This window comes from Rhipicephalus sanguineus, chromosome 11, assembly GCF_013339695.2.
Source record: "Rhipicephalus sanguineus isolate Rsan-2018 chromosome 11, BIME_Rsan_1.4, whole genome shotgun sequence".
Classification (NCBI taxonomy): Eukaryota; Metazoa; Arthropoda; class Arachnida; order Ixodida; family Ixodidae; genus Rhipicephalus; species Rhipicephalus sanguineus.
Genome location: NC_051186.1, coordinates 129,769,038 through 129,841,126, shown reverse-complemented (window position 1 = coordinate 129,841,126; position 72,089 = coordinate 129,769,038). Strand labels below are relative to the sequence as shown.

The 72,089-nt window shown below is 47.8% G+C and overlaps 2 protein-coding genes across 3 annotated transcripts; one reads left to right on the top strand and one right to left on the bottom strand.

The window, feature by feature from the left end:
• The first annotated feature begins 11,790 nt into the window (after nucleotides 1-11,790).
• Nucleotides 11,791-14,142, top strand: LOC119375406 (membrane metallo-endopeptidase-like 1). Its single transcript, XM_037645587.1, has one exon. It carries the CDS (start codon nucleotides 11,791-11,793, stop codon nucleotides 14,140-14,142), a length of 2,352 nt encoding a protein of 783 aa, XP_037501515.1.
• Nucleotides 14,143-28,826: 14,684 nt separating this feature from the next.
• On the bottom strand, nucleotides 28,827-65,142 carry LOC119374385 (uncharacterized). 2 transcript variants are annotated; one of them, XM_037644476.2, is made up of 5 exons: nucleotides 64,937-65,142; nucleotides 35,776-35,973; nucleotides 34,516-34,647; nucleotides 31,432-31,684; nucleotides 28,827-31,014 (listed from the first exon to the last, which is right to left on the bottom strand). In XM_037644476.2, exons 1-5 carry the CDS (start codon nucleotides 64,955-64,957, stop codon nucleotides 30,266-30,268), a joined length of 1,353 nt encoding a protein of 450 aa, XP_037500404.1. In that variant the 5' UTR covers nucleotides 64,958-65,142; the 3' UTR covers nucleotides 28,827-30,265. The 2 variants fall into 2 exon arrangements, with proteins under 2 accessions (XP_037500404.1, XP_049276312.1); XM_049420355.1 differs by lacking the exon at nucleotides 64,937-65,142 and adding an exon at nucleotides 42,925-43,104.
• Nucleotides 65,143-72,089: the final 6,947 nt, after the last annotated feature.

Below are 72,089 nucleotides of genomic sequence, written 5' to 3'. Positions count from 1 at the left end.
CGTAAATGGACGATACTATTAGACGCAAAATCAGCATTACAAGCTATTGACTCTCGCTCAAGAAGGGGACAATATTATGCACTAGCTTTAGAAATCATTGACGCATTCGACCGTGCGCAGAAGATCGGTCACTCAGTTACATTGCAATGGATTCCTGGACACTGTGGATTGGCAGGCAACGAGCTTGCTGATGCTGAAGCAAGAGCTGCTGTCTCTAACACCCCCACCGACGTGAAAGTACCGTATACGCGAGGTGACGTGAACTCTTTATTGAGATTGCTCATGCGAGAGTGCATAACCACTTATTGGTCTCAGCCAGACCATCGATACAGGCGTCTGCGGGAAATAGATCCGGCAATGACTTTTCGCCTCCCGGCTAGAATGAACCGAGGCAACGCCAGTTTGCTGCACCGGATTCGTCTGGGAGTTGCATTCACTCGCCGCTATGCATACCTCATCCGCCGTGCGGCCAGCCCGAACTGTGAACGATGCCACGTACATGAAACAACAGCACATATATTTTGTGACTGCCCACTTTACGTGTCGCAACGTAATACACTTGCTTCAACTTTGGCAGGAATAGGTGTGGCAACACTAAGCGAGACGGGTATTTTGTCAGCTATGTGCGACCATACAAAGTCACCAACTGCTATCAAGGCTGTGATAGATTTTCTCAAGAGCACAGAACTGGACACAAGACTATAGCGAAACCACTAAGTCACGTGGTTATTGTAATATTGTATATACGCATAACTCTTTCCTCTCCCCATCATCACCCCTCATCACTCCTTTTTTCCCCTTTCCCTTTTCCCCTGTGCAGAGTAGCAGGCTAGAGCGCACTAGCTCAGGCCGACCTCTCTGCCCTTCAAATAAATTCTCTCTCTCTCTCTTGTGCAGTGTATCACCCATAAAGGTTTAATTACGAGAAGTATTTCCGAATGGGAAAACTGATTTCATCAACTGAGTGTTAACCAAAATTAACACTATTTATATCATGGTAGAACTTTAATAACACTAACACCTTAAAAGAAAAACAAAGAGGTCGCCGTTTCCTATCTATCTATCTATCTATCTATCTATCTATCTATCTATCTATCTATCTATCTATCTATCTATCTATCTATCTATCTATCTATCTATCTATCTATCTATCTATCTATCTATCTATCTATCTATCTATCTATCTCCACATATGATATATGGAGAAAATGTTGCATGCGATAGCCACCCACTCATTCCTATCATTCGTTCAATCCGCATCAGAATAGTCGTTTCGGTCGCGGTGTCTTGATAAAGAGAACACTACTTAATGTTGAACTATTTCCTATCATTTAAGAGATTTTAGAATTTCGAAGGTGTGTCGAGTGTAAGCGTAAACATCTGCTGACGAAAAACAGTAGAGACACATTAGTACAGATAACATAATTCCGTGCAAAAATATTTTTGAGAGGCACACAATCAGGCTTGATGAGAAGTTCGGCATAGGTTGTAGTGCATCAGTACTGTTCAGGCGTGTTCTTTCTATCATCAGAAAGCCTCCAACGCAATAATAACGAGCGCATCAACGCATCAAAGCATGTAACGAACATTACAGTTCGTTTACTTCAAAAAATGTGTACAAGGTTAATACCATCAATCCATTTTTTTTTTATTTCCGTCGACAGTAACCTGATGTGGCTCGAATATTGATGCCATGGGTTATTTTTCTTCTCTGTTCATTTTAGATGTTTTAAAGGACGCTTTAAGGAAAATGTAGTCAAAAATTTGACTGAAAGGGATAGCCTTGCTCCGTCGTGCCCCCAACCCCATATACCATCCATCAGTAGCGTAGCCAGAAATGTTTTTCGGTGGGGGAGGGGGGTTGTTCAGACATACTGTATGTGTGTTGTTCGTGCGTGCGTTTGTGTGTGAGTGTGTGTGTGTGTGTGTGTGTGTGTGTGTGTGTGTGTGTGTGTGTGTGTGTGTGTGTGTGTGTGTGTGTGTGTGTGTGTGTGTGTGTGTGTGTGTGTGTGTGTGTGTGTGTGTGTGTGTGTGTGCGCGTATACATATGCAAAATTGAAAAATCAACACCCCTCCCCTTTCCACGCTCCTGGCTACGCCAGTGCCATCCTATATCAACGCTCTTAGATCCCCCTTTTTTTAAATGTAAGAGCGTTGATCCATATGGCATCAGTATGCCGGCAGTGGGGTAAGCTTCGAGAGGAGCATCTGAATGCATCGCGTCAGCGTTGCGCTCAATATTAAAAGCGGTGAAATTAGGCATAAGTACTGCGGGAAAAGGCAAAAACGATTACAAACGCGTCGCCTACGCGCCGGTTCACAATTGCTCACGCGAAGGATAACTCCAGATGTGCAACGAGAGATGGCAGCACACGCGAGAGCTCTAGCGCCGCCTCTTGTTGTGCTCGGAGTGTTGATTGCTTCGGGTGGAACTGGCGACTGGTAGATGGCAGCGCTGACGCCGACCGGCGCGCCGTGTCGTGAGTCCCACGATACCTGCTTGTGCTTCGGGTTGCTCGCGTCTGTATTAGGTGGCAGCACCTTATAATGACATCGCCTCGCGCGCCAATGGGATCCCGGACTAAGGATCCCACTCACTGATCTTCTCAAGAACATCAAATAAACGTTTTATTCTCTCTCTCCTCCCCGATCTACTTATTTAAAAGACAAATAGATGTTTATTCTCTCTCTCTGCGGGCTTTTGATGCGTACTGACTGGCTTAATCCGTCCAAATCATTGCTAACGTCAACGTGCGTGTGGCCAGTGTGGCTTTTTTGGTGCGATCTCTCGAATTTGTGAAGTTGTATTGTTACTGCGAAGCTGTATGTATGGCTAGGCGAAACCAAAATGCGCCCGTCCTGTGTACGCAAAAATTCCTAGCGCGTATGTGCCACATAAATCTGGTAAGCCCCACTACTCACCCCTGGTCCACCGAAATTGAAGAAGGGATCACACGGGCGGCAAACACCACTTAAGCTTTCTAGTGGACAGACGTACCAATAATTGAGAAAGACTTTAATGAGCTGTTCGGATTCACCCAGTGAAAACAACGGAGCCACCCGTTTCACCTTCGCTGGTTGACCATCTGTTCCAAGTCGTTTGGCGGTGATTTTTGTCGTTCTGTTGTTCTTGTTGTTGTTGTTGTTGTTGAAGTGCCACCGCGTCACTGACGGCTCCTGGACTAGTACATCTCTTAGCAGCGAAGCTGTCTAGGCTGCCGTAATATGTATGCCTTATCACGAATCATATATAAACGAGTATGTGCCACAGAAATTGGGTCTACACTCAAAGTTAGCCCAACACTATGGAGCCGAAAGGTAGGTAGGGAACGGGTTGTGTGAGTGCATGATCAGTCAGTTCAAGACGATGTACTTTTAATTCACGAGGAAAATATCTACCGACGACTAACGAGGCACTTCCACAGGTTTTATCTATGCGAATTTTTACTTGGTTTGCATAACCGAGCTATGCATGCAAGCCTCTCGCCGTATATCACACTCATCACAACGCAATAATGATCAAGATGCCTGTGAAACCGACGTAGAACGCTCCTCCCTCTCCTAGTTACGACAACAGGGACTTATACTCTGTGATGAGTAACTGTGATCTTGGCTATGAAGCTGCCGAGCCAATTATTGATTGGCCAAAGCTACAGTCGCTTGGTAATGCAACACAAGCCGAGGCATCGAAAGAGGACCAACGACAAGAAATGCTAGTGACGGAAGATGAAACCATGGTCGAAGTCTTTCATGGCAGGGACGAGCTCGAAGAGTTCCCAAGAGCGGAGATTGGAGAACATTTCTTTAATGATGAGTACGATGAGTGTGATGAGTACGATGACTAAGCTTGCTCAATAAAGATGACTTCTCGTTAACAATTACTGTCTCTCTCATTCATACTTAGGATCACGCTCGGTCAAACCATTCAGCCGGCTACTGCTCCTAAATATAACGTCGTAGTAATTGGATATAACCTCGTAGTACTTAGCTAACATCGTAGTACCTGGCTAACGTCGTAGTACTTGGCTAACGTCGTAGTACTTGGCTGTAACGTCGTGGTACTTGGCTACAATGTCGTAGCATTTGGTTGAACTTGGCTATAACGTCGTAGCACATAGCTAAGGCCTAGCAACGGCCTAGAAGCAACCCAGAAACGACCCTCATCACCTAGCTAAGGTCTAGAAACAACCTAGAGGCAACCAGATTAGTCTTTCAGAATCGTCCAGTTTCGCTGTTTCAAGGCTTGCGTGGCCTAGTGCTTAGTACAAGCTTCGCCTATGTTTATTGGAAAAAAAACTTTTATATGGCCCAGCATATATGCCTCCACACATTGCAACCAACGTCCCTACTCTGGCGTTAATTATTATTATTATTATTACTTTATTTAGGCAACGTGAAAAATGCAATTCGTGCAGTTACAAGACTTTCCAAATTCGAAAGAATATCAAAAAATAATTTTTCTACGCTTTCCTAATTTTTGTACTTACGTTAAAGAACTTTATAATGAAAATACTTAAGTTCAATCGCCTTTGTAAGATCATGCCAGGGAAAAGAAATGAGAAACTTGGGTTTTGCAGTTTTGGCGGCAAGCTTTGAAAAATGTCACAACGTCGAAAATTTCACTTTATGAATCAGTCATCTCCGATCTCAATAAAATTTTTGCGCGACCTTCGACTGTTCAGTCATCTGTTATGTGAAAAAAAAAGACAGCTTGCCTCCGGTAGGAAACGCACCTACAACCTTTAGATAACTGTCGTAGGCTCGGTCCCTACCGGCGGCAATTCGGTTGTCTTTTCGTGCACTTTAATTTGTTCAGTTATACCATAATTACTACAATACAGTTGAAAGACTGCAAATAACGTCTCATCTGCCTTCCTTGGCTTCATTGTCTTTTGATTTTCATCAAGGTTGTGTTTAACAAAAAAAAGAAAACGAGCCTTTGATAAATTCCCCTTCCTTCGTTGATACACATGTGGCTGCATTCATTAGGAAGTAGCCTGCAGCAGTGTAGAATGGAAGAAAATATATTAGATGTGAAGCATCTTATAGCGGAGTTCAATCCGGTGGTGGTGGTGGTGTGCGGCGTGACCACCCTTACTGCGCATGCGCAAACCTTCTCCACTTCGCCTCTCCACTCCCTCTCTCCACTCCCCCTCTCCCCTTTCCCTCTCCACATCACCTCTCCCCTTCCCCTTTCCCCTTACCCTTTCCCTTCTCATTTCCCTTTCCCACCCCTCTCCACTCCTCCTCTCATCTCCCATCTCTCCTCCCATTTCCCCTCTCCCCTTCCCTCTCTCTCCGCCCCCTTTCCCCTCTCCCCTTCCCCTCTCCCCTTTCCACCTCACCACTCCACCTCTGAAACGCGGGCTCTACATGCCGAAACACTGCTTCGCATCGCCTCATGGTCCCCTTTAGCGGGAGATGGTGTGATTTTTTTATTTATTAATCCTTAATGGCAAAAATGGGCCGAATCCTCCGCAAACCTAATGTCAAACGTATAGCAACGCCGGCATACTTGAGAGGCACGTAAATTCGCGCGGTTCTAAACGCGGCCCTATCACACTATATAATGAATGAACGAAAGAAGGGGTAATCAAAGGTAGCGCTTTTCTTTGTTAAACACAGCATTAATGACAACTAACAGATAATGAAGCCAAGGAAAGCATAGGGCACGTTGTTTGTCCCCTATACTTTTCATGGCTCCATTGTCTGTTGGTTGTCGTTAATGTTGTGTTTAACTAGGTAATGAAGTAAATCGCGGCCAAGAAATGTTCGCTCATCCTTGAACAATGTACGGACTTCCCCAACTAGCACGAATTTTATTCGGCTGGTTTGTGAGCTATAGCATTGTGCTCATTGCCCGAAGTGGGTCATTGCCTAGGAATGATTGGAAGTTTCCACCATTGGAGTAGAAGAAACAGTGGGCTTGAGGTACAAAACGCTTTTGTTTCCGTTTACGACCGTCTCTCTGCAGCACCGAACAATTTCCATGCCGAGTGCTTCAGGCTCTCCGTTATCTACACCGTATTTACTCGAATCTAGGCCGGCCCCGATTCTAAGCCGACCGCCGAAATTCGCAAGGCCAGAAAACAAAAAAGAACTTAATCATTGTACTCGAACCTAAGCCGACCCCACCACTTTCGCACATGTTTTTTCGAAAAACATCAGCTTAGATTCGAATAAACACGTAAGTATTACTCAGGATTATCTTCTATTGTACTTAACTCATGCTTGACTTGAAGGTAAAAAAAAAGAAGACTGAAACACAAGGAGGCAAATGACACAGGACCATCCTTCGTCCTGTGTAGTTTTCCGTTTTTTTTTTATTTGATCTTCAAGTAAAGTATGACTTACAACCGTTTCGCCCAAATTTTAGTTCCTGTTTCAATATCTCTGGCACTGCTTTTTGTTTTCTCCCTCTGTATTTAACTCTCATTATGTATATCCCAATCCTAAACGATGAACGCAAAATACGTCGCATACTTTTTCATAATATCGCTCAATATTCCTTTATAAATCGTGCTTACTTAGTGGATTTCTTTCCTTTATTTTCGTGCCCTTCGGCTTGACCAATGCCACGTTGTGGGTACGCGTCACTATTGAAAAACAAGAAACAGAAATCGCAGTGCGCGGACAGGCTTTCGGGAGCAGGCGTCATTTACGTTTGCCGATGTAATCGCCTAAGGAAAACACGCAAATTGGGCGAGTTGGTGAGGTTCCATGCCTTGTTAACAACGAGAGTATCCCAACCGAGTCTGTCATCGCGACATTTCTGGGAACAACATGCTCGTCAGAAATAAAGTTATGGCCGCTGATCTTTCGCGTGGAGCCTCTCGCTTTTCGTCCAATTCAGTGTAGAAACTGCTGGAGGTTCGGCCACAGTGCTGCAGGATGCAAATCAAACCTTCGTTGCCGTGCCTGCGGAGAGAGCCATTCCTCAAGCGAATGCTCTGCAGCATCAGAAAAGTGTTGTTTCTGTGGAGGGAGTCACTCCGCAGACTGCTCTGACTTCTCTGCTCGTGCTCAGTAAGTTCAAATACTAGAAATTGCTGACCGCCGCCGCTGTTCGCGAAGGGAAGCTATTGATATGGTTAAAGACAGGGCTTTCGGATGTTCTGGCATTGCAGCACGTCACACTTCCAGTATAGATTCAAATCTATCGCAGGCAATTGAATCTGCTGTGGAAAGGGCGATGGCTGAGGCTATGGATAAACTAGTATCCAACCTGTCTGAATGTTTGGTGCAAATTATTTCAAATCAGATGGCGCAAAGACTGCAAGCTACTAGAGGCTAATACAGCACCTCTACAATCAGCCATTACCAGTGACACCACTCAGCTACATAGCGTATAGTGTTGGACGAACTTTCTACATCTGTAGAAAAGGCTAAGATGTCTGTATCACAGGCGCAATTGAACCGTTATACGCTTCAGCCAAACACAGGTGACGCCACTGATATGTAAATTGATTTTCGAGCTCATAAACGCACAAAATCCCCTTTTTCCGCTGATCTCAAGTCTAGAACTAAGAAGAATGAATCGTCGCTTATGCGTAAAGATTCCAAGAAGGAAGCGGCCGGCGCCTCGGCGGAACACTCATCACCATTGGGCAGTTGAAGGTACTTCACTGGAACTGAAGATCTATATTCTCAGCCTCAACCGACTTATATTACCTCTGTAATCAACTTAACCCCAATATTATAATTCTCCAAGAAACTTGGCTCACACAGGATAAAAATTTTTACATTACAAGTTTTCGTTCTTTTCGATTAGATCGCCAAACCCGTGGCGGTGGTTTAGTGATCCTTGTCTCAAGTAAAGTATGTCATAGGGCAAACATTTTTTTCAAAATTCTGGGCTCAGATTGCGAAATTATCGCATTAAATTTGTGTCTCCCCGGTTACCACCCTTTTTCAATCATAAATTGTTATTTCCCCACCGGTGTGCAAAGTACGAGCCATCTTGACAGCGTGTTGGCAGCCTGTAGAGAGGAAATTGTACTCACATGAGACTTTATTTCACATCACTTGTCTTGAGGGCTAAGGACAGATTTGAGTGGTCGGCGGCTGTGGGAGTGGACCATTGACCACGACATCTCGTTTATGAAGGCTATGAATAAACTGGTATCCAACCTGTCTAAATGTTTGGTGCAAATTATTACAAATCAGATGACGCAAGGACTGCAGGCTACTACAGGCTACTACAGCACTTAACATTTAACATTTGTTCGAGGTCAGACTTGATCAGGGTTAGGTTTAACGTTCTGCACCAATGCGATCAATGCTTTGTCATGGGCCGTGGTTGACTCGCAACTAACAGCGATCACCTTCCTGTAGTTTTTGATATTACTTAATTTTTTAATATTACTTTAGATCATCCAACACGCATACATGTCAACCATAGTAAATTTCAAGCCTGTCTGCGTTCTGCCATTTCAAAACTTCAGAATGCCAGTGGTAAGGAAATTGCGTCTACCATTGGCTCAATACTACAGAGGGATCTCGGAAGAATGCCGTGTTCGCTATTTCATCGAGTAACCGATCCTCCTCTCGTTGGTAGAATGATGAGTGGACGCGCGATTACAGCAGACGAAGAGCCGCTTGGAAAAAACTTCCCCATAATCAATGCCCAACTAATTGGACAGACTGTCACTTTCTTGCTGACACATTTAAGCGCACTTTTAACCACGCGAAAGAAGAATACGACAGCAGACATTACGATTATCTTTCCAAATAAAAGAAATTAGCGTGCCTTGTTGGCATATCTCCGGACAAGAAAAGTGCCGCCAGCGCCTTCAAATTTAAAATGCCTTGACGCCGCAAGAAATGAACGCCTCACTGAAAGAGATAGACAAAGGTTTAGAACCTCGCTTTACTACTAATCTTTCAGCTATTCGCAGCATGTTGGTGCTTTCGCATGAATTTCCAGAAATTTCTTTATCAGAATTGAGTCAGACGGTGCTGTATTTACCGAAGACAGCTCCTGCACCAGATGGAATTACGAACTCAATGTTAAAAACTTTATTATTCGGTAAAGAACGCACGGATACCGCCAGAATGGAAACTTGCTAAAATTATACTGTTGCTTAAGAAACAAGATGGAGGGTACACGTTTTGAACAACATAAGACCAATCGCCTTGACGTCAAACCTAGTAAAATTGATTGAACGAAATATTCATACTCGAATCAATGGGTTTATTGACGAGAGATCAATTCTAAGCCCCTGTAAAATTGAGTTTAGGGCTGGTTGTTCAATTTGGAATGCTCACGTTGATTTAGAAAGTCGTATGCAATCAGCACGACTACATAACAAATGTGCGGCTTTAGTTACTTTCCATATCGCTAAAGCATATGATACCGTAGAATACGGTATTTTGATAGATCGATTGGAATACCTCGATTTTCTGTCCTACATAGTAGCGTAGGTTCGCAATTTTCTCGTGGACAGAAAGTTTTATTGTTTTAACAGCGGCTTTTCATCATCTGCTCACACGAAACGAGGGGAGTACCGTTAAGGCTCAGTGCTTTTCCCGGTGCTATTTAATGTACTAATGAGCACCCTTCCACGTGACCAGGAAATAACAACTTATGTGTATGCTGACGATATCGCGTTCTTTGCCACGGCAGATAATATTCAGAGCTTATACGATTGGCTTAAGACTTACCTTAATACCCTGTTGAACTGGCTCGATAACAATAATTTTTTACCTTATCCGAGTAAATGTGCCCTTCTTGTTTTCCCACTGCAATACCCCGTGCATATCTCATTGTGCAATCATTATGAGGATATACCACAGGTAGAGTCTATTAATACCTTGGAGTAATGTATGATACATTTCTTAACTGGCGACCAAATATCGAATATGCAGCTGGAAAAGGTGCGCGGGCCGTGTGCATGTTGCGTAGGCTAAGCAACTAGTATGAGAAGAGACACTATTAATGATATATCGCATGTACGTTCCTCCTATTTTGGAATTAGGTTGCGTACTTTTCTCAGGTGCTTCAGCCTACAAGATCCGGCCTCTAATTCTTTTAGAAAGAGAAGCACTGCGCTTATGCCTTGGCCTTCCAAAAACGGTCGCTAACAATGTTCTGTATCTATAGAATCGAGGGTTCCTTCTCTTTTGTGCAGGTTTCGACTTTTGACTGTTCAGACATTCTTAAGAATTTATGAGTCACCCCTATGACAACCAGAAAGAGCCTTTATTTCCACTCCGGAATCATTTTTTGGTTTCAGATGGCAACAAACTCACACCTCACAAATTTTATTTGTACAACATTCACTGGACCCTCTGAACGTACGTACCTGCGATGTAATCCCGACTAGTGATAATTCATACCCTATGGATATTCAATATGACGATATTTTTCCTAAGAATGCAAAATTACTTCCCCATCATAGGTTAGATGGTTTATTACAAGAGCACCTGCAGAGCATTAGAACACATGTCATTATTGCTACAGATGCTACCCGATTTCATACCCGTTTTTGTGGCTGAATTTCTGGCAGTGGTGCTCGCCTTACGCAAGTTGAACACGTCAATTACATCTGCGGTTATAATCACGGATTCTCTATCTCTCTGTGCTGCACTTGCTGCTGGTACTGACTCCCACGTAATAAAGGCGTTCCGTGCACTAGTACCCGCGCACTTGAGAAAAGTTGATTAGTTTGGGTGCCTCGACATAAAGGGTTGTTCCTCAACGAAACTGCCGATTCTTCAGCGAAGTCGTCGATCAGTGTACCAATTTTACCATACTTTCCATCATCCGCTTATGTGACGGCTGCTCGATTTCGCAGGCGTGCCATTATGGAAGTCTTTGCAGACACAGTACTGACAAACTCCACCGAATATCGGCATTTGTTATATCCCTGGCGGAGGTCATTTTATTAAACCCGTTAATTGGAAGAGTCCGTCACAAGGCTGCGCTGCCGAAACTTAATTTCTACGAACACAGGTCTGCTCGGGCACCGTCCCCACTGTGCGCATTCTGTGATGAGCTAGAAACGATAGATCATTTTTTTTATTTCGAGGCGTTTTACTGCAGCGCGAAAGAGACACATTTACGTGCTGTTGGAATGGATTTATCTGTGACTGTCATTTTGTCTTTAGGAGTCTCTGTTTTTGGGTTCTCCAGTGCGAAGGTATCACTGGCTGTGAGGAATTACCTTAATGAAACCAATTGGTTAACCAGCTAATCAGTATTATTATCATTGTGCCTACACACACACACACACACACACACACATATATATATATATATATATATATATATATATATATATATATATATATATATATATATATATGTTGAAATAAAGCGGTTAAGCCGACGCTTTATTACGCCAAAGGCAAGATGGCGCGACCAAGAAGACGCCGTGCCAATCACTGATGATGGTTATTTCCAGATGAGGAAGATGAAGTCCACTTAATGCCTACAATATACATATACATATATATGTATATATAAAAGTACGGTATTGATTTTTTCTATTATCTATTACTAATATATAAAAAAGGGAGCTTTTTCCTTCCATTTCATCGAGGAGCAAAATTTCCTATATCATTTGTAATATTTCTATTCTATTAAATCCTTATTTTAAAGTTCCATAACATTTCATAAAACCACTCAATTCTTGGCCAATCCCCCACAGTGGGTGTGAGCCACAGATATAGGTGAACAAGAACAAGAGCGGGTGCGGGCGCACGCTCCAGAAGAAGAAGCCCCGCCCCAAAGCCCAGGGTCGGCATCCAGCGCTCCGCTTCCTTGACCTCCGCGGCAACCCCGGCGTTATGTCGTCCGAGTCCTCGGAGGAGCTGGCCGTCATCCGGGCGGCGCGCATGGGCAGCGCAGCCGCACCACGCCGTTATCACCCCGCGCCGCCAGCCGTCGTCGACGACCCCATGATCGGCGGGCCGGTGATCGTCGGGCGCGAGAGGGGAGGCAGCTCGGGAGGCCACGCCACCACGGTGCTTTACTTTCTGACAGCGAGCGCCATCTTCGTGTCCGTCGTCTCGCTCCTGGTCGGCCTGATGCCGTGGCGCCTGTTCGGCCTGGGAGGTTCGAGGGACCTGTACGGAGGCCAGTCGCTGGCCGCTGACGACAGGGACGCCGACGGGAAGGCCCCCGCCGTCATCAGGCCCTACCGACACCCTGGACACGACGGCGACGGCGAGACGCGCGTGTGCGCCACGGTGGCCTGCGAGAAAGAAGGCAGCGCGCTGTTCCGCCAGCTCGAGTTTCACCAGGAGCCCTGCGACGACTTCTACGCGTACGTCTGCAAGCGCTGGGAGACGGCGCACAAGCTGCCCTACGGCGCGGCTCGTCTCTCCATCGACGACACGTTGCTGGACGAGTACGAGCTCATGCTGGCCGACATAATCCAGCGGGGCCGGCCGGGCTACGAGGCCGTCAAAGACATCTTCCTGCGCTGCGAGTACCCGCGCAAGGGCGACACTCACTGGCTTGACGTGCTGGCCAAGATGGGCCTTCGGCCGTTCCCGGTGGTGCTGAAGCCCGGCACCACGCTCGACCAGGTCGTCAAGGACCTGATGACTATCGGAATCCAGCCGCTGTTCAGCCTCTCGGTGGAGCGCAGCGTTGAGAACCCGGAGCAATCTTACCTTCTCATTGGACAACCGGCGCTTCTCATGGGGCCACTGCGACTCGGTCTGGACATTGAGTACTCCTACCTCGACGATGCCCTGTCTGGCTTCATCAGTGAGATATCAGAGCTGAACCACACTGCCCGCAGCAACGTGCTCAAGGTGGAGCGCTTTCTATCGGCGTCAATGGATCGGCACCAGATCGAAGGATCTGGTCTCAACGACGAGCTTGTCGACGTGACCGAACAGTTTCCGAAGCTCGCTAAACGAATCCGAACTATAGTCGCCGATGCCTTTGGCACAGACTTGTCGAAGAGGCCACTCAAGACCTACTCGCTGAAGTACCTGCACGCCTTGGAGTCCGGCGACTTGACCGCCAACATCGGAGAGTACTTAAACTACCTCGCCTTCCGCACGGCTGTCGAGATTGCCGCCGACAATGAGATCGACCTCGGCGACCTTATGGCCGTCTCCTACTCCCGGTACGCTGGCTACCCCGCTCCGAGACCCATCACGCGTCGCAGACTGTGCATCCGGATGATGAACCGATTCGAACCGACTCTCATTATGCACATGAGCATGGACACGACCGCTACGAGACTGGGAGGAAAGGCTTCTTTCAACTCGCTCCTCGATCTCCTGGAGACCGTACTCAACGAAACGCTGTACGCTCAGACGGAGTTCGATAAGGATTTCCGGGACAGCCTAGTCGAGTCCGTGGCAGCGATTAACTGGGAGCCGATCGTTCCGGATGCGGTAACATCGCACAACGAACTGTTCCGGCGCCTGGTGTCAATTTACGAGACCGCTTCCGGTAGCAAGAGGGTCATCGAGAGCTACATGGCACTGTCTACCATGTTCCGGTACCGAGACTTCGCCCAAAAGGATTTGGACAAGTGGGTAGGCTGGCGCGGTGGCATGCTGAGCACGTACGCCCACCTCGACGCCCCGTTCCTCAAGCTGGAAGTTCCTTTTCCGGTCTTCGACTTCCTTCGTGACCCGGACGCGTCGATGGAACGCTTCCAGATTCCGCGGGTCGGCGTCCGAGTCTTCTACGCACTCTACCACGGCATCTACCACCTGGCCTACAACTACGGTGCCGGAAAGAAGCCGACCCACTTCGTGGCAAAGTTGCACGCGCTCATGGACTGTCTGGGCAGGCAGTACGGCAAGCTGCGCTGGACCGAGTCCCGTCGACGCATCGGTCGCAACTCTTACTACTCCAACCTCCTGGACTTCTTGGCGTTGGAGCCGACGTACCAGGCCTTCTTGCGCTACGCCGACCGAGCCAGCCGGGATGAACGGCTGCCCAAGCTCGAGAATCTGACTCCCCGGCAGCTGTTCTTCGTCGAGTACGCGCGCAACTTCTGCGAGGTGAACAACGCCACTTTTCTTGACCGAGTGCTGGACGAGGGCGCGAAGGCTCCGGGCTGGTACAGGGTGAACGGGCCCCTGCGCAACTTCAGGCCGTTCGCCGATGCGTTCATGTGCAAGCCCAACTCGTTCATGAATCCGTTGCACCGGTGCGCTCTCAAGTAGAACTTTTCAAAACGGCTTTCTTCGTCTCCTGATTGAAAACGCGGTCGTTGGGCGGCAGTCGTCACTTGGCTCTTGGTTTCGATGCTGGAACTGCAGCGTTTTTGCTCTTGCTGGGTAAAATAAAGCAGAGACCTTGCCGGGCCGCCAGGGCAGTGATTAGCATGTTCTGTTTTCTTACTCTGCTGCCATACTTGAACGAGCTTTATTGAACACCCAGGGTAAATGCAAAACTGGTGACCTGCGCTTGTGATAACATAACCTGTACGCAAACTAAGATGTTCTGTTGCAGCTGTGTCCTTGTCGAATTTAAACAATGGATTAGTAACAAATGATTTGCGTAGTTCTACGGTATAGTGTTGCAATTCTTTGTAAGGCGATAAGAGCATTCATCGTAAAATACCTCACGACCAGATAATTTCGAAGCCTAGGCGAAGGCGTTTTACTTTCGTGACTGCGTGGTATGTATTTATCACTGGCCACCGAAGTGTCACCCTGATCTTTGTAACAAAAATACTTCCAGATTCCGTGGCATTACTGTCGAAATTAAAATGCGCAGTTTATAAGCAGGAGTATATAACGATATATTGTTATTTAGGCGTTAACTGTTTGCTGCTAAGTGCGACCGACCTTGAACTTGCTGGCCTTCGTGAGCGTTCTGCCCAAGAACGTTTACAGCCAAGCTGTTATAACTAGGCCAGTCGTAACTCCGCGTGCAGCAACCCTGCGAACGAAAAACCACTAGCGCTGGTGTGTGCTCAAGAAATTGGGCAAACTACACCGTACTCAGCACTCGTCCTCCAAACATGAAGGGAAGACACGAGCGCCAACCTCTAACGTACGTGTCACACAAATCGTGAAAACCCTTCTACTCACCACTGATCCACAGAAGTGTCGTGAAACCGAGGATGCGGCAAAAATACGTATATACAGCTCAAGTAGCTCCTCAAGATCGCGTGCACCAAACGCGAAATGCATGCGACAAGCCAGGCAAGACGACTCATGTCGCGGCGAAAATACGCGTGCTGGTCAAATGAAAAACTAGGGGAGCATACAATCAATTTAAAAAAAACTTGGAGGACGCTTGAGCTGCGCCGTCAAGAGTAGAGCGCGATAGCGAAATCGAACCCCATGCGCATCGCCTTCTCAACCAGTGTTGCGGAGTTGCCACTCCGGAATTAGAATGAGTCCGGAATCATTCCACATTTTCACGATCCCGGAATGGAATGGGGACAACGCTTGGATGAATGGAATGGGAATGGAATTAAGCGCCTTTTGCGCGGAATGGAATAGGAATGGAATTACGCCTTTTTCCTAAAATTGAGCACAGCTTGATCTTTATCTCACGAGCAGTTTAGTGCCTGACACACGTAAATAACCTTTGCGACAAGGAAGCCATTGCATATCTGCGCACAGGCGAATACAGAAAGTTATCCTCACCCCATCCGGGCTTGCGAGGCACGCTTGACAAGCGGGAGGGCTGACGAGCAGTGCGTGGCAAAACTGCTCAGTCTTCTTGAACACTACCTTTGTGAGCATAAAAATACGCTATGTCGTCATTTTAGCATTAACACATTTAGGCTTAAACAATATTAAAACATGAACATTCGTTCAAACATGCTGACCGTGCAAACACTATAGGTAGCGGGAGAACTGCCCCTATGGGAATTAGTAGGGTGGTTCTACAGCACGAGATATGTCACCAAGCTACTATCCCTCGACCTTGCTAACGGGTTTCGCGTACTTTTGCAGCTCTTAATGCATCTGATGACATCAGCTTTATGGGGCGTTCATGCTTAACTCGATAAAACTATCAAGACGCCTTTCCTACGTTGAGGAATTACAGGAATGGAATTGAACCGCCCGGCCATTCTCGGAGTGGGAATGGGCTAAGTTTTTTCATACCGAGGAATTGAAAGGAATGGAAGTGCGGCAAGTTTTAATTTCTCGGTATGGAATCGGAATGGAATAGAGGCGCCCATTCCTCAACACTGTTCTCAACTGCCAGCCTTGCTTCATTTCTGGGTGCATGCCTCAACCGTGCCGCAAGGCCGGTTGAGGCATGCACCCATGCCTCAACGGTTGAGGCATGCACCCATGCCTCACCCATGCCTCAACGGCTAATGCTACGCGCACGTCTGTGCGCGTAGCATTAGCCGTTTCAAAGTATCCTATAGAATGACTACTGTTCTTGCTCTTCTTCACCTTCAACTGTGGCTCACAACCACTGTCGGGGCAAGAACAGTTGTGCCCACTACGCCACAATTCTTTTGCGAATCAGTGAAGGGTCCACTATACGCCTCCGTACGGCAACACGCGAACCTACGCAGCTGCTCACTTTCTTGATGCTTTTTTCGGATGATGTTGATTGAATATGTCCGCGCGCTTTGTAATGGGTGGGCCGTTAAAACACCCACTCGTTGCGCAATTCACATGTTTTGACGCCTACCGCGATTCTGCGCTTCTGCCGCGCAATACGACATGCGTTAAGGAGACTCCTCCCACTAGAGAGACATTCATATAGGGTTTTTTTCGAAGCTGTTTCAAGCAGTGGCGTGGCTCTGTGGTAGAACACCTGTTCGCCACGCAGAAGGCCTAAGTTCGATCATCACAGGAACCAAAGATTTGAATTATTTATTTTATTTGCATCTTTCTCGATTTTTCGGTCACGGACAACGCTGATTTTTCGCTCACAGCCAACGACGCCGACACCGGAATTTCTGCGAAACGAGATCTTTAACGCTGGCGCGTTGAAAGATCAGGTTTCCATATCAGAAAAGACTGATCGCCGACAAGCTCACGATCGAAAAAGCATCAGTTGTTAGAAAACGGCGCCCACAATGCTCATGTGACCAGCGCGACTCATGTGCAAGAACTATCTCGCGCAGCCTGTGGCGAGGCAGCTACTTTGTCTCACAGGCTCTGGGAGTGCGGGTCGTTGTGCCCGAAGTTCACCAAGGAAGAGTGGGACGCGCTCCTACGAAGTCAAGTCCCCTCTATGAAGACCAAGTCCATGCCGTCCAGCGCGCCCGTGATCGGGCCGGCAGTCTAGACCTGTCGGTCCCATCGTGGGATTGGCCGGGTGCGCGAATAATCGCGTTTTGTTGGACCCAATAAACGTTCACTCACTCACTCACTCACTCACTCACTCACTCACTCACTCACTCACTCACTCACTCACTCACTCACTCACTCACTCACCCACTCACTCACTCAACTCTCACTCACTCACTCACTCACTCACTCAACTCTCACTCACTCACTCAACTCACTCACTCACTCAACTCTCACTCACTCACTCACTCAACTCTCACTCACCCACTCAACTCTCTCTCACTCACTCACTCACTCACTCACTCACTCACTCACTCACTCACTCACTCACTCACTCAACTCTCACTCACTCACTCACTCAACTCTCACTCACTCACTCAACTCTCACTCACTCACTCGCTCACTCACTCACTCACTCAACTCTCACTCACTCACTCATGTGACCAGCGATCGTCGTTTCAGAAGTGTTCGTGTTTGCTTGTGAAACCAGACACCATGGTATATATTGCCACGTGCGTGCTATGAGAAAGACGAAGACGACAGCGAAAAGGCTCATACGCGTTTTACAGGAGCCAGAATAAAGAAAGAAGAGGAACTCGCTTGCGCGCGGTATTAAAAAGACCGACCTGCTGTTCTCTCGATCTTGGCGTTACGACCTCTCTCTTGACGTCGCGACACTGGTGGAGGTGCTGTAGCCTGCAACCTGATGCAGGAAAGCCTTATTCGGACACGTACCCCCAGTCCGGAGACTCAGCCTCTCGTCACGACTCCAGTCCACCGATTCAGCCGGCGTCTCCTAGGCCTAAGTCCGGAGTTCTCGACTGTTCCTCCTCTTCCCAGCATGGCCGCTCCTACAACATCACCGGATCTCCTTCCTTCCCAGGTGACTCTTGAGCATCCTCACGTGCCTGAAATCTTCCGTGGGGAAGCGTATGAGGATGTCGAGGACTGGCTCGAACAGTTCGAACGGGTCGCTGTGGTGAATCGCTGGAACGAACAACAGAAGCTTGGCCGTGCCTATTTCGCGATGGAAAATAGCGCTCGCACATGGTACGAGAACCGGGAGCCCACTTTCCAAACTTGGGCCAATTTTCGCCACAAGCTCCTCGAAACATTCCAGAGCTCGGATCGGCGGGATCACGCACAGCAACTCATTGAAGCCCGCGTGCAAAAGCCCAACGAAACCGTTGCCATGTTCGCAGAGGACATGACTCGTCTGTTTCGACGAGCTGACCCTGACATGCCGTGTCACCCTCTGATAGGCAGCGCCTACTGGAACTGATACACCAGTTCGAAGATTGTTTTTCGTGTACATCAAAGGTCAGGCAAACACCATTGACCAAGCGCCGAATCATTGTTGAAGATAACACGAGACCGATCCGACAAAATCCCTACCGTGTGGCTCCGAAAGAACGCGAGGAGATTCAAAAGCAAGTGCAGAAGATGCTCCAGGATGACGTCATACAGCCTTCAAAAAGTCCTTGGGCATCTCCCGTGGTATTGGTTAAAAAGAAAGACGGCAGCTTGCGCTTCTGTATAGGCTTCCCAAGCAACGCTTAGCGGCGCTGCTGCTCTTGACAGGCAGCGCCATCTCTGGCAGAAAAAGAGAAACTGGGGCGTGATCAGCGAGCGCTTTCCCTTCTCGCCACCGCGTTGCCGCTCGCTTCCGTGCACGTGCAGAGCTCTCGCGGTGCACTTGCGGCGTCTCACAATGTACCGCGTGCAGTGCGGCTTCAAAAGGATCTTCAAGCTTGACTGGTACTTCCGCAAAGCGAACTTGATAAAATGAGGAAAGCTCGTCAATCACGTTAACGGTGAAGAGCAGACGATCGACGACAACCACGCCCGACTCAAAGCGAAATGCATTTCCCAAGTCGCGATTACACCGTGTAGGACGTATACCTCGAGGTAAGTCTCATTCTGTCACGTTAAAGATGAATAATGGTTCACATGCACTCCGAAATGAAGCCGTACACGCTATCGATGTTCTGCGGCGTGGACTACGAATCATATGATTGTTGTTTTGATATGGCATGCTTACAGTAGCAGCCGTGTACTTTCGTGAACAAACGTTTGCGGCGTGCGAAAAAAAGATTATACGGCCATGGCACTGCTTCCTGAGAAGGTTAGAGTCAAGTCCTCTGTGCCGCTGGAGAATCACCCGCCGATTAAGACGCGAGGCAGCTAGCTGAGCTTCAACCACTGTAAAGCAAGATGAACTGCTCGCCTCGTTTTTACGGCTCTCGCGTCATGCTTGCAGTCTCTTTTTATGATACCGACTTGACAGGCGTATAAAACCTGTTGCGTGAACGCGGCTAGAAAATCGCACAAAGTCAGAAGGTGGTTAATTCAAGGTTGCAATTGCAAAGCATGTATGAAGTGCCAGTTATATTTAGCGGCTTAAATATATATCACCCCAATAAAGTGACAAAAACAAAGCAAACCTGCAGAACGATGTCAAAGTTGCTGAAAATGCACAGACGTCGGTTCCGGCGTGATAAAGCAGCCTTCCCGACGCGTGAAATGCAGGCGCCGCACTTCTGACAATGTGCGGAGTTCAGTTGAATTCAACCAACCGCGCAACGCTAACGGTATTGGCCTGGTGTGCGACCGATGGCGGCGCTGCGAACGGCGCCTGTATGACGTCAGACCGGGGATTCACGCGCTTTCGTCTGCTACGTAGGCCCAGCGCTGTGTTGAAACCACCGTTGTGGTAAATCTCAACAAAAACGCAGTTCAATTGGTTATCTTGCGTATGGTGGCTACTGACGCTGTTCGAGCAGCTGTGTTACTGATTTTAACATTCATTTAGAACTACAGCTGTTTGTTTCTTAGAACTGTGGCCGCTTGTCTCAGCGGCGAGTGCTGCGCAATGGTGAAGTAGTGCTCTGTGCCTCAGTGTACTTCGTCCGCTCGTGAAAAAGGCGTTAGCTTTCACAACTACCCTAAAGACCCGAAGCTGAAGATGGAGTGGATCGTCAAGCTCAGAATGGCCGGGAATGCGCCCCACGCCTTCATCGACCGTGTGCAGCAAGCACTTCGCGGACAGTGGCTTCTGCTACCCACCGTGCGCGCCACTCTTAGATAAGCTTGTGACCGTGTTTAAGTGCCTCGCCAATACGTAAGCCGTTTATTGCACGCAGGCTATAAGCATAGGCGACTTACACCAGGTGCGGTGCCGTCCCACAACCTGCTGCGAAGGCCCCTAGACAAGGAGCCGACGACGCGGCCTCCGAATCGCCTCGCACGTAAGCGCACCTCGTGAGCTCAGCTACAGTGTACTAGAAGGGGGCAGTGGAACGAACGAAGCGGCCGCGCCGCATCTCGGGTGATGCTCCGACGGGCGATCGTAGCGGCGGCGCTGTAGTCACTTTGTACTGAAGCTGTGGAGAGCGTCTGCATTTGGCGCGCGCGCGTCGCAGCCTACGAAAGCGTGTATTTGCGCGTTTTGAGCGCGTTTAATACATTACTGAGCTTTAATCGGTGTCAACGCCTGCACGCGCCATGGTGCACGAGCGAATATGCAGGCGTGCCGAAATTGCGCCGAGATATTCCCTGTTTTTGGAGCCTGCCGCCCCCCAAAGAAGGCGACAATCGGATTTTGCACCTAGCTGCTCACTGATTGCTGTGCGGTTTGCAAGCAACACTTCGAGCCGCGCTACACTATAAGTGACTACGAAGAAATAAAAAACCAGCGACGAAAGCCTACCATTCTTCTGCCGGCAGTCTCTACGATATCCAGAGCCAGAGACGTAGCCAGAAATTTTTTTCGGGGGGGGGGGGGGGGTTCAAACATGCTTTATGTATGTTCGTGTGTGCGTTTGTATGTGTGAGTGTATATATACGCAAGCAAAATTGAAAAATTTCGGGGGGGGGGGGGTGGACCCCCCCAACACCTCCCTGGCTACGCCCCTGTCCAGAGCATTGATCCTTATATGAGCTCCAATGCGCTCGACTGTTTCACGAGTAACCTGAGTACAAATAACTCTATCACAATATTTATATTAGTGACGGCTGAGTTCTGCCAGTTTTGCTCTGTTTCTTTAATGCCGAAAGGCTATCTTGTTTTAACAGCGTGCTTCCGCGAATAGGCGTGCGCAGGGTCCGCCTTCAGGGGAAGGGGTCGAAGTCGGGCGAATGTTCGTCGCAGCGCCCCCCCCCCCCCATCCCTACTAAGTCAATGTATGGAGCAGACGTTGCGCCCCCCCTCTTAGGTGAATAGGGGGGGGGGCGCCCCCCCCCCCTTCCTTGCGCGCGCCTACGCTTCCGCGGTTACTACGCATCGGTTAGGAAGCCGAGCCAGCTGCAGGAGCCGAGCCGAAGGCGCGCTCCGAGGCGCAAACTTCATGCATCAGGGCCTATCTCAAGCATCTTAAAATGCGCAGATGTAAATATAGCCCGTCGGTTATGCTGCCTAAATTCACTACAACCAGTTCTCCTTTTCAATGGACAGCTTATATTGCACTTTTCCTGACCTATCGATGCCATTGCAAAAACTTGTTTTTCACAATGAATGTTTTGTATTATATTATAATTTCGTTGCTTTATCTGTAAAGTGTCAAAAGTCAAGCCAGGAGGGGCGGTGGTGCTCTACCCTTTGCGATATTATGTTTTATATATATATGTGCATATATATATTTACACGCACAAATACGGGCAGTAAAGTCTCACCTCCCCACCCGGCGCCAATAACAACATCCATGCAACGCCCCTGAGGACGACCGTTATTTCTACCGGTCGAGTTACCATTGACTTCCCATAACTTTGCGCCCTCGTAATGTCGAAAAAGTCACATTTACACAGGGCATTTGTAAAGATACGCACCGTACACACAGCTCCGCCAACGCGCGGTAAATGTTCGGCGTGCTTTCGGCAGAATATCAGCACAGACCTTTCTGAGCACAGTTAAATTCCAATAGAGCAGCTCAGTTACTCTGAATAAACTAGACGCCGAATCACCACCAGAAGAAAGCATTAAAACAAAGAAATCGGAATAAGGCACGCCCTTTCTGTTTCCTCTGTCTCTTTCTTCTGGCGGTCGTTCGGCATCTAGTTAATTGACAGTAACGTAACTAGCCCAGCAATGAGTTCGGCTCTATTACACCGAGATCGTAAATCTTCACAGTCGGTATCAGCCCATTTTCATTTTTATATTTTTCGTACCTTCCAGCAGTCACTTCGGCTACAAGAACTGATTTGCAGTATCTCTCAAAGGCATTTATGAAGCAAGCATTCATTAAAACCTTTGAAGTTTCGTCCATAATGGCTTACGACGACAAGTCCTACACTTAATAATGATAGACACGCAACGAAAGCCGCATCAGTAATAGTGCCGATTAGCCGGGTGCCGCCGACGCGCCCAGCAGTTCTTGCGCGCGGCGCCGCGCGCCTTCAGTACCGAGCGACTGCAGCGCCGCCGCTACGGTCGACGCGGAAGGCATCAGGCGGCGAGGCGCGTTCGCGCCACTCGACAGTTCTAGTACACTCTAGCTCAGCTGAGCGGCGCAGCATATCTGAGACTACGGCTGCATTTGGATGGTGTACATACGTATTTTACTTATAAAGGCAAGCGCGCGCCTAGCGCACTGCTTATCATAAAGTCATAAGCGAAACCTGTTGCCGCTGTGTAGTGCATTCTTTAAAGGTTTTCACCTGAGGCAGTGCACACACTTTTTTAAAAGCGGAGCTCTTTAAGCTTTTCGTTAGGCTGCGTGGCGTGAAACTGGACCCAGCTTGCCTTTGCCACGTTAAAGGGACACTAAAGAGAAACAATGAATTGGTTTAGATTGATAAAGTGTGCTCGGAGAACTCTTGTGTAGTTTATTTCACCACCATAGGTTTATTATTAGAGGAGAAAACCAAGTTCAAAGTTTCATTTTTTAAATTTCGCGCCGAACTTTGTAATTCGTGACGTAAAAGGTTTCAAAGAGCATTTAACGTATTTTGGCGCCACTGGCTCGACGAAATTTCCACAAACTCGTTATGTCAAGTCTCTGGCCCCCTCAGAGGACAATGTGCTTCGATTTAACCGATTAGGAACTACGTAGGCCCAAGCAGGCGCCGTCAAAAATATGTGACGTCACGGCAAATGGTGCGGGAATTCCAAGGTGGCATCGCCACCTGTATTTTCTTTTTGCGCGTTTTCTCGCTTATTAAGCGTCTTCTCGCAGCAAGCGTGTTTTTGGTATCGTGGAAGACTACTTTACTAATGCGAGAAAAATCGTTTTGCTCTTTAGTGTCCCTTTAATCTCTGTGGCCCTGTGCGTGGTATAATCAGCGATTAACTATTTGGTATATTCTAATACCCATGCGCTGTATTAATATGAACTACGACGTAATATCGTTCTCACTGAACCAACATTACGGGACAAACTGCGATCATGGTCATCGGCAGGGGGGTGTGCAACAAGGCGGCACTTGCGCACTTGTTTGCAGGACGAGAGCTGCGACGGTGATGCGATCTCCGTTGACGGCCTCGACCGCGCATTCAACAACGTGGCCTGCGTCGTACACCGCCTCGCCCTCGATGAGGCACCGCGACCTTTCACAAGCTTTATCCACGTACTTGTAGATGCTGGAGAACGGCACGCTTACTGAAATATCGAAAGAAACACCCAAACTAATTAGTATCGTACGGCGGAAACACGATAACGAGCGAGAACACTCACACATGTTTTCACTTTCTTACCAGCAATGCGGTCGGTGGCATCGGCGCACTCGTCGGCAATCCGGGGGATTTCTCGGCCCTGTCGATTGGGCCGCAACTAAAACAAGTTCAAGATTTCACTCGAAAATATTCGTAGTAGGTGTTAGTTGACCGTCGCGAGGCTGTTCGTTCGACAAAGTTCCCGCCTGAAGCAGACGATCCGCATACAGGAGCAGCGGCTGCTGCAGCGCGGTTGAGAGCGGAGACCCCGCTCTGACGTCACACGCGAGAGGGCGCCACTCCAAGATCTCGAGGCCAATAACGCGAATGTGAACGTTCAACAACGACGGGTAGGTCTCACGAGCACGGGGAATCAAAACACAAAGTTGCTTCACCTACAACCGTAACTGGACTTTAACAATGCGAAAAGACAGCGAGTAATCATTACTGTAGTCGCTGCGTGCATGCGCCCCGTTACTTACCGATTCAGGTAGTCGGAACGAACGAAAGCGATGAACTCAGACAGCCAAAATAGAAGGCGAGACAGCGCTGTCAGCTATCCACGCTTGCCGCCTTTATTTCTCGTGCGACACGCCCGGGAACCGATACAGTTTAACACGTGAATCGTGTGCCTTGTCTGCACTGTTGTGGCTGGCCACTAAACCGCAATACTTCGGACCACGCTTGCGCTTCCGCGGGGTCGCTTCTGCTATCGTGGAAATGCGCAGCTTCGCACAGCAAGCCTCTCGGTTCAACGTGCCGAGCTGACGGCCCCACAGTTACCCGCACCGAGAGAAGAACGCGAGCGCACGTGCGCTACCGCTACCGTGAAAGGGGCTGAGTCGGCCGCGCGACGGTTCAGTGTTTTCCGACAGAGCCGCAGCGCGGCTGGCGCGGCGCTGTCGTCGCGCCGCAAACTTGAGCTTGGGTTCCCTATAGATTACCGCAAGTTAAACCAAGTGACGAAGAAAGACGTCTACCCACTGCCACGCATAGACGATTCTCTGGATAGACTGCGGCATGCACGCTATTTCTCATCAATGGACCTACGAAGCGGCTATTGGCAGATAGAGGTCGATGAGCGCGATCGTGAGAAAACTGCTTTCGTGACGCCCGACGGTCTTTATGAATGTAAAGTCCTTCCATTCGGGTTATGTTCAGCGCCAGCCACTTTTCAGCGTTTGATGGACACCGTGCTATCAGGCCTGAAATAGCAAACATGCTTGGTATATCTAGACGACGTTATTGTCTTCTCAGCTACATTTGAAGAACATCTAAACCGGTTATTCACAGTTCTCCAAGCTATACGTTCGGCTGGCCTGACGTTAAAACCAGAAAAATGTCATTTTGGCTTCAGTGAGCTTTCCTTCCTCGGCCACGTCGTAAGTCACGAGGGTGTTCGACCTGACCCAGCCAAAACAGACGCTGTTGCAAACTTTCCTGCACCACACAACAAAAAAGCAGTCAGGCGCTTCTTAGGACTATGTGCCTATTACCGACGATTCACCGCGGACTTTTCGTCTATTGCGGCACCTTTGACCCGACTCACACGAGAGGATGTTCCCTTTCTTTGGGGCGAAAAGGAACAAATGGCATTTACCGACTTACGTCAACGCCTCCAAACACCTCCAGTTCTTGCGCACTTTGACCAGGATGCGCCAACAGCACTTCATACCGACGCCAGCAATGTAGGCCTGGGCGCCGTACTGGTACAGTGGCAAGACGGCACTGAAAAAGTGATAGCCTATGCCAGCCGAGCTCTCTCTCGCACCGAGGAGAACTACTCGACTACCGAGAAGGAATGTCTCGCTGTGGTGTGGGCAGTAATCAAGTTTCGTCCATATTTGTACGGGCGCTCATTCAAGGTCGTCAGCGATCACCATTCGCTCTGCTGGCTCACTAACCTGAAAGACCCATCTGGCCGTTTGGCACGCTGGAGCCTTCGGCTTCAAGAATTTGATATGAGCATAACTTATAAATCCGGAAAGAGGCATACTGACGCTGACTGCCTCTCGCGGTCGCCCGTCGAGCCTGCCGCCATTGATGACGAATCCGTGGACGCCGCATTCTTGGGAGTCGTCAACACGGCCACTATGTCACAAGAGCAGCGCGGCGACCCAGAGCTGCTTCCGCTCATCGATTTCTTGGAAGGACGACGTAAAGACGTGCCGCGAATTTTTGCCAGAGGACTGCCATCTTTTTGTTTACGGAACGACGTTCTCTACAAGAAGAACTTTTCTCCAAGCGGCAGCGCGTACTTGCTCGTCGTGCCTTCATCACTGCGAAAAGAAATTTTAGAAGCGTGCCATGACGAGGCCACTTCCGGTCACCTAGGCTACACCCGAACGTTGTCCCGACTGCGGCGAAAGTACTACTGGCCAAAACTACCTGCTGCTGTAAAACATCACGTTCAGACTTGTGCTGACTGCCAAAGACGCAAAGCGCCCCCCGGTAAGCCAGCGGGCCTATTACATTCTGTAGAAGTACCAGCACGGCCATTCGCCCAAATTGGAATGGATTTCCTGGGCCCATTCCCAACTTCTACTGCAGGGAACCGATGGATCATTGTCGCCACTGATTACCTTTCTCGCTACGCGGAGACTAAAGCTATGCAGAAGGGCACAGCAGCAGAAGCGGCTCACTTCTTCATCGAAAACGTCGTCCTTCGGCACGGCGCCCCGATAGTGGTCATCACCGACAGAGGAACTGCCTTCACGGCGGAACTTTTGGAGTCGGTTCTCAGGCTCAGCGGTACAGCTCACCGGAGAACGACTGCGTACCATCCCCAAACAAACGGACTAACGGAGCGCCTTAATAAGACCCTCGCAGACATGCTGTCCATGTACATCGACACGGAACATAAAACCTGGGACGAAATCTTGCCTTACGTGACCTTCGCCTATAATACCGCTCGACAGGAAACTACTGGAATGACACCGTTCAGTTTAATCCATGGTCGCGAGGTCACGACAACGTTGGACGCTATGCTGCCGCACGAGGGTGACGACATTGATACCGACGCCGAAGAATTTACTCAGCGCGCCGAGGAAGCCAGACAGCTTGCCCGCGCACGCATCTGTCATCAGCAACATAAAGATGCGAAACGGTACGACCTGCGACACAAATTCGTTACTTACACACCCGGCGACAAGGTATGGGTCTGGATCCCAATACGTCGACGCGGACTTTCTGAAAAACTGCTGAGACGATACTTTGGTCCCTACAGAGTCATCCGACGCTTGAACGACGTGAACTACGAGGTCGTTCCCGACAGTGATTGCGGTTCCAGTCGCCGGAAGGATTCACCCGAAGTCGTGCATGTCGTGCGGATGAAACCGTACCTGTCCAGCTAACTCTGGTTGGGTTTCAGTGCATATGTGCGCGCTTTTCTAAGTAGAGCGCCTGGGCTGCGCATCGGGACGATGCGTCTTTCGGAGGGAGGCAAATGCCACGTGCGTGCTATGAGAAAGACGAAGACGACAGCGAAAAGGCTCATACGCGTTTTACAGGAGCCAGAATGAAGAAAGAAGAGGAACTCGCTTGCGCGCGGTATTAAAAAGACCGACCTGCTGTTCTCTTGATCTTGGCGTTACGACCTCTCTCTTGACGTCGCGACAATATGCACAATGTAATTAGTACGTTTCTCCGTCTACCTTCGTTGTTGGCTCACGAGCGTGTCTTTAGCAACACTTCGTCTCTTCGTCTTTCTCCTTCTCCGGTTTGCCTATGGTTGGCAGTACTTGTGAGGACACTCCACAACAGAGGTTTGCCAAGTGGGCATTTACGCTTACGCGTAAGAAAACTAGGAGCGAGCTGTAGCCAGCCTACTCTGACGTTACCCCGTGGTATTATCTCATGCCCTTATCTGCGAGATGGCTCTGATGGAATATGGCCCACACTGTTGCTGCACGTTTTCGAGACACTGGTACGAGGTTAGCCCTCACTGGCCGCTTCGCGAGAACCCGCATTACAATCGCCCTCGCCAGGTGCTTCCTAGAGGTGTACTCTTGCGTTGCACGACGTGCGCATAACCTGATGAAAGCCTATTTTCTAGAAGTGATTGTCTTGTGCGCTTCGAGTGAGGCTAAAACTGCAGCGTAAAAACGAGGACAGACGGAAGGAACGAGCAAGACACCACCGGCGCCCGTGGCGTCTTGTTAGTTCCTTCCGTCTGTCCTTGTTTCTACGCGCAATTTTAGCCTCACTCAAAATGTGAATGAACTGTCCCGCAAGAACGTCCTATCAAGCTTCATTCGGAAATTTTTGCGGCCCCTTCTGTAAGTCAAACACGTCAGTCATTAAGATGATTGCGAATCTACAGTGATCTAGGATGCTATTTTCTACTGCACTATACCAAAAAAAGAGGGTTGGGCTAGTTGGCGATGGATGAACTCTAATGGAACGTAGCGCAAAAACGACGAACAAAGAAATCAGCATGTTCCCAGTGCCGGCCGTTTGCACCGTACGCATGCTGATAGCGTTGATGGTTATAGTATAGCGTACAGGCATGCTGCCCTGTGGGCGCTTTAAGAGTGGCGCAACAACCCCGATGAAGTATTCCTTTGTGAACTGGTGATATCGTTTGTAAGCGAGGCAGCTGGTCATCGTTGTGTCATACCGGTATGGTTAAATGTCTGTTCGCGTGAGGCAATGGAAGATGGCAAGCACACTGTACGCATGCAAACTAAATTGGTCTGTGCATGCCATGCTCTAGTACACGCACACAATCAAATCTGTCGTACGACTTGCTTTTTATACTAGTGTCAGTGAGACATTGATAGCAGGATAGAAGGATGCATCGGCCGGCGGTACGGCCAACTATGGGAATGAATGAATGAATGAATGAATGAATGAATGAATGAATGAATGAATGAATGAATGAATGAATGAATGAATGTTCAGGGACGAACTAGGGAGGTATCAGATCGACCTGTCCAGGTCTCCAAGTTCGCTGAACAAACAACTTGACACACGCCAACAATTTGAGAGTGGCGCGCACGGGCACCTTTGTTTTATTGCCACTTCACAAGTCGTTCTTGCGAACCAAAAAAAAAAAAGAAAATCAACAACAATCAACAAGCAAAAGAATGCGTCGTTATAAATAATATATATGATGCGCACACATGAAATTCCCACACTCACGGCACAGGCAAAAGATGGAACAAGGATGAGCGCGGACAGGATTCCAGCTCTCGTAAAGAGAACTGGCAAATAAATAATTCATGGACATTCATTGATCGACAGGAAAGGACACATCACCACGGATGTGTTTGGATGAGAAGCATGCATGCACGCAGTCGAAATTGAATAAGAAGCCTCATGTATATATGTACACTCACTCCACTTCGCTCACGAATGGTGAAGATGTCGGGCATCGGACTCATGCGGCCAGCGCTCAACTTGGCACAGCAATCGGAAGCCATCTAAAGCATCAAGTGAGCAGGCTTTCTTTCCATCTCTCTCTACGTTAATCTTTGTTTCTTTTACTATAAGGCATATATTCACATCGCAAGTCTAACTTTTGCGTCTTTTTTTTTTTGCACTGAACCTTTTCAGTTGGTAAGCAGGTGTATGATGTCTCTAAATAAAAAAGAGCCTGCTCTGACTTATCGGTCCAGCGATAAGTTTTGTCCATTCCTATTTATGCTGGCTTTAAAGAAATGTGTAATGACTCGTAACGTAGATAGATGCGATTATTAATTCTACACCTTTGTAAGAATGCTTAGGAATTTGTATGTCGTACGCTGTCTTTCAATGCCCAATGCAATTCCTGATTAGTAAATACTGCCTTCGCTGAGGCGGAGCCATTGGAAACATTATGAAAGACGTTTCGGCAGTAAAGATGTACTCGTTTGAAAAAACAAAATCATACGCATTTCTCGTGCTCATTATCATCGGCCAGCGTTTCCTGAACGTCTGCGTACTTGGTAAGGTCCAAGCACGTACGAATGCCCAGTATAATGTAGACTCAGGAGGCTGGCCACTACACTTTCGGACAGTACAAACTGCAAATCAGTAAGCATTTGTGATCATTCGTCGTCGTCACCGGGTTTCAAGTAATGCACCAAGCGGACAAATAAATACAGCCTACAAGCATTCACACACAAGTCGGAAACCCCGCATCATAATCATACAGCTCAATCTTCCCCGTGCAGATGTGGTGTACGTGAACAGACATATAACGGAAAACAAAAGCGCGAGTCACGTGGGCGCAAACTCGAGGACTCCGGGCATCCTCGCACACGACGGTGGGTAAAGTTCGTGAACAAGGGGAAAAAAGGCTTGGCAGAGTTCGAAGCAGAGGCAGTAGCAACGGGAAGGGTGGGGGTCGCGTTGTGGGAAGGACATCGTCAACAAGAAATAAAAACGAGAAAACAAGGCAGACTCTAAAATTCAAACATAGGCTTCCATTTCTCCTGGAGACACTTAGTGGCAGGTGCAGTGGGTAGGCGGGCAGTAACCCCTGTGGCAGTTGTCCCAGCACCACTTGTCCAGTCCGGGGATTCTCTTGTACATGCCGACTCCCTTACACCCTCCAAAGACTTTGTTGTTGCCGGGCTTCTTGGCGGGACCATCCTTTCCGAAAGGTGGCTTGTTCTTTGTGTTCTTCGGAGCCGGGGTCCACCTGTCCTTAGGCGAGTACCTCTTGGGAATCATGGTGCGCGGGTACTCCGTTGTGGTCCCCACGGGCGTCTCCTCCTCCTCGGGGTAGCCCTGAGTAGCCGCACCACCGTGGCCTCCGTGGTGGCCGTGGCCGTCATGTTCGGATCCTTCTTCGACCTCTGGCTTACCGCCGGGGTAGACTGGCCTGGGCTCGGCGGGCACGGCGACGGGAACCTGCTTGGTGTGGCCTTCGACTTCGTGGTAGGGCCTGCGGGTCGGTGCGGTCTTCCAGGGGTAGCCGCGGTGGGGTGGCTGCTTTTTGGGCGTCACGGGCACCTTGGGACCTCCCTTGACCCACCAGGGCACCTGGGGCGTCACGGGTTTCTTGGTGGCCGGAACACGAGGAGGCGTGGCGGCAGGAATCTCGCCGGCACCGACATCGAATCCGCCCTGGCCGCCGTCTCCTCCAGCGACGTCGTCCTCGATGGCGATGTCCGCGCAGCCTCGGAAGGTCTCCTGAGGACCGCAGCCTACGGCACTGGACCCGTTGGCGCACTTGCCCCAGTTGTTGCCTGTGCAAAGGAACGAGCATATTTTGTCATTAAACACTCTGCAATATTATATAACATTTAATGCTGCATCACAACTCGCAACCATGTAAGAACTGGTTAGGAGGAGAATTTCGAAGGACAGAACTGTGTCTATGGATAACCTGCTATCTGACACCAGGCAACTTGCATACTGTGCACGTGAATGTACTTTAATGACGTTTTCAAGGGCATGCAAACGCTCCTAACTGCCTTGTTTGACAATATTTGTATATTCCTATAATAAGGAATGCTTTCAAGGTACGTTTTCCTCGTTGGTCATCTCCAAGTGCAATAGAAATGGATATTTGTAGCAACAGCCCCACAGGTAAAACCATCAGCGATCAGAGAAGGAAGATGCCCAACGGACGCAACAAATCAGTGGATAACGAGTGTTTGTACCTGCGGTGTAAGACCACTGGAGGACGCACTGGGAGCACGTCATGTCTTCTGGCAACTTCATACGGATGTTGAAGTCCCGCTTGCGGGCGTCCACCATGTAGCGCGTGCTTCCGCTGGGATCGTCGGCCATGGTCAGCGGGTGCTTGGCCATGCACTCGTCGGTGGCGGCAACCTTGGGGTCGTTCACGGGGCACAGGCGAAACTCGAAGTATCCCCGATGGTTGGCAGTGAGCTGCACTGACGCCTTCATCGTCTGCGAACACGAGAGAGTGGGAGAAAGATTAGCCCGCTGTGAACGAACTTGGTGTTCGCTGTAGTGAACAGTACTAAACGAAACAATTGCCTTCGGTCAGCGTGGAAGCGTCTTAAGGTGACTATAACGTTCCCGAGGGTAGCTGCACCCACCTTACTCCCCATTCTGCCATCTTAAGTAATTGTATCAAAAATAATAATTCATGAACATACAGACCACATGCAATATCCACTATTCAGGAGCCCTTGAAATCATCAAAAGTCACACGGTTCCTTACGCATTTGCCTAATACGACTCGAAGGCGAAAACAGTCTTCTTTTTCTCCTCAGTCGATATATATTGATCCCCCCTCTCCCGACAGCTTTCTCCACCTAACGGGGTCTTGCACTGCCTCCGTGATCGGCCCACCTTTGACCAAGCGACGATGTCATGTGATGGCGTCACTATCTGAAGCCACGTTATGTGACGCCGGAGTAAAGACAAGATGACGTCAAGAATGCTGGCGTTTTGTGACGTCATGATGAAGCTATTACGTGATGACGATTTTTTTTTGCATCATTCGCCTTGACGCCCACGCCGCGGGACGCGGACGGTCACTTTTCAAATTTCGAAAGGGATATAAGACTTTCGCTTTAAAAAGTGGATATATCAAAGGTTCCTGAGCTGCTACACTTTCGCCGTGCTAATGAGGGGGGAAAAGGAAAGAGCGGGTCTCGTGTTATTGTCACTACAACAAAGCCTTCATTTTAAGTATACATCCGCGAATAAAGGGTCCTTGCCCCTGGAGAAGCAGAAGCAATATAAGCCGTGCAGAGTACAGTATCTTTTTTTCCTTTCTTTATCACCTGCAGTGACATGTCGCCAAACACTGTCGCACCGGCGGTACCCACACTGGCACACATACTGATAGGTCGCAGTTGAACTGGTTGAACATGCGTAATTGTTAGAATTAGCTTTCTCACAACAAGCTGGAAGGCAATTTCGGGACACCATGTCGCTCCCCAATTGTAGAGCACATAGTGCTCTCATAGAAAAAGATGATGCTCTAAATCGTGTGTCCTTGTTATACACACATACAGGTCATAACAATTTTCAAGCAGCTTTACTGTCGTAACGTTGCGAAGGCTGGCATGACATTGCTAGGCACGGTCTGCATCGGTAGAAACGAGTCCAGACACATTTTCCTCCTGCTCTGCCAACCAAATGCCTTCCACAAAGACTCTTTTTCGATTTTCTCTCTTTCTTTTATTCTTTCTCTTTCTCGTCTTCTACTTCCTTCTTTCTCTTTTCCTTTCTTTCTTTCTTTCCCCGTGGCACACACCCGCTGGGAAACTGCGGACGACGCTCCCCAGAGATTAACCTCGACGTTAAACAGCCCCACTGTTCAGACATTACTATGACGATGGGTAGTGCGTCGTTTGCACAGTCGGTGTTGAAGGCGACATCTAGGGCTCTTGCTTTGACCCGAACTAGTTCGTCCGGAGCGCGGGGCAATCCCAAAAGACGTGTTACACTGCGGCTCACTGGCCACATTCTGAACGATCGTGTTTGAATTAGTCTGGGTTGATGTTGTGCATTCTGACCTGATGTGGCAGAGTATTGGTTTAGAGTCATCTAAGCTGCTGAGTTTTGGTAAGACTTTTGTGATGTGGCGGTAGCGTTTGTCTAGCTAGTTTAAAGTACTAGGTGATTGCATGGTAGCTGATGAGACCTTGCTCTATGCCTTCCGGTCTGAAGTCATTGCTAAAGGCTCGGCCTGTAGATCCTCGAGACATATCGTGAGCCGCCTCATTCCCAAGGTTGCCAGAGTGAGCCGGTACCCAGAGAAGCTCCACGACCCCCCTATTTTTAGGGTAGTTTTGAAGGACGTTGAGATTGCTTTTTGAGATTCTTCCTCTCAAGTAATTATTATTGGCAGCCTTGGAGTCACATGAAACGGTTTCAATCTTTTGGTGGGTTCAAGATAATGCTATGCCCGCTTCCTTTGCAGCGTTGGAGTGCTTGACTTCGACCCTAGCTATTGATATTCGTTCTCCGTTTTCTGTGAAGATAGCTATCGCTAAGGCGTTGATATTGCCCAGGTATGCCGCCGCGTCAACATACGCCAGGTCTTCTATCGTACTTCCTAGCTAGCGCACTGGTTGCACAGCTCTCCTCCTATCTTCGTGGCAGGAAGGATGCATCAAAAGCTCGTCATTTCATTCTTCGATTTTGCCCGGGACATCTACATACAGCTGTCATATCTATAGTTGAGGGCATAATACTCCAAATGGCTCACTGTTTGTTCTAGACACCACGTTTCTTTTTTTTTTTTGCACACCACATTGCCTGAAATCAAGGGCAGTGTGAAGTACCCCACTCTAAACGTTAGCTCCGGGCTCATTTCTTATGCTTATTAGGTCATCAGTTGTTAGTCGCCAAGTCGAGGTCATTAGGGCGTTGATGGGGCTTCCCAAGCAACAACTAACCCATTGAACTAACCGCTGGGACTGTATCGCTGTGGATGTTTCAGTCAGAGGGCCGAGACGCTGTTTTCCATCTGAGATGTAGTCAAATGGTCAACATCTAATTGTAGCCGACTTACGGACACATGCATGCCTATTACAGTAGCGCAGTTCCTTCACAGCTCACTTATTAATGCACGAGGGCCCCAAATAGCACACTTAGGTATGCACCTCACTTATAATATCCACGCTCATTAGGCCACTTACTCAAGCGGTTTCTCGAGAGGGCGCTCATGACATTTGTGCTCGTCCTCATTAATCAGTGTGTGTGCACTGTGTAAGCCCCGTATAAATTGCCTCTATAGTGTGTGTTCGTGTTGTACTTACATCTCCCCTCTTGTAGCGGCGCACGATGATACCCTTGGCGTACTTGCCGCCGGCTTCGTTGTTACGAGGCGTGCGCTGGTGCCACGGATCTCCGCAGACTCCGCACTTGCCGCCGTTCTTCTGCCAGTGGACCTGAAATAACGTAAGAAGGAATACATCAATCCCTTAGTCGGGCTTATATCATAATCATCGTATTCAACAGCCTATATTACGTTTACTACAGAGGTGCTATTTGGGACATTGTCAAATTCTGCCATGTTGTTAAATTCCGCCAATGGTGCACTCTGATTGGCCCAGAGGGCTGCCGCGGCCTCTGTGATTGGTTTAAAATGGCGCAATTACGAAATTTGACAGTATGGTGGTATTTTACGGTGTCCAGAATAGTATTACAGAACGAACGCCCCTCCCAAAGGTCTCCAACCCACCATGTCTTGCGCGATCCCAGACGCCACCTCGCACAGGCGTCCGTCAGTACGGCACAAAATGACACCATATAATCGGCGTGATGTTTGCCTTTTACAGGGACAGTGGGTCTCACATTGCGCATTATTATGCTGAGTAAGAGAGAAAGAAGCTTTATTGAGAAAAAGCGAACGATAAAATATGCTAGGCATAGCTTGCGGACGAAGAACTGGACAGCCAGCCAGCTGACTCTCCTGGACCAAGCCCAGCTCGCCGCTCAGCTCAGTGAGACCCGAAACTACAGGGGCTTCACCCACATTTTGTGCTTAGTGACATCGCTAAGAAGTCGTAAATACTGCCAGTAAAAACGCGGTGCGTAGCTATTTTCAAATGTCCGCGTCGCAAAACATAGTTATGAGACAAAGACGCTCGCATCCATCGTGACACCAAGGAAACGAGCGAATGTAACCCTGTCTGCTCGTCTGTACGAGCTTTCTTTGAGATGAAAGCCGGTCTATCAGCTATTACATCTTGTCCGACTATTTATAGAACTTAGAGAATATGATAAATCGCACTGAATGCCGGTTATGTTGTAATCAAGGAATCCTCAGTGGCTTCTTCCAAATGTACGTATCTCACAAAGGGCGCTACTGTTCCGCACATTTCTGTAGACCGAACTGCGTTCATTACGTAAGACCTATTTAGGGAGGCAATCTATGTATCTTATGTCATCAACGATAGCTACCGCGAAGCAAGTCGCCGCGTAAGATACGTCAACAAAATTGTGCTTCTGTGAAGTCAGCCCCTACATACTCGTGACTTGAATATCACGAAAGACCCTTCCTTTGGCTCCCTTACCGCGTAGCCACCGCAGAAGAGTTCGTTGTCGTTGTAGTTTGGCGGCGTCTTAAAGCCGAACCTCCACATGGACGACCTCGAAGGGGGCTCCATAAGCCTGCCGTGAGCGTGAGCCGGCGTGGCATTCCAGGCCAAACACGCCAGGACAGCCAAGACCAGTCCCGGTAAGGTCCACCTCCACGATGACATGGTCATATTCTGCGCACGCAAAAAAGAGAAGAAACAAAACGTAAGGATTTGACCCAATGAGATTTTTCATTTCGTGATGACTGCTTTCCGGTTAATGGCAGCCAGGTCTTAGCAAGGAGATGTCATCAAAGGATGCGTACACGAGCATATGAATTATACGAAAGAATCCACGGGCTCCTAATGGATAGCCACTGCACAGAAGTCTCTTCAGTCATTTGGCGATATATATACCGTTTTATTGCACTAGAAAACACTTTAGATCCGTAATGAGCCAATGAACACTCGACTCAGGGTAAACATAACAAGCACCACGTAAGTGTCTGGGACAGAAGAGGATGAACTCAATGTGTTGAGTGAATACCAGGAGAAATACCAACAGACTTATCTAGTATAACCGACCCTGCGCCGCACGGGCAGGCAGGGAGCGTCTCCAAGAAAACCGGTCAAACATTATACGGACGCCATCACACGCACAAACAAACGTTACACGCACACACATGCACATTCGTACACGCACGCCTCTTCACTCTTTCAGTGATTCCGGCGGCGGGTTGGAGCAATTTGATCTCTCACTCTCTCTCTCTCCCCCCCCCCCCCCCCCCCGGCGCTCCATTCGTCACAATTAGGAGCGTCACTCATCCCAGCCTCCGTTTGCACAGTCCGCGCATGCTCCAAAGAAGAGAAAGAGAAGAGGGCAACACTTATTGCGCGTGTCTCTAGCAGCGGCGATTACAGTCCGACTCATTCGCCGTCCGCAGCTCTTTCTTCTTCTGCACTTCTTCCGCGTCCGGTCACGTGACATGTCGTCGCTCGCGGCTCTCTGCAGGTTGCTTAAGGCTATATGTATGTACGCGTATACTCTACGCATGCTCGGTAATCAACGGCGCAGCCCGTGCGGAAAAATCGCTAGCAATTAGACTTCGCCACCAATGATGAGCATCATCTCAGCCCTTTCTCGCGGGAGTACGTTACGTGTAGCCTGAAGCTGGGTGTGACGCCGCGAGCGCAATCAGTACCGCGGCTAATACGGCGAGTAGCATATATGTCTAACGAGTGTGCGCGGCGTTGGAATACGAGCGGCACTTTCTTCCGCGTTCGAGAGAGACAGAGCGTGCCAGTGTGCGGCGAACTTGATCTTGAAAAGAAAGCCCTTTGCCGAGCCGACCGCGCGCAGCGGGTAGTTAGTGAGGGCCCTCTATTACGTGTAGGAGAAAATGACCGGCGCACTCGGTGGTGGGCGAATTAGAAAGCCCTGCGGTGGCGTGTGTTTATCTTTCGCCATCTCGGTTTCCGAAAGCCTCCCCCAGGGCGCCGAATATGGCCCGGAATTACTTTCGCCCGCATGTTTCTTCCATGCGCGATGAAACGAAGCGAATGACAAGAGATAAGCGGAAGCGGGGTGGGCGCATTCAGATCTTTGGGATGGCCGTCGAACTATCGCAATGTGTGCTAGAGTAAGGCTTGCTTGCTGGCTCGAGTCGGTAGTTCGTCGTCCATCGGACATTGTCGTGACTGCTCCGCGAACCATCAAAGGAGCTTTCGCCTGCGTTTAGTCAAATGACTCTCTGGGTGGCCGTTGCCACTGACTCTTTTGAGTTCCGCGTGCGTTTTTCTTGTGTCTCAGCGTGCAATGACCTCATTTGATTAATGATTTCAATGGCATAACTTTTCAACCTGATCATGATTCCGTCTCTCCGGAAAGCAACAGGGTTGCTCGGGGTGCTTCCGTGTTTCACGTGCTGCAGCAATTGCACTACGCGGTCATAAACGCTTTTCGCTCTGGCAAAATTTACAAAATGGTGTGAACGTTCGTTGAGCCCGGTATAGCGACACTCATGGTGGACTTCACCCTAAGGTCATCAAGTACTTGGCTTGTTAAGACTCCAAACTTCCTGCCGGGTGAGCATTCCCATGGCTCTCAACGGAACCTCCCACAGGTATCTTAAGCCCGTGCAGAGGCGTAATTTTCTCAGTCTACCGGTGAAGCAGGGGGCGGAGGCAAGACAGCGCCTACAGGGAGTATATTATAGTCAAGCCGGACTAGCTGCGCACCGATGGAGTGCACTACACGAACTGAATCTGCCATTGTTGTGATCAACATTTCGGAAGTTTGTTAGGCTCTTTCCAGCGTTATAACACGTGTGTAGAACAAAATTCAGCCGCTGATTAGGGCTACTAAGGTTCGCGTAAAGGACGGGAAAGCCAAATCTCCTACCGTGGGCGCTTACCGAAGGGAGGAGGTGGAGGGCTACGCTGCGAGAGACCCCGTGTGCCTCAGCTCCACCGCAAAGGAAACATACAGGCCTATATCACTGGTGTGAATGACTGTGTATGTCGCATCCTGTGAGGCGGCGAGTGAGGCTGTGGAGCTTTCGTTTATGCATGTGTGACTGAAAACCCTCCATAATTTCAATTCAACACGCATCTCCGCATTTAATCCTTTTCGGGCCTTGTAAACCAACTTTCATGTATGTGTCCCTCCCTGATTATGTGTCGAATTTATGCAATATTTTCGTGGATATTTTCCCTGCGTACATATAATTGTAGTTTTCTCTTATGCATTTTACTCTAGTGTCGTGGCATATTGGACTAGTTCTATTGCATTATGTAAGCCAGCTCTCGTACAGCTGTTTGCCGTAGGACGATCTTGCGTATATTCAGTCATGTATGTACTTGTACAAATTGTGCGATGTACTAACTAACAATAACAAAAAGATGGTTGCTGATACTGCGATCCATGTATCCTCGCTCTACGCGTTTTAATTACCAATTTACTCTTTCTAAACCTCACTGACCATATGTAATATCGTCGACAAATGTATTTTTTAAAGTCCACCATTGTGTACCATTCCAAGTTTTCGCTCGGCGCACATAGCTGCATCCCTCGTTTCTGCTGGAAACGTTGATTTTTTAACTTTCTGTACTGTTTCGCTTCCTGCCTGCTTCGTTTGCATCTTTTCTTTATTTTATGTTTTTTTTTCACATTTCTGTATGTGCTGCTATTTCGGGGTACAGCTCTCTGTCCAAAGCGTCCTTTGCAACCTATTTATGCGACGTGCCGTTTCCCTTTTTACCTCGCCTCTTTTTCACAAGCGTTATCCAACACCGGTCATCTGCCCGTTTGTCGTAACCGCACGCATGCAAATGAAACCGCGCTGCGCGAGCGCATACTGTGTCGCTGCTAGCGCACGCGTAGTTACGCAATGCCTGCGCGTTTCGCTAGCAAAGAAGTAGAAAAACAGAAAACACGTGGTGACATCTATGAGACAAAAACAAAACTGAAGAGAAAATACGTGGCATTGAGGAACGCTCGGAAATGACCATTCCCGTATATCCGCATTCACGAACCGCTCTGGCGTTGTTCTTTTTTTGTTTTTCTTTCTTTCGTTTTACAAGTGTACGCGTTTGTTTCCAGCGTATGTGTGGACAGGCAAGCTCATAAGAATACTCTTGCTCTCTCTCTCTCTGTTTTGTGTAACAGCTCCCCGTTGATGCATCTTCCGTTGTCCTATTGTCCGTCTCTACCTCCTCTCACCACGCCACCTATACATGACGTCTGCTCCCGTGTCGTCTGCTCTCGTGTCGTCTGCTCTCGTGTCGTCTGCTCTATCTGTGTCGCCAGGACGCCGCTGTACTACATACACATGTTGCAGTCAACATTGCGCGTGTACGTGTTTCCAACAGTGGGCCGCCACGTAGGGTACCACGTGACTGTGGAGCGGACCCGTGAGAATGCGGTCTCGGGTGCTACTCTGGCTCCCGGTCAAGCGTATAGTTATTGTGGCGCAGACCGTGTAATGCTTTGATTTGTTGCTCAGGGCTGTCGTGGTTTATCATCACATAATCTGTGAAACGATTTCACTTGACCGGACTTCGGCAGTGGACAAGATGGAGTGAGCTTGTCGCCGTTTTCGTTTAACGTACGCATACAAGATATACTGCCGGCACCCTCACCCGAAACTGTGTTAATTTGCCACCAGTGTACAGGCCATCTCGGTCGCCATTACATGGCGTACCTAAGCTGTTTAGTCGCTTCTTAATCTCACTGCGAAGGAAGGTACCGTACGCATGGAAGCCGAAACGCTAACTCTGTTGCTGTCAAGTGTTTTTATTTTGTCTTCTTCTTTCACAGTACAGTTAGATACGCACAGGAAAAGAAACCGTAGCCTTACAGTATCTGCATTGCAGTCACTGATTCTTTCTTTCTTTCTTTCTTTCTTTCTTTCTTTCTTACGGTTGGGCATAGAAGAAAGTGCGCTCCGAATCGGTTGGTGAAGAGTCTACAGCTTAACAATAGATGACAGATGACTACTCGCGAAAGGCGTTATATTGCACCGTTAGCCCAAGTGTTGCCACAGCACGTCCCCTCCACACACGCATAAAGATTACGCGGACAGCTTTGGCCGTGAGATGCGACATTGAGAACAACAGCAACTGCCGATAAAGGTGTATTGATGAAAGGACGGATGTTAAGCCGCGCTTATCAAGTTTGCCAGACTTTGTCTCTTGCGCTGCATGCGTACACGCGCATTCTGCCGTGCTACCTCAGCGCGTGTTATGTACATATATGTGTGTAAAGAGAGCGGTCTATTGCTGTACACTGAGGATTCACGCTGTAATGATTTCGCCTGGGAAATGTCATGGGTGACACGCTTTGACAAACATTAATCGGGTTGCGTTGTGATAACCGCCCGAAATGTCGATGTGTAATAATAATAATAATAATAATAATAATAATAATAATAATAATAATAATAATAATAATAATAATAATAATAGTAATAATAATAATAATAATAATAATAATAATAAGAAGAAGAAGAAGAAGAAGAAGAAGAAGAAGAAGAACTGTTGTGGTTGTTGTTGTCGCCGCTGGGGTTTTAAGTCCCAAAACCACGATATGATTATGAGGGGCGCCGTATTGGAGGGCTCCGGAAATTTCGACCGCCTGGTGTTCTTCAACGTGCACTTAAGCCAACTACACGGGCCTCTAGCACTGCGCCTCCATCGAAATGTGGCCACCGCGGCCGGAACTCGATCCCGCGACTTTCCGGTCAGCAGATTGGCGATGTATCATTGTGCACCTCCGCTGCTACGAATATAACAATTAAGTTTAATCAGCAATCGAGTAATAATTGCAGAAAACAATGAATAACTAACTAAATAAAGAAATGAATAAATAAATCTGATACAACCCGTTGCCACTCGTGCACAGTACGTAAAAGAAGAAAAAAAAGTATTCCCCCGCATTCGCTCGAGTGGTTCAACCCGTTCGCCAGTCCCATACTGAACGTGTGTAACTAATTCATCAAAGAACGCGCCAGGAATTTTAAATTTTTTTGTCTCACCTCCCAGACCCACCTTGTGTACGTTTTCCCATGGTATTTCTTTTTTGCTTATTTTGCCTTGCAGCGTGATGATCACGTAATATACAGCCCAGCTACGATGGCGGCAAAGTTCTTTTATAGGGATGGAGGCCATCGACTTCTTAGTACGTATTCATCGATCACCCCGTAATGCGACTGGACAACTGACACCGTACAGTTTTCTGCTGGTTATTTTGTTTTGGATTATGTTATGTTTTCGTTCACTTCTCTCTCAGGGGTCACGACGGTCGCCTCCTTCGGTGTTGGCGAACAAAACTTGGCCCCAGCGAGATCGTCCCTCAGTGGGAGTTTAAAAGCAGTGATGCATTGGCCGTTGCGACGCGCCAGCGTATTACGGTGATTACGTGCGTGCCGGGCCAGCGAATGCGGAGGCCCATGCAGTGATTTAGGAGCCTCTAATGACGACCCCGGCGCCTCTGCGAAATGATTGGCGATCGTTAACACAAGGCACGATCGATTGAGACTCTTATCAGATGATGCTTTTCACTATGTAAGGCTGTCCTACCAAAATTTCGCTTTCGTTCGCGTATACCCCCCGCTGGCGTGTGTGCAGTGAAAGTACAGGAAGTCGCCCTATATTTACTGACAACGTTGAGAAAACTTGAAATGGAAAGGTCGTACGTGTAGTGCATGCACCATGACTCTCCTCATATGTCAACCCGTTTCATCATCAACATGTACTCTGATGAGCGTGAGGTCAAGGGCGCGAGGCGCTTGTAATAACATAGCCTGACGAGATCACTCACAGCTCTCCTTGCTCGCCTGACAGTCCACCGTATAAATACTTCCCTTTCATCGGACCCTCGCTATTTTTTTTTTCTTCAGCCTGGAAATTCTCTTCCTCAGCTAGACACGTGCGCGCTTGATGCTGTGGCCTCTTCGTGTCGTTTATCGAACAGCAACGACAATAACTGTCATTGAGAATCGCCGCGGCACCAAATTCCGTTCCTTTTGAACAAAATCCAACGACGAACATCCTATAGGTCTGGTTGTAGTACGAGGAGCGCGAATCCTATCGTCACCGTGAGCTTTTAATTAGAACGCTGACGCATAAAAAGCGTCGTCGAGACTACGTTGCATAATTATACGCGATCAGTGGAAAATAAATAGCGCCTTAGAAATTTTGGCCAATGCTATTTGTGTGGCTTCAGCAGCAAAATCTGGAGCTACGCATTAACAGAATACCAGTACACGAACTCAACGACGAGAAAGTGCGTTTCAAACAACACTTAGATACGCCAGGTGACATATCTGCATGTCTAATGTGTTCAAAATCCAAACAAGTTCAAGGGCTGATGGAGGCTTGAAGCGATGAAAATCGTTGAGCAGGGAATGGCGCTGAAGCCGTTGTCCTCCTAAAGTCCTGAGACAAGTCCTTTTGTGAAAAGGTCGACTCCAGCGGGATTTCCTGTTCAACAATCCATAATCCTTTAAAATATTTTTGGAGCGCGCCGTTCCATTCCGTCTCACAATCAAACGGCCTTCTGTAACACGTTATTGGACAAACTCCGTCCTTCCGTCGCGTATTTGAGAAGTCACAGAAGCGCCTATCTCAAAATGAAATTCGGCTCACCTGCGAGTACGTCATCGTAGATCTATTCCGTTAGACGCGCACCACAGAAAAATGTGTCGGAACTGACGACGAATATATATCAGCTCTCGAAACGTACGTTGCGCCGTTAAAACAACGCATATGCCGCCGCCACCAGTCACAACCTCGAGCGTCTCCGTGCGTATGACGATATCAAACACCGGTCGGGGTCGCCCGTCTTCCCTTTTCACACCTCCGTGACGTTTTTGTGACGGTGTCACGTACGGCCAACATCCTGCGCCGTTGTGTTGGGCACGGCTCGCATGGCGTCCGCTATGGTTTTGTGTGTACAAGAGACTGGTGGGAAATTGCCGTAGGATAGCGGGAGCATGCGAAAGGCGTCACGGTGACGCCAGGTTCAAAGCTCTGCGGACGTCTTCGTGAACGTAGGTTGTAAAGACGAGCCTGTCCTTCTTATTTTTCTCTTTTATCTCTTTATTTCTCTTTTTTTACAACTGGCCACGCCATTGAGTAGATGTAAAACGTCACTTCTAAGAGCTCATTTCGGTTAACTCCGCGCCTTCACTCGGGGGTGCGGTTTGTGTGCGGATTTGACAACCGTAAGTTCCCTCTCTCTCTTCCCTTCTCTCTCTTTCCATATCTCTCTCTCACAGAGCGATTCTTTCATGTACCCAACCCGCCACAGTGGTCTAGTGGCCACGGTGGTCTAGTGGGCCGCATTTCGATGAAGGCGAAACGTTAGAGGCCCGTGTACTTAGATTTAGGTTCACGTTAAAGAGCACCGGATGGTCAGAATTTCCGGAGCCTTCCACTACAACGCCCCGCATAATCATGTCGTGCTTTTGGGACGTAAAATCCCAACAATTATTATATTATTTCAGGCTCCCAATGTACGTACTGTGTAAAGGTGCAACAAAAAGGTGGAGAAACCGTCAATGCATGCGCTACACAGACCACACTGACGATGTGAGCTCCTGATCTATATTACCAACAATAATCTCGAGCACATAAAGGTGTACTGGGTGATCGAAGTGCGTCGAGCAAACAGGGTTCGTGTGAAGTAACAAATGATTAGACGTGTGTACAAAACCGCGTACAAAATCGCGTACAAAAATCGCATTTCCATACGTATGTCTCAGCAGCGATGAAATACTATCGTTGGAAACAGATTTCAATTAGTAAAAACAAGCAGTGTGATGAGCAGCCATGTCTAGTTACCTGTGAAGTGCCGTGCCATTCCGTCTACAGTGGACGCAACTTGTGCACAAATGTGTGCTTGTGAACGTTGTAAGGTGAACTATTGCCAGTGAACTGTTCATTTTCATGGTGCCTTCTCTATTTGTATCACTTCGCTACTTGATTTTCTTGCTTGTACTTTTATTTTACGGCAGCCATTCTTTCTTTTTTTTTTTTTGTCTGCAAAGCACAGAGAAAAAGTAGCCGAGGTGCTAATACGTTAATTTCTCTTCAGCAAGCAACTCATAACACAACAGGCCTTTGCAAGAATTAAGACGCTCACTATACGACCTCTGACATAATCTACTCATCTTATTTTGAACGTTAATGTCCCACAAGTTAACAGCTCGATGAAAAAACAAGAAAGATAAAAACAATAAGGGCATACCGTATACCTCCTCTGAGTGCCGTGAGCTTCCGCTCGCACACATCCTGTCGCTGTTTGCAGTCAACGCAACATTTTCCGTTTCTCTCGTCTCTATGTATTTTGTGTCGGAACGCCGTGATTCCGTTTTTTGTTGTTACTTGTCCTTCCTTCTCGTGTTTCTATGATAAGGCGTCACGCAATTGAAGGCTACGCTCTCGAGACCCAGTGCTAATGGTATTTGTGTAAGTCTTTGCATCCATATATCCAGTGCTACATAGCGCTTTGTATTTGCGCATGCTTCGCCCGTTCACATCTGTCCTTCGCGTAAGATATGTTCTTTCATATCCCACTCTTATCTGTTTGTTCGTCTCAAAGCGTGTTACGGCGACTGGCGAGCTCTCTTCTTCAAAGGTGCCGCCATCGTAAGCTGATTCGTTGCGCAATCGCAGAGCTGTAGTTCGAGGGCACCGGATAACGGAAACGGCCAAATATACCTCCGCTGTCCCCATAAGATTCCTTTTCTTTTTGTGCGTGCGCGTGTGCGTGTCTTCAGTTTCTTTTACTTTGTTCTCTGAGGTACAGCGCGCACGACTTTCGTTCTGTCAGTCTTTAGCGTCTGACGTTGCGCACAAGTGTTTGTGATACCTGTTTGTCAAGCTTATACCACGTGAAAAAGCCTCTAACAGAATCTAAAAAAAAGGTTAGTTTGTTCAATAACGTCTAACCTCACTACAAAGACGAGCGTCGTTGCATTCGTTGCAGATTGGTGTACTCTATTGCGCCATTACAAACGCCGAACTCGAGTGCGTATTTCACTTATACGAAGTTCCATGTTCGGTGTGTGGCATCGCGGAACAGTGCACAAACTCACTTCCCTACTTTCGTTTTATTTTCTTGCTGACAGTTATTCTATTTCATATTTAAAAAACTGCTTCTTTCTTTACTTATAATGAGCTGTCTAGAAAGTGGTAGTTGTATACAAGTGATGCTTCGGTTGTTTCTGTATTTTGCAAATGACAGCCCCACAATGTAGTATCAAACCAATCACTTCTGTTAACACTAAGAATTTCTTCGTCTCGTGTTACTTATTCATGTCGCGGCTTTGTTGTATTATGTTCTTCCCTTTCATTTTCTTTCGTTTATTTTTTTGAGGGTTCCAAGAAACATCGTTACGATATCACTGGATCTTCAGAGAAGGAATGTACCAACTGAACGTCTACGTAGTTCCGCAGGCTTTTTCGCAGTCACGAACAGCGGCAAAATGGCAAAAAAAAATCGTTATGATTCTTAATTCAGATAAAACGCTTTCATATACGCACGGCCACCAGGGTGCGCGAGGAACCAGCCCTGACCGCTGTGCGCACGCTCACACATTTCGTAATTCAAAGGCCGCGTCACCGAAATATCTGGCGTGATGTGAGATAGCCGTAGAAAGCCGTGAGCGGGCCGGTTGCACGCGAGTCGCCATTACTGGGCATTTATGGCTGTTGAGCTCAAGTGTTATGTGCCGGGAGGCTTTTCACTGCGTCCCCGTGTAAGAATGCTTTCAGATTTATCTTCTTTCGACGGCTTTGAAACGTGAAAGTCGTAAAGGATCCCGGCTATTAGGTGCCTTACGGTAGTTCTTATCACGGCGATGTCATAGCATTTCACTCGGAATTCAGTTCTCTCAACATCCGTCTCACTTGTCTTTTTTTACTTCTTTCTTTGCCTCATTTCTTCTTTTCATCTTCGCGTTTGGCCAAGCATACTTTGCCCCGGAACTTTCAAGGAATGCTGAGAACTTTCTGATTACGAACCTTTTCAACAATAAACGAAGGTGCCAGGTCCATTTAGTGTAATTCAGCAGTTGTCAAACATTAGGGACCATCAATTAGACACTTCAGTATAATAAAGATAAAACATTTCTAACAGTCTTTTTCAGCACTCCACGCGTAAGGAAAAGATGAGTGTATATTTCTTTGTGGATTTGTTTTACAGTTTCTTTTCAATTTTGGATTCGTGCTGTCACGTATGCGATCGCAGGAACTAACGTGCTATGTGGCCATGCATCGAAAGTCACACATAATCACACAGGTACAGTAGCCACGCATAAATTCGCGCGTAACCTGCCGCCGGTAAGAACCGAACCCAGAACCTCCACACAAAGCGTACAATGCACTACGTCATTAGAGTTAAGCAGCAACTGTAGCTCGGCCATCCACTTTCTCGGACAATTTGTGTAGTCGGACAAAATACATAACCCTTTGGAGTACGGGCCGGCGTGATTTCGTGGTTGTATAGCTATGTTGATTTGACTACATGACAGCTCCGGTGATTAAACGGTGGCTAAGCGCTGCGTGACCTGTCGTTGACCTGTCCTCGGCTCTAGCATGCAACGGTCAGAACACGTAAGAACAGACAGCTCTCGCTAAACGGTATGCTTTTGTAGCTCTGTGACGCACAGAGTTTGACAGTGCAGCGACCCCTATAAGTCGATTGATACAACCATTGCACTTAGGTGTATACATTTCGTCTGGCTTGGTTAAGGAACTCTAGAAGTGCAGCTGTGGCTGCATGCAGCCATTTCTTCTTCATGGACTCCTTGCACTTCATCGCAGGGTTCAGCGCCCGAAAGCAAAAAAAAAAAAAAGAAAAAGAAAAGCCTCTGGACATTTTTTCCCCGGTTAGCTGCACTTGAGTCAACAGCAGGACGGCGTAAATTGTTTGTAAAAGCGAATAATTGGCCAATAAGATTGTCGACGTCCTCCTCATTGCGAAGCCGGTCGTATCCGCACGCGAGGCTTTTCGCTAATTACATAATGTCCGGTACAAGAATGACAACGTTCGCGGCGGCGGAGTGGAACGGCCGCCACATTTTTGTCCACTCAACAAATCTCGACGCCCTGCAGCCGTGGCTGGACCCTTTAACAACAGCGCCTCCTCCAGCCCTGTAGTTACGTACCCTTTCACTTTATCCTTCCCCTCCTCCATCTCCCACCGTTATTTTCATTTTCCCACCCTCATTTGCACTTTGCCAAGCACGTTGTTTAGCCGAATGAAAATCACAGACCTGGCGACCACGAGTACACAAGCGTTTCCTTTTTGTAGTTGTTGTTATTGCTGCTGATGTAGGGTTAAGGAGAGTTCACTTTCGGTCCTTGGGGGGGGGGGGAGGGGGGAGGGGGTTTGCCAGCATAGGAAACGTCTTCCTTTTCAAGCGAAGCTGTCTTCTTCTACCGTGTGCCGTCGTCGTCGTCGTAGTAGTAGTTGTAATAGTAATAGTAGCTGTAGCTGGAGTAGTAGTTGTGACAGTAGTATATATAGTAGCAGTAGTAGTAGTAGTAGTAGTAGTAGTAGTAGTAGTAGTAGTAGTAGCAGTAGTAGTAGTAATAGTAGTAGTAGTAGTAGTAGTAGTAGTAGTAGTAGTAGTAGTAGTAGTAGTAGTATAGTAGTGCAGCGTCACGCAGGTCACGTGACCGAGTTGGGGGAGTGAATAAAGAAATAAAGTGAAATGGTGGTTATGATGATGACCTTTTGTACCGATTGTCATCATCATCATCATTCTAATAGTAATCATTACAGCCTCGCCGCCCAACGTTCTTCACGGCGTGGATTTTATTTTTTTTTCGTTCGGCTTCCAGTAACAAAACGACAGAGAGTGAAACAGCGAAAGCGAGAGAGAGGAGGAGAGTTCCTCTTCCTGCTCTTTACTTTCCGGCACTGGGCGTGCTTGCCGAGTCTGATGAATGGGCCCGCCTGTGTGAACGAACTCATTCGAAGATCGTGCACCCCTGCCGATCTCCCTCTCTCTCTAGCGATCCTGCAAGCTTCGCACATGCGCTCCCACTGCCTGCGTCTCTCTGGAAAGACGGCTTCCCCGCTTAACCGGCAGCCGTAAACTGCCGCAGTTGTGTTTCGTTTCTTGTCGCCGCTGTACACTCAGCTCCGTCGAGCTTTTATAAACGCGGCTTTTTTTTTTTTTTTTTTTTTTTTTTTACAGCCGACTGGCACGCAGCCATGCTTTCTGTTTGCTGTTTTTTTCTTTGGTATTGCGCCCCTCTGTAATACATCGTATCGCGTGATCTTTAAGCTGGCACGTGCAACCTTTTTTTTTTCTTCACTACATTCGAAGCGTCTTTGTGTATCTGCGGATCCGTGCAGGATTGTGCAACTTGAAAGGCATTTGCTCGGGTGATAAACACAGCTTGATCGCTGAAAAAAAAAATCAGTGCTGAGTTCTGAAAAGACTAACGCTGCTTGTTTTGTTGCTCTTTCTCACGACACATTCTAGGACCATGGACACATGTCTTGAAGGCGCAGGAGGTAACGAAAGCTGTACTGACGTACCTCAAGTCAACAGATCTGTGTGTCTGTGTGACCGCCTGTAGACTTGGCGTGCTTCCCCAAGTGTGCTTTAATGAAAACCAGCAGATAATGAAGTCAAGAAATGTAAAGGGGACGTTAATTGTACTGCTGTAAGTGTACTGTAGTAATTGTGCTATAGATATGAAGAAAGTAAAGTGGACGAAAAGACAACTTGCCGACGGCAGGGACCGAACCTGCGACCTTCGGATCCGAAGTTTGCAGGTTCGTCCCGTGCCGCGGCAAGCTGGTCTCAGGTTCGGTCCCTGCCGGCGGGAAGTTGTCTTTTCGGCCACTTTCTTCACATCTATATCTCAATTACTACAATACACTTAAAACAGTACAATTAGCGTTCCCTATACCTTCCTTGACTTCATTATCTGCTGGTTTTCATTAAAGTTGTGTCAAAGAAACGAGCCCTCGAAAAACTCCCTTCCTTCACCCAAGTGTGCTTGTGGTTCTGTCTATCCCACTCTTTTATTCTGTCTCTCTTCTCGCCCCTTTATCCCTCTCCCCCATAGCAGAGTAGCAAACCGGACGTGCGTCCGGCTAACCTCCCTACCTGTCCTTGCTTCTCTTTCTCTCTCTTTACGACACGGTATACCACCCGGCACAGTCCCAACACGTTCATCCATATCGTGGGTCTAAATCACCACGGAGTGCGTACGTGCTAGAACGTAACATACGTGACAACATGCGCCAGCAAAACCTGATATCAAACGCATAAGCGGTCTTTAAAAAAATGGTTTAGGTCGCTAAAAAACGTCTCTTACACGAACGAATACTTTGTTTACTCAACGCTTTGTATGTCACGCCCTTGGCGGCAAATTCAAACACTGTACGAAGTTAGACGTTGCGTATGATGAAAGTAACCACAATTTTACGTATCGAATTTCGATACCAAGCACTTAACTAAAGTGCTTCACTAAAGCTTCACTTCACACAGATTCCCGCATGCGCCTTGGATCTGGATAACATATTTCTTGACACGGTACGGCGATGATTTTCTTCTTTCTCGTTTTGTTATCATGCGATATGGTTGTCCTACCGTTAATCTATTCGACTAATGTAGTAGCTTTAGCTATGTCGAAGGTGATGCTACGGGGGAACAACTCACTCAACATAAACTAAACCAAAAATGCAATGAAGAATGTACCAATACTGCCCACGGTCAACGACCCTACGCATCTAAGGGCAATCTCCCAGATCGACATGTGATGCGAAGTTATTTGACAAGAGCTCGCCCTAATCAAGAACAAAGCAAGAAAAGGTCGTTCGCACGCGTTCTTTGTATTCTACGAGAAGGCTTCTCGGTATAAGAGGCCACCATTTTTGCCGGCGTCGTCTGCTAACCCTTTCCTGATCTAGAAGACGCGGATGTGCGCATACCGAAGACGTTTTACGCAGCCTTGTTGCATGCATAGGATCGCGCGCCGCGCCTCCAATTGGCTGATTACAGCGCTAGGCTTCGAAAAGCGCCGTGCACGGCTCGAGTGGACGCTCAAGACTTTATATGGCCGCCAGGCACGCAAAAGATTTCTCTTTGCACGCGCTATTCACAGCCAAGAAAAAAAAAAAACTAAGCTTGCGTTGATGCGGCTCGAAAGGGAAAGCGCTCTTTACAGACACGAACTGTGCTTCTTGTTTAGGCCACGCCCATAGAGCGTCGTCTTCACTCTCGGCATGTACTGCGCGTGCGCACTGAGTTTACTTAGTGCGCGAGTCATGCAAAGTAGTGTATAACACTGCCTCTGCGATAAAGCCATGCACGGAAGCCTTTATGCAACATCGCCAAAGCTATTCAGAGGTCATTAACATGCACGCGGGTTGCGCGGTTAATGGCGGCGGTGCTTATAAATTCTTCTCTCTCTTGCTTACTTACACGGCGCCTTCGCCAAAAGGGGCGGCATACGTTAATTCCACGGCATTCGTGATAAGTGTACTTACATACCACAGCGCCGCGGAAGGGTTAAAGGGCTCCGAGATCCGGGCTGGGCTTTAATGAAGCCCGGGACGGTGCTCGGAGATTTGTCGTCAACCACTTTTCTTCGGTCTCGCCTCGATGAATGGCTGCGGTTCGCGTGATGAATAATTTCAAGCCGCTCTTGCTCCTTTTTTGGTTCGGATGTTAACGACCTTAAAGCCAAGAAGCTTGAGCTAGTTATTTACTCGGCAATCGTGAAGTAACGCAGTTTTCATTTCTTGCTCTTACTTTTCTTTTTCTTTTTGTGTGGTTTGATCTCAATGCGAGTGCCTTGTTTCAGATTCTGCTTTGATCCGGCAGGCGCTTGAACAGGCATGCGCGGGATAGTCCAGTACTTCCTCGCGTCTCTGTTATGTGCGTTGAGGTCGCTGTTAATTTCGAAAGTCATGTCGGAATATTTTTTTCTTCCTATATTCTCAAGTTTCCTGCCATTTGCCGATCATTTCTGAATATATGCGCAATATAAAGAAACATGTAGCACAAGAAATCATATATTGCAAATGTGCCTTTTTGGGGGTTTTATTATTATTTTTTTTACGTCGTCTCATAGCATGGTCGCGCAGTTGCACCTACCGGCTACCGGCGGCGTTATTTCATATTCCTTCATTACAGACTGATATTACAAACATGAAATTTGAACTATACGAACGTAATCATTCAGCCTTACGCGTCTAATCCTCGCCTCTGAGAAGCTTTCGCGCGCAGCACAAGTTCGCATTTATAGAAGCGGGGAGATTCTATTCTATACACATACGACGTGCTCCTTGCAATGTGAACGCGTGCGCCTCTCGGTGCTTTTCTGGCGGCACAACACAAGGCGTTCACTACAAGTAAAGTTGTGCCTCTGACACCTAGTAGACGAGCAGGAGCTGCGGCATCACGCTGTGTGAGTTATGGAGTGGCAAGACAGCGGTCGCGCAGAGGTCGTGTCAGAGGACGCGGGTGCTCAAAGGGTGCGCAATCCGAGGAATGACCACCCCCCGGAAGGGTGCAACAACACTCTTGCTCGTATACGTAGAGGTGCGCTGACCCATTCTGGTCTTCAGCTGCAACGCTTGCGAATGTGCATGTACGCTAGGAAGGAAGACAGCTATCACGTTTTTTTTTTCCTTAGCTTCGTCGGGAAACTGCTTTAAAATACGAGTTGCGCCGCATGTTTCAATTTCTTGGAAAAATCGAAGATTATTTTCCTGTTCACAGAGGGAGGGAGAGAGGGAAGGAATATAGGAAAGGTATGGAGGTGGCAGTTTAAGCAAGCCAGTTATGCGAGATAATACTCAGCGTTCCGGGACCTGCATCTGACGCAAAGAAAAATTTTGTAAGTGTATATCTGGGCCACTGCTGGAGCTAGAGATGTTACGGCGTGTGTATGCGTGGGTATTATTAAGGCGAGAGCCTTGGCTGACTCATCAAACGCGAAAATTGACCGTCGGCTGTGTGGGTGGCAACACGAGTGATGCAAACACATGTGCATGTCGTCACTTTTGACATCATTATGACGCCACAGGTCGCCAAAATTTGTGACGTCACACGACGAAAATCTAGCACCTATAGCAGATGAGCAAGAACTGCGGCATCAGTCGATTGTATTGACCCATCATTGCGCATCAATGAGGGAAAAAATGGCTTTCGAGTCGTCTCAGGCAAATACGTGAAGGACTGTGACGTGTGTGCGCGCTTGTGTGTGTGTGTGTGTGTGTGTGTGTGTGTGTGTGTGTGTGTGTGTGTGTGTGTGTGTGTGTGTGTGTGTGTGTGTGAGAGAGAGAGAGAGAGAAAAAGAGAGAAAGGGGAGGACGTTAAGAAACAAACTGCAGCCTGCTCTTCCCTTACGTGCCTTGAAGGTGAAATATACGCTCCGTAATATAACTTCGTCCACCCCCGCCCAATCTCGAGCGGCTTGCCTTTGATCCTCGCGAAAGCTCTGTGGCAGGTGTGAAAAGCTCGCTGGTGGCTTCCACGAAAGCGCGATTTAGACGTCGGTTGGCACGATGGCGGGCCGCACCTAGTGTAGATAATGAAGAGTGGGTTGTTAGCGCAAAGGCACATATATCATGCGGAGGGGAGGGGCGTTATGTGTGTTCCTATAATATGAAAGAGTGAGCCGAGGTGGTATACCACCGGGACTTGTTTCGTAGCGAATGAAGCAATTTCAGCCACTTTCGCCGAAGTATAAAAAAGGTGTCTGAGGAAAACTGATCTTTCGATCTTTGTTAAAACTACCCTACTCGTCTTGGAATTGAATCCGTATTGCGGGAACCCACTGCTGGCTCCAGTGTAACGTTAGCTATCGATGATAAGAAAACACGTTGCCACGACGAAATCCGACAGTCACGACAATCCGCACAATGCATGACGAATCCCGCAAACAAAAAGAGCCCGTGATGCAGTTATGTACGACTTTCGTCCATTCGTAGCTAGTGCTTCGTTGCATTTACTGAGGTCCGAGTAAGCACGACAACTTGATACATAACTAATTAGCGCTAGAAGGACAAAGAACAACGTCATAACACGTCCCGTCCTGTCTGTTTCCTTGACCTTGTCCTTTTTGCGCTAATTAGTAAAGTCTCAAGTCAATTCGCACCAACTAGCCCAACTCTTACCTCATATAAGTTGAGCGCAAATAGTGAGTGACACAACAGGAACACTAACTCACAAAAGTGATTTTATTGCAGCGAGGTAATCTAGCTTTGCTTTTAATTGTTATTTTCGTCACTGTTGTAAGTCAGGCCCTGTGTGGTCTCTCTTCCTATTTGCATGTTCTCGTCATTGTGCGCTTGCTAGCGCCTATGTAATAATGTACAATCGCGTGCCGACATATTGCGCCGACAATATAGCCCTTTTTTGCAAGCATGCATCAGATAAGCCATGTGATAAAGCAGGAATGTCAGTAAAGCATTGTTACTAACTTAGCAAAGAGTTCGAAAAGCAATCAGTGGTCGTGAACTCACGTGGACATGCGAAGTCATGGGCCGTGCTGTCACGCTGTATTGCATGGCTCTGTCGTTTTATGTAATATCGTATACAGGGGCACTGGTATTCCACACAACGGACGCCGCAGGTAGACGCGACGTTTCTCAACAATGCCCCGCTTGTCACGGCGAAGACGGAACTGCACAAACCTTCACGAATGCGCGTTCGCACACGCCGTCCATTGCGAACGATATACAGTGTTTGCGTTGCTGGCGACAGCCCTCTGCAACTTCCGATGGTCTCGGAGTCAGCTATATAAGTGACTCTCGTGTCCTTCTGGTCGTCGTACAGGACTAAAGCTGTCTTCCGAGCCTCGCGTTTTCGTCTCGCTGTACCCTTTGCTCTGTCGCTTCTCTCTCGTACGTCTACTTGCTCCGTTCTCTCTCTCTCACCCAGGGTCGCACCTTTCCTCCTCACTCTCTGCAGAGTTCGACGCTCGACTTAGACGTTGCGTGCAAGCCGCCTTCCTCGCTCGTTAGTTTAGTTGTTTATTTTTCGCCTCTTTATGTACCTCCTCGGCATCATAAGATCCACAGCCTCATTCGAGGTTCTCTTTAAGAGACTTTAGAAGGCCACGGGCGTGTCACCTTCGTCTTCTTCATTTTTTTTTCTTTTTTTCTGGCAATGAACGGGGTCAACGGAAGAAACCGCGAAGCGGCTGCCGGATCTCTCTGATCGACACCGCGGACGCGACCGCGAGAAAGACGCCGCATCGCTCTCAAGTAGAGCACGCGAGATGCCGCGAGAGAGGACTTCGAGGAGCGGCCTCTGTCACGGCCTGTCCTTTCCGCACCTTTTAACACTCCACCTCCTCTCATCACCCGCCGTGTGTTGGCCTTTGCTTAGAAGTAAACAACATCAACCTCGCGCTAGTGCTTCCACATTACGCTGTTGGTCGTATACATGGAGACCCGTTCGTTGCGTCACACCCCTTGTCGAGATTTTCCGGTTGCCGAAATGCGTTTCGTGGAGTTCAGGTTGGAATGTGGGTGCGCGACCCGGTGAGCTATAACGCGGGTCGTTGCGAACGACTTTGTGCAGGTGTTCCTGCACGCGAAGGCTCCAGTCTCCGAATACGTATCCTATACCGATGCCATCCGCTGTATGCCGCTGAAGTGCGAAGCGATGCTTCAAAATGGCGTTGTTGTTGTTATTGTTGTTGTTGTTGTTGTTTACGAAAGCAAATGAGGGCTGAGGGAAGATACGCCACCATATCCCTAAAATCAAGAATAAGCTCTAGCGGCTGAGGAACGTAGAAAAAAAGATTAAAAATAAAAGAGATGACGGAATTAAAGATGATAGAAATAAAAAAAAGAATAGTGGGAGAATATAACAATTTTTATTAGTCACGTGCATGCCTTACAAGAACTGTTATAGGACTAAGAAAACGCAGCGCCGACCAAAGTAAAAATATATTCTTATATTGACGTTTCGGATTCTGAACAAGGCTCCCTTGCGGGAGCCGAAACGTCTTTTAAGATACATTTTTACATTGGTCAGCGCTGTGTTTTCTTCGTCCATGTCATTCCCCGGCCGGGCGGAATTCCGACAACTCTTGACTTCAGCTTCTATCCGGTAAGAGGGAGAAAGAGTTATGCTAGTAAAACTGAGAGGTCGGCCTGAATCAACGTTCTGACCTGCTACTCAGCGTTGGAGAAGGGGTGTGAAGAGGCAGGTGTACAGAAGGTGTTGATGGCCAGGATGAAGATGGCGGAGGAACATAAGCTTGAACGTCCATACACACCTTATATACAGTGCGCTCTCGTGCAAAAGGGAAGAGTTTTTGCTGCGCCCAGAATACACAGTCTATTGAGATCTGTTTCAACGTGTGTTATCTCTGAAGGTGCGACCGTTCAGTAACAACGTGCGCGACCAAAATAGTATATACACCACATCAACAATATGTTCCTGCACTCCAAGAACATGCCTTGGTCTTCGATGTGCAAACATAAACATGCTCTCTTATATTAGTGGAAGCAGGGAATAACTCTGGAACCGTAACACCATAAACATTTATTTTTTTTTTGTTCCCGCGATGCTTTAATGGAACAGGAAAATGGTCAACTTCCTTGTGCCTATTTCAATATATTTTTGTTTGATCCAAAACTTGGTTGTTGGCAATAGCCCGCAGGAGACAGATTAGGGGAAACAGACTCGCATGCTATAATCCGGGTCTTAATCCTCTTCGCTACAGATAATAAGGAGTGACGAACGGATAAAACGCACATCTCGCGCACTCTCTAAATAGCCGTGAGCGACTGCCTGTCGACTCACTTTCCTCCACATCTGCATTTCCGCACACACAAAAGCCTTTCATCGATTCTCCCATGCTCGATTTCTCGTCCGGGAACGAAAGTCGCGTCTAGTTCCTCCGCATAACGATCCGGTTTTAATCGGCGGACAAAAGCGACTAGCCGCAGTTTCCCACGGGAGTCGTAGGTATACGCTAACATACGCTAACGATGAATGATGTCGTCAGGGGTCGCCACTGCGTGCAGTCTGCGCACGCTAGACAAACCGCGAAATTAAAGACGGACGCGGAACCAGCGACTAGCCAAGCACTGTGTTTATATAGAATCAACGCAGCATGCGGTATGTATGGTATAAAGACGCCTGCGCGACTCTCCTGGGCGCTTCGTATCTCGTTATCACTCCCTTTATACACCCCGCTGACCTTGCCGTGCAAGTAACGGAGCGCACTGGTTCTCAAGGGAGCGGAATTGTCTGCTTCGTCTAGCAGACGACTCGGCGGCGTCATTCGATAAGAGTCAACTCCCCTGCGGCGGTGTGTTAAGGGGGGCGGTCCTGGGCGTTCCGTTGTGTCTATACGAATGCGCAGGGGCAATCGAGTGCGACCGGTTTCGGCCCTTCCGATCACCGTTTGCAGAGGTGCCACTTGACCCTCGGCCTCTTATGTAGCGGCGTGAGTGTGTCTACGTCTTGCGTCCGTGCGGGGTGCGTTCAAGTTCGAGGTGACGGAAGAGAATGGAGCCTGGAAGACGAACAACGGGCGATCGAGTCTCGTCTCTTGTGTCTGCGTGCGCGCGAGAACTCCAATGTTTCTTCCAGGTGCAGTTGTCTTTTATGAATATGCGTAGCTGGCTGCTCATTCTGTTACAGGTCGTTTGCACCTCGACAAGAGTTGTTTCTGTTCTTTGCTGAGATTGAAGTGTGTCTCACGGAAATTTTGGTAGGCATAGGTAATTGTAGAGCATTCATTTTAATCGCTGACATGGGGCAAGTCACTTTACCCGGTGATACTGAAGTGAACTCGTCTATTAAGTCAACGTCGTGTCACTGCCCCAAGAACGTTGGCCTGTAGACATTAAAACTGTACGTTGCGTGTTTTTTTTTTTTTTGTGCTACATAGTTTGTACTTAGCGTCTTTAGCGGCGTGATTTTTGTCTGATGTCTCAAGAGGGGAAAGGAGGGATCTCCCATTCGAATCTCATCTATTCGAACTTCACCCTCTGTTAATTTAATTACGCGAGTTCAGAAACGTTCTTCTAATGGCGTTTTCGATTCTCCCTCTGTTCGATTATCTTTGCCGACAGGCAAAGGCATTTCAGTGTTTGCGCGCTCAGAATTAAGCTGCGCGAACGACTGTCTTGTATAGAAGCAGATGTCGGATTTAACAATCTGTTTCGTTCTCATAAGAATTCCTTGGCCTTGGCTGGCCTTCGCAAGTGAACCGTCCAGCATCAGAAACTGGCTCGAAAACTTTCCGTTATGCGAAGAATTCCAGCTTAAAGAGATTTTTAAGATGATCACACGGAGCGTGTCTCATTGAACGGCTTCTTGACTGCGCCTTGCTTCGGCCAGGGTCGATGCATCCCCGCGTCCCCTCACCGCCGAAACTCTTCACTGCGAATCGCGTGATAGCAGTTCTACTCTCGGCACCTTGGCGTGGAAAACATTACGCAGGGCGCAACGGCACCGGTCTATCGAGCCAGCAGCTGCCGACCGCGCAGCATGGAGAAGAGACTTGCTCACTTCCGCGTGGAGAACGCGATTGAAGACTCGCCGTTGTGTGGATCCACACGACGGGCGACTGTGCATGTATACATAAGAAAGGGCCCCGTCGTGAACCTGTCGAGCCTGGAGAGAGAGAAAGAGGACGGGGCTCCGTTCTGTTCTGTTTTAACTGGCTTGCTGTGGAGAGGTTGAGCATTATACAACCTTGGCTACTCCATTTCTATAAGTTCTGTAGGGAAACAAAAAATGATTACCCAAAATAAAAAACGAACAAGTAAAGAAAAAAAGCGCATAGCAAATTGTAAAAAGTTAAAAAATTACACGGTAATCCACAGTTCGCATGCAGGAGTTTGCATGTCAATAGAACGTTTACACGCAGACTTTTCTAGTTCTGCCCACAATATACGGACTGACACACCATTTTGTTCATAGTAACACACAGCTGTTCATCACAAGCGCTTATCTAATCCAGTGTCCACTAAATGTTCGCCTTTGGCTGAAGATGGCTGTCAGGGTACGATCCAAGTAATTTCTGAAATGTGAGATGGCGTCTGTCCAAACTTGCTAGTCTCTTTTCTAAGTGTTTTCTTTCATTTGCGTACTTTACGCATTCCCAAAGAATGTGCCTAACATTCTCATCTTCATGACCACAGTAGCATTCCGGTGAGTTGAAAAGACGGGTTCTTTAATAAACACCGGAGAAGTCTGCCTGGTAGTACGACGAGCATGCTTTACTTCAACTTACGCATCGGTGCTCGGCTGCTGACCCAAAGGTCGCGGGTTTGATCCCGGCAGCGGGTGTAGTATTTCGATGTAGGTTAAATGCTAGAGGCCCGATATAATGGACGTGATCGGTTTCGCGTTAAAGGAACCCCATGTGGACGAAATTATCCGAAGCCCTCCACTGCGGCGTCTCTGATAGCTTGAGTCGCTTTGGGACACTAAACTCTATAAACGAACCGTCAAGAAACTAAGGTATACTAATGCAATGCCATTACTGCCTCAGAGAAAAGTTCAAAAGTTTGGTTTCGTTAGCGTGAGCTCCGCAGCATGCAGTTCGTGAACCAAGACCGTCTCTTAGCGCGAGAGATAACTGCCTTTAGGTTAACGTCCAGTTTACAGGCTGAGTTTATTATTCCTAGATTAAATTGCTCGAGGAAAGAAGGAAGAAGGCAAGCGAGTCGGTAGTCCCTGCGCGAAAAAAAACAGCAAAAAATGGAAGGGTGGTTGTGTCTGCGTCGTGTATGTCGCGTTACGCTTGTATGAGTTTTCTTCTTTACTTTCTTAAGCCTTCAAGGACGCGAATCGTAGGACACTTGAAGCCTTATAGGAGGGAAAAGCGTGACATTTTTTTTTCTATGACTGTTGCATAAAGAGCCCGGAGCAATGCAAATGTGACGAGGCGACGACGTCGTTGTTGGTGTTGCGAGCGCTCGGCTTTTATTCTTTTATTTTTCTTTCTATTCGTTGCTGCCCGGAATGTGCGTGAAAAAGGTTGATGAACGACGCGTGTGGGAAAAAAGAAGCGAGAGAAAAGCGGGGGGGGGGGGGGGGAAGGGGGAGAAGGACCGTAGGCGAACGGCCCCGAATGACTTCTTCTTTCCGGGGCCTCCCTCGGCGTAGCTCGGGCTTTCCAGCACGACTCATTCGTCTGTTCTTTCCAATGTCACCTCTCTCTCTCTTTCTCGCGCTCTCTCTCTTGTACGCATACCTACACGCTTTCCTCCTTGCCCAAGCCTTCCGCAACAAGAGAGGAGGGTCAACGGAGTCAGTGGAGCGGAATAGACGGGCGCTTCTTGGTCTTTTTCCCGAGTTTTTCTTTCTTTCATTCACTTCTTTTTGTGTTGTATTTGCAAGTTCATGCGGCACGCTCCCGGTAGACTACCTCTCTTCCTTCCGTACGGCGTGTGCGTCACGGTCGCTTCCCATAACAGCGCAGCAGTCTATATAGTCTATCTTTGTGTTGCTTTCTCTGAGAACCTGCAAGTACAACATAACGAGTTGTGTCCGTCCGTGTGGTGTGCGTAGTGTATTCACAGAGTAACGTCGTTGTGTGTCGTGACAGGGTGTTGACAGCGGCTCGCTTGTACCTTCGTGTTCGCTTCCTGCGAGTGTGCACGCCGTGTGTCAAAACACGGCGTGACCCGTCGTCTGTCGGGTCGCTGTACGGGCCACTATGGATCCCGGTGCTTCTTCTCGTAACTGGTTGCGCAAGGAGTGGGCCATAACGGGATGTGAATTGAGGGGGGGCGGGGGGTGCGGAGAGGTCTCTGCAGCAGCCTTGCCAACCCCCTCCCCACCTCCCCTCACGCCACACTGCTCGCTCACGATCATGATCATCGTCGCAATGATCTCCTTATAACGGAGATGTGCCATTCCTGAACGTTCTGATGGCGCGACCCCCTGTGCTGTTGCTGTATACACTTTTATATGGTCGTCGCTTCCAGGGTGTCTCGTCAGTTTGTCATTACGGCAGACGGCTTCCGCGGGCGTTCTAGTTACTCAGGTACACTTATATCATGATCATGATCATAATCACAATGACCGCATGGCTCAGATGTTCTGACCGCTCTGATGACATCACCTGGGGTGTAGCCAGTGTACCTACACTTGTGCGTCTCTGTTTGCTGTTATGGTAGCTGGCTTCCGCCCCAGTCCAGTTCCAGTGACCTAAGTATGCTCAGGGCATCATCATCATCAGAGAGATCATTGTCTCTGCTCAAGTGCTGTCTTGCGTGTCACTGGTCGTTAACTAGACCAGGGCCAAGGATGACGTTCTGTCCTCGTGATGTGACTAACCGTCGGTGCTTCGACGACCATTGTGGAATCGTACGAGAGACGATGCTCATCATACCGAAAGACTGGAACATTGACCCTCTGTTCTGTCGGTCAACGCATGGCTGGCGTTCATATGCATGGCTGGCGCGCATATTCTATGCTTGGACATGATGACCAGACATCACGGAAGTAACGTATCATTGTCTTATTAACCACTGTTGTTACGGATATCACGGGTAACTTTTAGGGCAACGAGTCAACGTATCTCTTGAAATAGCCAACTTCGGATTCTATGAGTAAGAAAAGACAATTAACGAACGCTAAGAAATTAACCAGTTGCTCTTCAGACCGTTGACTAAGGCCGATCTATCCGCTATTGGTGGTTGAGAAACGCCTTCATATGTCTCTCTGTTTCTCGGCTTCTATGAGAAGTTCTATTCTAGAGACAGTTACACAAACGCGAGCATGCCTAATTCAATCATTGGTAGCCAGTCGCTCCAGAGTAAAGATTCGGGCTACTTATATGCGGGCATAATGGTCAAGTTTCGGGCCGCTTGCTCTGTCGTGAGCTAAATGGCCCGGATGTGAGCATATATATATATATATATATATATATATATATATATATATATATATATATATATATATATATATATATATATATATATATATATAATATATATATATCCGCCGCGGTGGTGCATTGGGTACGGCGCTCGGCTGCTGACCCGAAAGACGCGGGATCGAATCCCGGCCGCGGCGGTCGCATTTCGAAGGGGACGGAATGCAAGAGGCCCGTGCACTTACATATACAGACGCAGACTAAAGAACCCCAGGTGATCGAAATTTCCTGAGACCTCCACTACGACGCACCACGTAATCATATCGTGGTTTTGTCACGTAAAACCCCAGAAATGATTAAAATTCGGCAAATATTTCCGTTTTGATCTGGGTTTTGTCGTGTGCTTCGAAAGTCGTCTTGGGCGCGTTTTTTTTTTTTCATTTTTTGTTCATTTTCAGATACGTCAAAGGAGTTACATTTGAACACCTACGTTCTCTCTGTATAGCTACCACGCTTGAACAACAACAACAACAAAAAAAGATATTGTGCGTGAGATCCTAAATAAGATGGGCGGCGTCCATGTTATCTCACGGCCCAATTACGCGCTTCTTATCGTGTTATACACCTTTAGCATCTTATCTACGCGGCCGTCGATAATTAAGTGTCGGGGAAGCCGAGAAATTCCCCTTTTCTTCGAAACCGTCCCCCTCCCCAACCCTTGATCTTACCGCCCGTTATAAATAAACGCGTGCGAGCTTTTATAAATCAATAGTGTTTTTCGACACGAGTCGAACACTTTACACCGTAGGACTTCCCGCGCTTGTGTTTTCAAAGAGGGGGGTAATTACCGATTAGACGCGGTCGCAAGATAATTGCGGAAAAGAGGTTTGGCGCGACGCCAGCTTCTTTTTTATCACGTTGCTTTCTTACATGCCTTTTTACACAATTTCTTTCCTGTTTTTTTTTCTTCAGTTCTAATTGCTCTGATTTCTCGAGCTCGATAGGGCGATGGCTTTCTTCCTGCAGCTAGTTCGAGCTCACTGCACATCGATAGCCATGTTAAAAACTGCGGATGACACCAGTTGTACTTCACATTGACAACAGCGGCAAAATATAGACTGTAGTTCTTGGAAATCAGGAGGTATTCAAGGTGTTCCCACTGACGTATTGACCGTTAATTTCGGGGTCTTTTCTTGTTTTCTTTAAGTGGGATGTTATTTTGTCACATATGTGGTGTCCCAAAGGACATGTTGTGCTTCGCGTGTCACACGTTATATTTTTAGCCGTAATAAGTTTGTCGGTAGAACCAGGCTGCGCGATGATGAAAGGCATAATGAGAAGCGGATGTTCTTGTTTCACCCATACCTTGGAGAAGTTGACGCCCACTGCGACATCGCATCTCCGCATCTACAACTTCGCTACCGCAATCATGCAAATATCAAGTTTCCGGCGCCTTCGGCCCTGTTGCTCCTAAGTTACTCAGGCTGCATGCCTGCTGTTTATGACAGGCGAGCAACGCCACTCAGTCTGTAGAGTTTCGAGCACTAATAAGCGTAATTACAAGTTCCTATCCATACCTCCTCTTAGCTATAAAGAAAACTATAAAGCTAAAACTTGGCTATAAAGAAAAGAAAATAAAGTTATAAGAAATACCGTTTCACCGATGCTTCCACAGAAAGATAATAAACAGCTACGTGTGAGCACTGGTATACTTTCTGCATGAGTCTACACACGCATAAACACCAGATAAGCGGTTTCCGAACTCCCTAAGCATGACTTCCAATTGACGCGTCGTCGTTGACTTCGGTGCAGGTGTAACTGTGTGACTAAACGGGCCTGTCGACGACTCACCCCTTCTGAGCGATTGCACGGCGTGTGCTCCGTTTGGGAACCGCGCCAGGCATTTACGCGAACCCGCAACATTCCGTGCTAAACCAGTGAGCTGTCCACCTGTGTGACCGCACGCGGCTACGCAGTGTGTGTGTCTCTATGGCCTCGGGTAACGCGCGGAATCTTAATGAGTGCGGCGAAACGTAACCGCGGTGGCAGCTATAGCCTCGAAGCGTACACGTACGTGCGTCAGGTGTTCGCGTACGGTGACCGCAATCGAAGAGAGCGTCGCTGAGCTCGATGCTTCGCGTGAATGAAGCCGAGTCATACACGCGCGTACACGTAGTGGACTCAGTGCGTTCCGCATGGCGGGCTTGTTTATATATGCGAAACCGTCGACCACGGTGCACAGTGTGTAGTGTTAAAAGCACTGCGAGGTTGTACACTGTGTACGAGACGAACGTGATGTGTACGTAAGCGTGTGTGCGCGACATTGGCGCAAGAGGCGTGTGTACACCTTTTGACACGCGCCGGCGTCTTTCTCATTCAGTCACGCTCTTTGCGCGTCGGTTGTGTGTAGCCTGCTCTGTAAGCGTTATTTGACGCCAGAGATGGCACAACTACTCCTAGAAGAGTAGTTAAACTTCATTACTTTTCATAATTTTGTAAATGTAATTAAATTATGTTACGGATTACACTTGGCCGAAAGCAATGACATTTCGTTACTATTACTTTTGAAAAGTAATGAAAAACTTGATCAAAAGCTGATAATTCATGCACTAACTTTATCTGCGGCACACATACATTGCTATATAATCGAATACATGCTGTAATAGAATACACGCTTATTTCGTGGACAATACACATCATGAAACATACAGATAAGATTAGGACTGAGAAAGATATCTCAGAGATTTCTGACGCTTGAGGCTTGGCACTCAAATTAACTTGTCTTTGTTATTTTTCTTTCATTTTCTTGGCCGTATTCTGATGCCATAAGAAAAGCTGGCATGCTACATTTTAGACAAAAGTAATTCGGAAAGTAATGAGTAATTTCGCTGATATTACTCGCTTGGGGCAATTCATTGCAAAAAAAAAAAAAAAAACTGCCAATTTCGGTTTCACGTACACCTGCTCTCCGTTACGGCATTGTTCGGCGTCAACCTGAGAATGGTTTATTCAATGTAACGAATTGACGTGTTTCCAGGAATGCGTTATAACGAACAATAAGCTGTATCTTGAGTACAGTGACCTAAGTACAATGCCTCGCACTCATAAAAAAAAAGCTCTGATTGCCACTTAAACCGGCTGTTGCTATACCATTAATTTTCTTGGCAGTTGTCTCTAGAGGTTGTTGTAAATCTTGCCGGGCTTTTGATAAAAAATAGCACTCATCTGTGGTATAGAAAGTTTTGTTACCTTTTTTTGGGAGCCATTACACTGTTGTTTCAGTGTAACGTATATGAACCGTTCAATGATTTTCTCTCTCTCTCTCTCTCTCTCTTTTTTTTTAGTAATGCGAGTTTGCCACTGATGCTACCTTAGCAGTTAAGGAGGGTTCGAATGCTGTTTCAAGTAACTTTCCGTTAATGGTACTTCGTTACATTCTGGTTTATCTCACGTGGTATTATAATGAAGCGTGCTACCACGATACCATCGTTAAGGATAAATTAAACCCGACAGCGACATTTTTCGTCAACTCCTTCTCCTCACCACTCTTTCCAACTAAGTTTGCGTCTTTAGTAACAGACGCCCTTTTTAAAGACAGCACCAAGGGCGCGGGTTCGGTTCCCGGCCGCGCTGACCGCATTTTGATGGGAGCTAAATGCAGAAACACCGGTGCACTTGGATCCAGGTGCACCACACATGGCAAAAATTAATCCGAAGCCCCTCCCCTCTACGGCGTGCCTGATAATTCGTGTTTTGGCAGGTAAGACGCCCAAGATGAACGCTTCTACTGAAATGCAAGTAGAACACCAGTGCTTACCTCGCTGATAAGGGAGACCATAATGATGCGATAACGGAGCACACAGGTAGCAGGCGTTCCGCACTTGAGCACCGGCGATGAATGAAGTGACGTGTTGCGTTGGCACCGTTGACGTTTCCAATCTGTCGACAACCGCACGGATCCGATCCCAATGCCAATAAGAACAACAAGCAGCAGACCGTTATTTATAGACAGAGCAGCGAACGCGATCGACTCGTTAAGCCGTCTCCTTAACTATCTAAGCGCGACCCGAACGACACCCCCCAACGGATCACTGCCACACCAGCCGTGAGCGTTCGAAGCGTTTGTCGAGAGATGCTCGTCTGCATTTTACCGGTGGCCGCCGTAGCGCTTTTATGCCGCAGTCTCTCCCGCGTCCGCAGAAGCGATGCCTCACCCTTCCGCCTCGCACGCCCTCTCCCCTCCTCCTCTCCATTCTTTCATCGCGGGAATCGAGCTGCGAGAGAGTAAGAGGAGAGAGGGAAAGTGAGGGTGACCGGACAGCCATTCGGATGGGGCACAACAACATATTCGGTGGTGCAGCTGTATAGAAGAAGCGCAGCGCTACGTAGAAAGGGAAAGTGATGAGGAGGGAAAGGGAACAGGTGTGTCTGTGTGTACCGGTGGTGCGATCGAGCAGGACCACCTCACACCCATCAACATCCTTCCTTACCTCGGCGGGAAAGAAGGACCCTCACATAACAGCAATTTCGCTTTCGGGTCCAACTCGACGAACTGCGTTTTTTTTTTTAAAGTTTATTTATTGCCTTGCGCGTGCTGGGCAGCGGGCGCGAACTCACTCTTCGCGGTGCTTCGATTTCTTTGTTATTTCGCTTTCCGTTCGTGGCTTGTCGTTTTACTTTCCGCCGCAAATTTCAAGGGTTGTGCGGATTCCCGCTGCTTACTTCGAAGCTGTTTCAGTTCGCTTCTTCTTCTTTCTTTTCTTGTTTTACATTTAGGCATCGTAGTTTAGTGTTCACGGGACTTTTTGCTTTCAGGACGGTCGTTCCCTCCCTGTTTCCTCCGTGGACAGTCTACGGTTTCTTAAACTTTGATCTAAAAAAGAAAACTTCCTGTGGAAAGACCGATCTTTACAGGTGCATCGGTGTGGAGGCGTGTTTTTTCATGATTTTTACGGAGTCTAACCCGTTTTGCTTGGTGATAATCGTTGGTTAAGCTACTTCCGTAGGCTCAATATGGTTCTACCAGTCCCCCACCACTTCCCTTCTACCAAACAAGTTTAGTTGCATCTGGTTTGCATGACCGGGACTTCCGTGCCACAGTCATGATTCTGGGACGAAACAGTGGCTTTTCCCGACGAAAAAGCGTGATGTTTGTGACGGGAAATTTGGCCTTTACCCTTTTCCACTAAACGCAACGCTTGCTTTGGGTACAAGCAACATGTACCTCTATTCTAACAGATTTTTTTTTTTTGTGGGGGAGGGGGTGAGGGGAGACTGCATGGTCGGTGGAGTCAAAGTTCAAAAGTAAGCCAAGCAATGCAATTGCCATTAGGAACACAAAAATCAGTTGAATAATTTGGCAACGTTTTGCCTGCGAAATAGTTAACTCAAGAAGCTATTACAATAGCTAAATCTGTAATGGCACGTTGTTGCTTACTACATGGAGCTTTGAGTAATATTGATGTAATATTAACCGACAATCTTGAAGTAATATTTTCATTACCCCTAATTCTTCAGCCCATGTAGAGATGTGAAATTCAGTGTATAAAGAGCACATGCTCCTATGGGCCATTCTCTCCACCCGGTTCTCTATCTAAGCTTTATCTTCCGTTATTAACGAACGAATATTAAACAATGTAACACGAACATGTCAAGGCCTATATAATTGGAACACTTTTGTCTCCTGCTACATACAAGCCGGCCTTCTCTACATTGTCACGACCAGCTGTAACCGCCGCATACATGATAACAGATTCCACAAGACTGCTTCAATTCATTCACAACACAGGTCTTATAGAGCACACATCCAATACACATATACAGAGAATGTATTATGCCGTAAGCGCAAGTTTTATAGCAATAAAAATATATTATACAATCGATTCTAACCACAATTAATGTAATGAGAAAGAGTTTGTTAGGCAACTGCCACCCTGAAAGAGAGAAGTTCTTGTTGTTGAGGCACAGACTCGAGCCATAGCCCTCGAGCTGCGTTCTCGGTTCGACCACTTTTTGGTCACTTCAGGTTTTTGCTTTCCCCGTGAACTTGTTTCTTGCATGTGCGATCGGTGCAGGAAGATCTTCTTCGCCCAATCAATGTCGCCGAACACATATAATAATACCTGAAAATACCATAGGCGTGGAAACTTTTTCTTGAGTTCTTTACTGTGAGATAGCCCAGTGCAAGACCGGGATAGCTGGTCGCCCTTCATACTACGTCAGAGCGTGGGAATATCTTGGACAAGATACATCGAAGAGGTCAAACAGGAGTGCTAAACTTCGAACTTCATCTTTATTAGTGCGACATGCTAATTTACAAATTAGTGCGAATGCACTCCTTCCCGAAACTCGCTTATGCTATTTTTTTTCTGTCGCATAGAACTTATATACACTCCTCTACAATTATACCTTGTTTGACTGTCTCCTTATTTTGTATTTCTTTCGTATTTATATGCGAAAGTTTGATCGCCAAGTTTTGCCTGCTCTTCACATATATGCAACGTAACCTAAAGGCACGTATTAGCTATGTTTTACTTTAATATTGCAATGCGTAGCATTCGTAAGTCGGCAGTTCTTGGCATATTCGAATTTGTCCGACTATTCGCCTCCTCAACCGCGTATTCGGCCGTGGCCGACTATTGGAGAAAATCAGAATATTCATTTTTCAAATAAAATACGCTTTGAATAAAGAAAATATTCTATTCGTATTCGAAACGCCGAATGTTGTATGCATATATATTTAACGCATCGCGTTAGATTTGACCTCGTGTGATTCTGCAACGTGCGACTGAATTTCTAAATTTGTGCGTGCGTGCATCAGATGGCATATGTATGGTACGCTTCCGACGCGGGCAACAATTATTTGTGTTGCTAACGTGTCGAGTCGCTCCGACAGGCATTGCCTTCTACATTGCGTTTCATTTCCCTCGACGCTATGTGTGCGCGTGTGTGTCATAGCCGCGACCTCAGCCGCGCAAGGCCATCGCCACTGGCCTACCGCTGCGGCGGGGTGGGTCTGCATACTCAGTATCGAGGGCAGTTAGTATTGTTGACATGAGTTACTGTGACGCTTCAGAGCGGAATACACAATCAATAGCTAATGCTTCCACAGAACAATTAAAGGGAAGCTGAAGTGGTCTTAGAATTCGGTAAAGCTGCGTGGTTAATAAGGATCGACATTATTATCGACGGTGTTGTAATTGTTTCCGCGATTGTTGCAGCACGAGCTTTAAAATATGCGAAAGAAAAGTTTGTCTCTCTCGGCCCACGCGAACGCGCCGAAAGTGTGGGCGTCGAAACTAACTAACCGGAACTACTTCATCTTCGGTATCTTTGGCGGAACCGCGCGACGCTCCGACGGAAGGTTCCCGCCGCTCACTGATCCGAACTGCGAGAGCCATGTTTATGTGCCCAAGGCTCAAATACGTATGAAGGCGCTGAAATTTCTGCGGCTGAATTACAATATCTGCCATAACGACAACAGCCGAGCGCAATGTGAACAAGCGCCTCCCGTACCTTCGTCCGTGGCCTCCGTGACTACATAGCTCCGGCTGCGCACGCTGCCGGAGCTGATTGCGGAGGCCACGCTTTAAGAGTGCCGATATTGCACATGACGCTGCACACCAAACATGATGTCACCGCGTTTGTTCAGCATCTCAAGAAGCTGCAGCTGTAGCCGCTGTTTATATTTAAAAAATGCTATTTGCGTTCACTTTTGAGAACTGTCACATCGGTTTTCGAATTCAGCAGGGATCAAACTGTGATCACCCACTTCAAAGTCTTTTTTTTTTAAAGTGCTTCATCTTCCTTAGCATTTCTCAGCTTCATTCAGCTTTTTAAAAAGTGCTTCAGTACATTCACCACCGCACGTGTTCTGGTTTCCTTTATAAACCACGCTCGTCAATCACTAATGTAGGGTACTAAATATAATTTTACGGCAACAGGGTAGTTTAGTGAGCAAGTTGGTTACTGCATTTTCTTGTAGCGCTATAGTATGTGTAGTCTACCTGTATACGTATCCAAACAGAGCTGAAGTTTTTAAAATTTATGTCGTTGGCAAAATTTAGCACGGTGTTTGTCTAGAGCTCTTCGCGTTTAATTTGCTTCGCGCTGATGCTTACAAGAAAATGCGTTTTCTGGTATGTTCCGCCCTTCCTACCTTAATGCGTTCTTTATTTTATTTTGAAATACTGCAAGTCACTGATTCGGCTCAAGCAGGAGGGGCTTCGTATGCTATTCCAAAGTGTCGAGGAATAAAAGAGAGCTGAGCTAGTTGGTAGGTATTCATGTTGAAAGACTGGCCGGGCAAACACGGACACAAGAGAGAAGCCAAGACACCTGAAACGCCGGCGTTTGGGATGTAATAATATATAGGTTTTTACGTCCCAAAACCACGATATGATTATGAGGGATGCTGTAGCCGAGGGCTCTGGAAATTTTGCCCATCTGGGTTTCTTAACGTGCTCTGACATCGCACATTACACGGACCTCTACGATTTCGCCTCCACCGATATGCGAGCGCCGCGGCCGGGATCGAACCCGCGACCTTCGGGTCAGCAGCCGAGCACCGTAACCACTGATCCACCGTGGCGGACGGCGTTTGTGATGTCTTGACATCTCTCTTCTGTTCGTGTTTCGCGCCCAGTCTTCCAACAAAAGTGTCGATCCAAACGACGCATTGGATGACCACGGGAAACTAAACATGCGCGAAAGAAAATCAGAAACCGTGTCATGAAAACTATTTTACAGATGCACCATCAAGAGGGAGGAACGCAACACACGTGTGGTAGGAACAAAATAAGCAGAAGCGTAAAATAAACAGAGGCGCTGGAGGTTCCAAACGTGGTGCTGCATTTCATTAACAAAATTGTCCAAGGAAAATATGCTGGGTTGCAAAACTTCCAAACTACGCGACCGCGCGTGGGAAGAGGTTATATCGATATGCGTCTATACGAGCGAAGATTGGCGCTATTGAATGCCTTCCCGTCTCTCTATCTCTTGCTCTCTCGTTACGAAATGCGTTACCGCGCGAGATTCAGCGCCATCTGAGAGTGCGAACGAGCCTTTATAAAATGATGCGGTCATTAAATTTCGAATAAGCTTACGCAACTCCTGGGGTGAACCGCGATGAACCACGCATGTTCTACACACATACATCTTCGTGGATTGGTATGCAAGCACCGTTGAACTTCGCACCTTCGTGGTCGGTGAACTACGAGTTATATGCGCGGCTCTTATTTTTAAAAAAGAAAAATAAAAAAAAGAAAAAGAAAATGTGATTCGTAACACACTCACACGCAAACATATCGTTCAACGCCCGCGTTTCGTTATACAAGAGAAGCCGACAACCTTCCGTGCAGCAGTGAGTGAGTCAGGGAGTGCTCGTTTCTTTTCCAGTTCGCACCGCCCTGTCCTATCGTCGCGTGTTGCGTGGGCGGCTCTTAAAAATTACTTTTTCTTGTTTTTAGGAACAAGAGCCTCTTTTTCTTCGTTTCTCCTTTCGCTTCAGATTTATTTATTTTATTGTTGTTCCATCCCCCCCCCCCCCCCTTGTCTATTGGCTTTCCCGCAACGTCGTGTCTTTCACCCTGGCGTCGCGAGCGCGTCTTCTCAAAAGTATGCACCATGAGGTTAAAGACATCCCACAGAGAACAGCTGACTGTCAAACTCATGTATACATATGACAATCAGCTGTTTTCTGTGGGAGCCACCGGTAACATAAAGCTTGTCGTTTGTTAACGGTAACCACACAGAAAGTTGTGAGGCAGTGGAGGAGGTTGGGGGGTACGGAGGGTTCGGGGGAAGGGGTTGCACACGTAACCGGTGTGTACTGACAGAGCAATCAGGCAGTAAGGGGCTTTGCGTAATCTTGAGCGGAAGCAGCTGGGCCTCTTTCTTATCCTTGTTCAAACCTTTTGTCACTGCATGAAAATGTTGTTGACTGTGAAGAAACAAACATAACCAAATTTGGCGGGATATCCCATGAGGGTCAATGACCGGCAAGACCATCTTGCGCCACGAGGGTCGCTGACATCGAACAAGCTCGTCTCGCCTATTGCGCCCTCGGTATACACCAGATCGAACAACATTGTTTTGTTTTGATTGTTTGTTTCTTTTATTCAAAGAGCGAACACGTCACTCGGGGTTATTCTAAAGCGGTTCGTTCTGCATAGCAGAGAAGAAGAAAGGATACACGTGGGCCTTGGTTCCTTCGCTGCATTACGTTTCTTTCAGCACTTACGTGCTTGCGCTGTGGATTCTGTAAAATGCTCTGCATAGCGTTCAAGAGGGGAGTCATTGTACTCTCCACGATTTTCTGAAACGTATGCACTTAAACGCGTGAGACAAGTGAATGAGTCGGTGGTCCTTAGAAATCGGCACCATGTGCGCCTGACTGATAGTTCTTACGCAATGGGCTCGCCAAAAACAAAGGAGACGAAAACGACACATGCCAAGGTCAGCTCATAACTGCCGTCCACGCGAGTGACCACTTAAAGCAGATTTGTACGGTCCGTGTTTTATGAAAGGGGCTTTCCGTTCTTCGAATTGCGCCGCGTAGAGTTCGCTTCAAAATGCACCCGACAAAAGCCATGTGTATGCAACACCAATGACTATGTGTGTTAGAAGCATCAGCAAGGAAAAATAAACCGCTAAGGAAGCAAGAAATTGGACATAAAGACGCCGAGACAGAATAAATATCTTTACGCGGGTATTATACTTATCCATCGTCTTCGGGGTGGTCTGCCCACTCCAGGAAACCTAGGCTTTCGCCGTATCGCTGACACAAGCGGATTTCTCTCCAACTGCGTCCTTTCTTTCATTGTTTTCCGCTGGAAACTCTTGTAATGCACTTATCGCGGCACCGAATAATGCCCAAATTTTAGCTATTGCAGACTGCAGTAGCAAGTGACCTCGTCTGTGTCGTTTAGACGGGTAATAACAGTGAGCCGTCCCGCTGTAATGAGTCATGC

Coding starts and splice junctions, on each gene's coding strand:
- LOC119374385 (XM_037644476.2), bottom strand. CDS start 64,957: ATGGTCTCCCTTATCAGCGAG. Junction 34,648..35,775: donor TCTTCTGCGGTGGCTACGCG/GTAAGGGAGCCA, acceptor ACGTTATTTCAG/GTCCACTGGCAGAAGAACGG. Junction 31,015..31,431: donor CCAGTGGTCTTACACCGCAG/GTACAAACACTC, acceptor TCCTTTGCACAG/GCAACAACTGGGGCAAGTGC.
- LOC119375406 (XM_037645587.1), top strand. CDS start 11,791: ATGTCGTCCGAGTCCTCGGAGGAGCTGGCCGTCATCCGGGCGGCGCGC.